Raw genomic sequence first — 61,096 nt, forward strand, 5'->3', positions numbered from 1 at the left:
TTTATACAGCACATAGACTTCCCATACCAAGATCAATAGCCCCTTGGAATGTCTACTAACCTCCCTTTATAGGCACACCTAAGAGCATGTCCAGCGCTATGCAATAACCCGGGCAAAAGGCCCCCCAAAGCCTGGGCCAGCACTCCAAAGACAACAATCGCAGCCCGGGCAAGCCATGGGTCCCACCAGCCCGAGCAGCCCAAGGGCAAGTTCTGGGCTTGGAGTTTTATGACGCGCAGAATTCAAATTTTTTTGTTGTGCCACGTGTCGCGACAGAAGGCTCCTTGTTTTTTTCCGAAATCCGACGGTCCTCGTTTTTGGCTTAAAATTGCAAAAAATTCGAAAAAATTCTGAATTTTTTTTAAAAAATACCAAAAAATTCTGTATTTTTTCCCTATAAAATACCTAACCATTTTATTTACTTTCCACACCAAATCTTCATACAATTCTTCTTTATCCAATATTTTTTAGTCTCCACTCACATTATTCACTTTCCACACCAAATCTTCATTCAATTTTTCTACATCCAATATTTTTTTATCCAAAAATTTAATTACAAAAGATTATCAAAATTAATGGTTTAAAGTATAAAAAAATAAAAAATGAAGTACAATGAATAGTATTTGCCTTGCCCTAGACCTTGCCCTCATGGGTGGAGTTGCAAATGGCAAGGCTGACACTATTTACGTGAATAGTAGCAGCCCTTGCTTGCCCTTGCCTTAGACTTAGCCCTTGTGGGTGGAGATGCTCTAATAGGTTCAAGTAGATCAAGTTGGGATAGTGGCTCTTCTGGTATTGTTCTAGCTTCAGTCTATTGACAAGTGTGGAATAGGTTTTACATTAATTAACGACTGTCAATTGCTTAGGTAATGTGAAAGGACTCGAACTAGGAGAATATGTCTCTTTTTTACTTGAATTTGTCTATTTATTGCTTACCAAAAAAGAAAAGTTAAAGTGATGACACTACAAATCGTGGGATGTTTAAAAAGACAAGAGAATTTTCTTAAAACATCACCAATCATGCTCTCTAGTTTTAAAATGAGCATTTTTTGCTCATCACTTTAACCTAAGGTGTACACTTATCACCGTTTTAATACTTGACACGTGTTCATGGGTATAACTATAGTTACATAAATACAAAGTAAATAATTAACTATGATTATGCCAAAAAATTAGTGTTTACCCATAAAAAACTTTAGTAATTAGCATTTGATACATTACTTATTTTTGTTTTGGATAAGGTGGATGAGTTTTAAATTTTATTTTGTTAAAGACCAATTAGTAAGCCCATGTGCTAAAAGCATGATTAATATAAGAGTTACATTTACATTTTCACCATTTTCTGATATTTTGTTTCCATCGTGATATTAAAGTTAGCGATCGACAAGGACTAGATGAGCATCGGCATCACGACCATAGCGATCAACCTAGCGTCGGACCTTCAAGTGGTTATCTTCAAAGCTACATCGCATAGCGAGCAAGACGCGTATAGGAGATCATCATCGTCACGAGCTGAGTATCGGTGCTTGGTTCAAAGGAGGTTTTCATATTAAATCTAGGCTCCTTTTGGACCCTTCTCGATTGCAGTCCTGGTTTTGTTAGTTGTTCACCATAATCAGCATGAAGATCAGGTCAAACAGTTTGTACTAGTATGATTGATTAGCTCCCCTGTGCTGCTATTATGTGTTAATTGATTTACTTTGTCCTTAAATTGGTGACTTGTGTGTTTCTTCAACATTTTAATTTGATATTGGTTGATAGGAATTTGATGTGCTTCCTAACCTAAAGGATTGCAAATTTTGTTGAAGAATATGAGTCCCACATTGAAAATTTGACTAAATAAAATACAAAATATAATGAATGGTTCTACTACTAATAATACTGAGACCTTTTATGATAAAACCCCACACCTACTGGACTTTATACTTGTTAAGTTAGAGACAATATCGGTATTGTTAGTAGTGGGTCGTTGGCCCGTCTCTTTGAATTTAACATGGTATCAGAACCTAGTTGGTTGACTGGCCCCGATTAAACCCAAATCAAACAAACTCAACTCAAACAAAAAAAAAACCCCAAATTGAATCAAAATTAAACAAACCCCAAATTAAAATTTTTTAAAAAGAAAAAAAGGAAAAAAGAAAAGAAAAACATTGACTGATGTGGAATTAATTGCACGTGTGGCCCACTAAAAAGTGGTCCCACGTGAGGAAGAGTGTTGAAGAATACACGAGTCCCACATCGAAAGCTTAACAAAATAAAAAGTCTCATATAATAAATGGTTCCACACCTAATAACATTGAGACCTTTTGTATAAAACCTCACACCTGCTAAATATGTGGTTAAGTTAAGGACAATATCAATGTTGCTAGTGGTGGGCCAATGGCCTGTCCCTATGAAATCCTAAAATGGTATCAGAGCGGGTTGATTGAATGGGCCTGAATTGGGCCTCTATCCTTACCCAATATGTGGTGTTCACATGTTAAGCTTGAATGTTTATCCCTACCCTTTACCCAATATGTGGTGCTCACGTGTTGGGTTTGAATGACTGGCTCTGATACCACATAAAGGAAGTTGGGGGGAGTAGCTCAACTCCTTATAAGCCCTTGCTAGGTTTCTCAACTTTCCAACGTGGGACTTTTTATCTTCACATTCTCACACGCCCCGCACATGTGGCAAATTTTCAAGTTTAACACGTGGACAACACATATTGGGTGATGTGGAGCACGTTTGGCCATTGGGCTTTCACACATGGGCTAACCATGCTCTGATACCATGAAGGAAGTTGAGGTTCCACCTGAAAACCAATTGGCAATGAGGGGAGTAGCTCAATTCCTTATAAGCCCTTGCTATGTTTCTCAACTTTCCAACGTAAGACTTTTTACCTTCACATTCTCACAGATTCTTGGTCTTACACAGCAAAATTGGAGTTGACCTCTAGTATGTTGTTGCTTGCAACTTTGACTACTACCTCACAAACACAAACTGGGTTTTTTGGTGCTGCAGATGATCTTTCCATGGATGTTTGATGAGATTCATGCCTTAAGGAAATTCAAAGGTGCTGCTCATATATTGGCTGAGAAAAAGGATTGGCCTCCACTATATGACATCACTACACTAAATAATAACAAGGTGTGCTGCCTTTATATGAAGTTAATCGTCTTGAATATCAACTGGCCATAAGATTTGCACAAGGAGATCTAAACCTTGTAGCAGCCTATGATGTTTTCCATTTTGACCGTACACATAATGTGAATTATCAGCAGTTTCGTCGTTAATGTATGAATTTGATTCACAACATTGATAGGTACTGTTGCAGCTGCTGTTTACTATGAAGACATGTTTGTAAACTTCAAACTGGTCATGAAAACAACATCTTAGATAGCCGAGATTCGGTTGTGGATAACTAACGAATTCATGCATTCTGGTCTGCGCAATGCAGGGAGCCAAGTGATGTGGTCTGGTTTTTATGTTATGCGATTGAATTACTTGGAAATGGGCATTTCTACATATTTTTTTTGTTTAATTTCGGTGGTGTTGTTTTGAGATTTGAACTGTAGCTACTTTGTTGTGTTTTGAGTTCGTTTATGAATGTATTAGAGTGGTAGCTTCGCTTCATCTGAAAACCTGGTGGCATTATCACTTACCACACATGTACTGCCCTCCTTCATGTCTATAAATACCTCTCAATATTACTTTCAAGTTCTTATTGAAAGGTTTTTTTTTTTTTTTTTTTTTTTAACTTTGAAATTACGATAGGCTGGTAACACAGACAACTTTGCTATACCAGGAAGTCTATAGTTTTACCCTGTTAATTTTTCCATCCCTAGTTTTAATTGATATTAACCTGTAATAAAACTAATTGCTAGACAGCACTATAGAATATCAACAGTGAGTAATCAGGCTATTTTACAATTTTTATTGTTAAGCTTGGATCCTTACTTATATCGAATTACAATATATTTTGTCGCACTGTCAAGTAGTACTTCTCCCATGCGTTTTTATGGTGAAAAAAAAAATGAGGTTCTTATCATGACCTACAATTATTTGATTCTAGGTGTAAGTTTAGTCACATTAATATACTTTTTGCAATCATGTCCTATTCCTTATCATGACCTACAATTATCTTATGTCAGGCAATGATCTAATTTAGCTGCAACTTCTTATTATAAAGCTCACATACTATGCATTTGTCTTGATTTGGAAATGGTATTGCAAAACTACATTGTGCATACTACATTGTAGTTTTGGAAACTGCATTGCAGTTTTCATTTAATTACAATTGGATTTTTGCTCTTTCCTTGGCCTTCAACCTCACCAATCTAAAGAGTAGAGGCTACCCAACTGAGGAATTGGGTGGGCAAGAGAAGAGTAGAACTCCCCAAGACCAAGGGAACTCAAAATTGGACTTGCGGAAACTGTATTGCAGTTTTCATTTAATTACAATTGGATTTTTTCTCTTTCCTTGGCCTTTACTCTCACTAATTTGAAGAGTAGAGGTTACCCAGATGAGGAATTGGGTGGCCAAGAGAAAAGTAGAACTACCCAAGAGTAAGGGAACTCAAAATTGGACTTTTGGAAATTGCATTGCCAGAAACAGAGTATTTTACCAACATGTCTTGAATAAAAAAATGTAGTTTTGTTTTGTTTAACTCTAGAGCTGAGCATTTTTGCCCAAACTCAGCATTGCAAGTTCCATTTTTGTATTGCAGTTTCTGTTTATGCATTGCAGTTTCCGCTTCTACATTGCAGTTTTCGTTTTTGCATCGCAGTTTCAATTTTAGTACTTTCATCTTGGTTCCTCCATTTTGCTTCTATAAAATTAATTTTTATTTTTGTAGCTGTTTTCGATTTTGTTTTTGTTTTTTTATAACATAATTGATATCTACATTGTATTTTTGTTGTAGTTTATGTTTTTATTTGCAGTTCTTGTGTGAATATGTGTTGAAATGATTTTTTTATTTTTTAAAAACCATTGATGGTTTATATAAATATTGTATAACTGAATAAATATTAAAAAATCAACATTGGTGTAGTGGTTTGTGAGTGAGCCTTTCTCCTTTGAGGGTCAAGGTTCAAGTCCCTTCAATGACCCAAAATCTTTTTTCCTTTAAAGGAGAATAAATGGCAACAAAGTTGGTCCCTTGTAAATGACTGCGGCTGGCCGGATGGTAGCCGGTGGCGGGTGACTGGATATGGACATGTGGCATAGTATGCTTGCCTTAGAAGGAGTGGCATTGTGTGTAATTTTGATATTTTTTAATGATATTTTTGTAAAATTAGGTATTACATTTTGGTCTTTGGCTTGATGCTAATTAGATGAAACTGTATTCCTATCTTCCAAATTAGTAAACTATATTGTGTTTTAAAACGAAAGCTCCCTTATGCCAATGGACCCATGTCAAACATTGAGAATGGTGGTGATGATACACCTTAGGTTAAAGTGGTGTGCAAAATTATTTACATTTTTAAAAGGATTATTATTACAAAACGTCATAAGGTTCATGAAGTTATCAGGTTTTGGATATGCTTGACTTTTGCCCTTCACACGTCACCGCATTAAAATTTATTCTAGGAATTCAAAATTAACACATCATCCTTAAAACAAAAGCCAATTTACTCCCAATAATAATAATAAAATGCACTAAGTCAACTAATGGTTCTTAAGATTAACACTTGTGCTCACAAGTAGTTCGTATCGTGAAGTTTTGTTAAGATTTCCGTTAATTTGCTACAGTAGAGCATTATCCAATAAAACATAGCCATGTAGATTTAATAAAAAAATATATAATTTTTAAAAAAGGTTTAATGTTTAAAAATTGTTTGCAAGTTGAACAATCATTAAAAAATAGATATTGTAAAAAGGTTTTAAATAATTGTTTTAATTGTGAAAAAATTTAAGTCCATAACAAAAGTGGAAAAAAAAAAAACCCTACAATTCTTGTGGTAAGTTGAGCACATGATTTTTTGTGGAATCAGGGTCAAACCCCATGCGTGTCCGACACTTGGCAGGTGTCGGGCACATGATGACTAAAATACCCTTCTTGCCCTAATCCAAAAATTGCTTTAGGGTTTGATTTCTACCAGAAAACCTGTAGAGTTTCCCCTGGAGAAGGCTCAAAACCCAGAAATTTACCTGCACAGCAAACTCAAATAATTTCCTAAGCGTTTAGCAAATTCAACTTTACAAAACTGATCATAAAAAATAAGTCATAAACTTGCGGCTTCACCTAGGTTAGCCTAGGTTGCCTATATACCCTTATTGAGGGATCAACCGCACGTAATTCTTTCTACAAGAACACAAAGTTCAACCCATATGTAAGCACATGAATTAAATATTCCTTCACACTTTCCTAAAACCAAAATTTTCAAACTTTAATCAATCCGCTGAAACTTAAACAAAAGATATTGATTTCAAAACAATCTTCCACCCATCACATATGTGCATACAGTGGGGGATCCAGGAATTTTTCAAGAGAGGGGCAATAATGATTTTGGTACTGCCCAAGGACTGAATAAAAAACATATTTTAAAATGAACTAGACCCTCAAATAATTTTAGAGTTAATTAGCACGGTAATCCAGAAATAATAATAAAAACATATTACCATAGAAAAAGATTAGATCAACAAGCAAGTTGTGTCAATCAAGTTATAATTAAACAAAAACCCTAATATTCAAATTGTGATGTGAGAGCATCGTCCAAGGATTCTTCTTTGTTTTATTTTTTTGGACAGATGAGCTTTTTCAAATTGGAAGCGTGAGATTATAATAAAATGTTTATTATAATAACCAAGTAATTGAAGCAAAATAATGAATTTTGAAACAGCTGTTATCTAGGTTGCACCAAAACCGAAGAGTTTGATTTTTAAACAACTTCATTGAAACACGCGTTTCATTGAACCTAAATCCTAAGTACGACGTCGTTTGTGAAACTTGAGTAAAGGGTTGTCTTCTTCGATCGTGAACCAGAGCCTCCCTAAGCAACACGCCTCTACAACTCCTTCTGCATCACTGTGCGTGCCTCAATCGTGTTGCTAGCCAAACTAATGGAGCCTTGATACGATTTCAAGAGGCCTCAGATCGATGCACTCCATGAGGTGCACCTTGGTAGCACCTTTTAAAACGCCAAACAGCAAAGGGGCAAATCCAGTACCTCCATAGTTTTTTTGGCGACGGGAGGTGCATCTGCACCTCCTTGCACCTTTGTAGGTCCGCCTCTGTGTGCATATACAAATACGTATATATAATAGCTCATTACAGATAAATAAGAAAATGAGAAAATTATTAAAATAACATTGGTCACGTGAAACCTTAATATAAATATCAACAGTTTGAATACAACATGCTTCAATCTTTCACATGTAAAAATAAACTCATCTCTTAAGAGAATAGTTGTGAATTGTATAAAATCCTTAAAACTTAGAAAACTCTCAATCATTGTCTCATAAATATGAAAACATGTATTAAAACTTTCACCAATAAGTACCAAGATTAAATCATCAATTTTAGTTTAAAACATCTCAAAACTCAAATACTCTCCACCTAGGTGTACCCCAAATCATAATCCGTCAATTCCAATAATTTCATCAATTTCAAGTACCATATATGTTACATCATTGCAGAACTCGGGGGATACATGGTCAGCCCGAGAACACGTATCCTCGTAGAACTCGGGGGACATGTAGTTAGCCTGAGAAAACATATCATCGCAGAACTCGAGGGACACGTAGTCAACTCGAGAATGCATATCCTTGTAGAATCGGGTGATTAGCCCGAAACGCATATCCATCAATTCCTCTTGCAAGACTCAGGAAGATATAATCAACTTGAGAACACAAATCCTCGCACCACACGATTTAGGTGTCCTCAAGACTCGTGGGGCATTGTCATAAATGACTAGACTATTACGAAGGCAACTGGGGGAGGAGGGGTTACTTCTGTGGTGGGTTTGAAAACCATTTTCCGAAACTTATCATAAAATTCCTTTTTTTCCACAAATCCACTTTCACAAATCCATTTTTCAAATCCTTTCTCAACTTTCCAAAAATCAGTTCTTAAATAGATAACCAAAAATCCCTTTTTAAAACAAGATCAATCCCAACATTCCTTAACTTGAATTTGACCATGCATAATGTTTCAAAACTGTTCTCAAACCACATTCAAATATGTACAACATACTATTCAAAAAACTAGTATTCATAATTCATTGATTTCAAGTCACCGATCATATATTTAAATATAGACATATAATTAGGCATTTAATTAATTCCTTAGTCGTTCCAAAACCCGGTTATCTAAGTCATTCCCAACTCTGCACAATTAAACATAATATAACATGCTTGGAAAGTACAAGCGATTGCATAATAATTCATAAACATTTAATAAAACCTCATAGCATAATACCATTTTAAAACAAACCTCCAATTACAATTACAACTATTAAATGGCCTCAACCGAGCCGACATAGCCCACTCTGTAAGTCAACTGGGCTCGTAGGGCCCAGATTTTTGCTGTGACACATGCAATTCCAAGATGATTGAAACATTGGTATAATAATAAAATGGAGCATACAACCAAGTAGGCTCTCTAAACTGGATCCAAAGCCTTTGCATTTAGAGTTAATGCATTTACCTGCATTTCGCTAAATCCAGAGCGTTCTAATAATCTAACCCCTTAGAACATGACACATCATCAAGTTTTTTTTTTCTTCTTCTCTAAACAAACGTTAAGTTTAGAGTGTGTTTTTTTTTTCTTTTTTTGTTCTTCTTCCGTATAATCTTCTTTTCTCTAGGGTTCAATGAAAAATTGCCCACGGTTTAACGAATATTCAAATCCAAATGAAATGGAAAAACTCCAAAATTCTTGAATAGGTAATTAAGACAGATCCATTGCAATCTGATCATGAAGGGAATGAAAATTACTTTCTCGATGATCAAAAGAAAAAAGATTATGAAGAGAAGGAAAATTACTTTCTCGATCAAAAGAAAAAAGATTATGAAGGGAAGGAGATGACGACAAAAAAGCCCTCTTGTGAAGCCAGAAAATGCATGAAATACTGAAGAAAAGCAAAAAACTATTTTAACTTGGTTGGGTTTGAAGATTAATACAACCATGAATGGTTTTCCATTGAATCCCAAAAGGGCATTAGTCAAGCAGGGAGAAAGAAGAAGATGACCAAAACGCAAAAAAGAAAAAGAAACTTGTTGTAACATGAACGTGATGAAACAAAAAAAACTACAACTTAACAACAATAGTTAACATCAGTTATGTTTGGTTAGATTATTATAACACTCTAAATTTAGCGAAAAGGGGGTAAATGCACCTGTTTCAAATGCAGAGGCTCGAGATCCCTCTAAACTATAGAAGCAAACGTTTCTTCTAGCTACAACGACGCTAGTAGGGTTTAATGAAACTATATCAAACTATATATTGCTTTTAGGAGAAAGGTTTATAATCATGTATGCTTTAATAGGAAGCCCAATTCAAAGCATTAGTTGAAAGAAATTTAAGGAAAAAAAATTTGAGTTGCAAACAGAAAATGAAGGATTGGCCATCTGAGTTAGGGGAAAAGCTAATGTAAGTGAATAAAACAAATGGGAACAACCACACATATATTTCCAATAGTTAATGCATCATGTAAACATGCATATATAAAACTTGCCAACAGTGGCTTGCGCCTGCACCTCCGGTCACGGAAATAGCCATTACAGACTGAGTTGCACCTGCTTCGCACAGCGATGCACACAATATGCTCGATGAAATACGCAAACCACCGGGAAGTTGTCGTCTGGTCGCAAGATCACACAGCGCGAGGGCTCTGTTTTTAACGAGCTCGCCAAAACGATGTCGCTTTGGACCAGTCATTTAATATGCGTTGCCTTTTTTTTTTTTTGAAAACCTGGCCAAAACGACGCTGCGTTTTGGACCAGGGTTTTGAAATTAAAAAGAAAAAGAAAAAAAGGGAAACTGACGTGGGCTTTTTGTGGGCTTTTGAAAAAGGGCTTCTATTTCCTTACTTAATTGGGTTTTAATTAAAAGTTCTCTTTATTCAATTGGGTTTTGGGAATTCCTTAATTAAATAGAGTTGGGAATTCCTTAATTAAGTAGAATTGAGAATTCTCTCTTTATAAAAGATCAATAACATCACCCAATTTCATCAAAGTGTGTGTGCATCACAAGAATCCTGCATTTTTTTCTTCTTCTTGAGTACGCCAACCCAAAGTAAGTCGAATGCTTTTTTTTTTCTTGACCAAACACCAATTTTGTTTATTCTTTTTTAATAATTTTTTTTCTTATTTAGCTCTCTCTATATCACTAAGATCAGTAGCAAACTCGAGGAGAAAGAGGGTACGTGACACGTTATTCGAGGTATAATTAATTTTTATTTATTTATTTAATTGATAATTTGATAATTATTTATTTATTTATTTGATAAATTATAGTCAATTAGTCATAATAATAGATATAAAACCCTTATTTTGTTTCAATTATACAGTTATGGAACGGTACTTTCAGAGAAAGAGTTTAAATCTTCCTTCAAATAATCTGGGTAGTTCAAATCCTCCTTCGAATCATCTGTCTAGTTCCAACCCTCCTTCAAATAATCCGGCTAGTTCCAACCCTCCTTCAAATAATCTGGCTAGTTCAAATCAACCTTCAAATAATCCGCCTACTGAGTTGGATGAAATATTAGCTAATCTTCCTGCAGACCTTGGCCTGAGACCTCCAATAACTTATTATAATCCCAATTTTCGAGAACAAATCCAAAGAGCCTATCTGCAAAGGGGTCCTTATTAGCCTAAAAGCCAAAACGATATGCCTCAAACACTTATGAGGGAGAGTAATCGACGTTTTCTTGTGAAATGGTTTGATTCATTTGTTTGGTTAGAGTATAATAAAGAGAAAGATGCTGCATTTTGTCTTCATTGTTATCTTTTTAAATGCGACTTTGATAAACAATGAAAGGCTGGAAGCGATGTCTTCACTGAGAAAGAGTTTAAAAATTGGAGGAAGGGACCTGAGAATTTTAGGGACCATGTTGGACAAGTTGGAAGCCTTCACAATAAAGCTACACAACATTGTACAAATTTAATGAATCAGAAGCAACACGTTGAAACCATTGTGATTAAGCAGACAAACCAAGCTCGTGTTAATTATCGCATTCTATTAACTACCGCACTTGATTGCACTAGACAAGGTCTTCCTTTTCGTGGCCATGATGAAAGCGAAACATCTAGCAATAAGGGTAATTATGTGGAGCTTTTGCAATTTCTTGCCGATCATGATGAGAAAGTTCGTGCCGTTGTGTTTGAGAATGCTCTAGGGAATCTCAAGTATATTGCTCCTAACATTCAAAAAGAACTTGTCAATTCTTGTGATGCTGAAACCATTGATGCAATTATTAGGGATATAGACGATGCATTCTTTTCTATATTGGTAGTTGAATCACGTGATGTTTCAATAAGAGAGCAAATGGCGGTGGTGTTGCGTTATGTGAACAAAAAAGGGCAAGTTATTGAAAGGTTTGTGGGTGTCCAATATGTCTCTGATACGACTAGTAGCAAATTGAAAGAGGCAATTGAGCAGTTGATTTCTTCAACAAATTTGAGCATGTCCAGGCTACGAGGACAGGAGTATGATGGTGCTAGTAATATGAGAGGTGAGCTCAATGGTCTTAAAACACAGATTTTGAAAGAATATCCTCAGGCATATTATGTCCATTGTTTTGCACATAAACTACAACTAGCTCTTGTAGCTGTGGCAAAGGGTAATGAAAACATTGCTACTTTCTTCACAACGGCTAGTAGTGTTGTTAACATTATTGCAGCATCGTGTAAGCGTCGTGATGCACTTAGAGAGCAACAACAAAAAGATATTATGAAAGCTCTTGAAATTGATGATCTTGAAACATGGCAAGGGTTAAATCAAGAGACTACTCTCAAACGTTCTTGTGATACACGTTGGAACTCACATTATGATACTTTACTGAGTATTAATACTATGTTTCATCCCGTGGTAAAGGTACTTGAATGGATTGTTGATGATATCAACCAAGATAATTTAGGTGAAGCAAATAGGAAAGAAATACAAACTTTTGACTTTGTGTTTCACCTATATTTGATGAGATTTATATTAGGAATCACAAATGATTTGTCAAAGGCATTACAAAAGAAAGATCAAGATATTGTGAATGCAATGATGTTGGTCCAAAGATGTAAGCAAAAGCTACAAGCCATGAGGGATGATGACTTTGATGATCTGCTTGGCAAAGTATCAATATTTTGTGGCAACAATGATATTGATGTTCCTAACATGGATGATTTATTTGTACCACAAGGGAGATCACGTCGTAAAGCTCAGAAAATCACAAACCGCCATTATTATCGTGTGAACCTATTTCTTACTATCATTGATAAGCAACTAGTGGAATTGAATAATCGCTTCACTGAGGTAAATATTGAATTGCTTCTTTGTATGGCATGTTTGAGTCCAGCTTATAATTTTGCAGCTTTTGACAAACAACAAATACTTCGTTTTGCTCAATTTTACCCTCAAGAATTTAATGACGAGACCTCATGAAGCCTGAAGATCAACTTGGGCTTTATATTGTTGATATGCAGAGCAGCACTGAGTTTTCATCATTGAAAGGAATTACTGATTTGGCAGAAAAATTGGTGAATACATGAAGGAGTAGAATATACAACTATATATATTTACTTCTTACATTTGCTTTAGTTTTACCCGTTGCAACAGCTTCAGTTGAGAGAGCTTTTTAGCTATGAATATTGTGAAAACACCATTGCGTAACAAAATAGGGAATCAATGGTTGAGTGATAGCTTGGTTGTTTACATTGAGAAAGATGTTTTTTCTTGTATTAGTAATATAAATATAATGCGACGTTTTCAAGATATGAAATCTCGTCGGCAACAATTGTAGGGTAATTGTAATGATATTTTTTTAATGTATTATGAATAACATTAGTATTGTTTAAATTATAAGGATGTTTAGATTTTTTTTTTTTTGGGGGAGCTCTTAGCTTTTGAAAATTGCACCTCTACTGAAAAATTCATGGATCCGCCGCTGCTTGCCAAGGAACAATATTTAACCATTCTTCCATATTAGAATAAAAATTAACCCCAAGGGTATGAAAGATAACAAGTATGAATAAATGCATCAAATTTCATGTAATGTAGTGCAAAAGTTGACCAAACATATATTAATACACAACTTGTTCACCATTTTCAATTAATTTAACATTCACATAAAACAACACATGTTTTTACACGGATCAGCAAGCCAGAGAGAAGAATTGAATACTACCACTCAAGGAGTTGAGTGAGAGAATAATGTTGAAGGGCAAAATGTGTGTGTGAGAGAGAAGAAAAGAGAGGTAACGCTATTTCCTTGTTTCTTGACCTTGTTCTTTCTAGTTGTTTATCAAGCTTTGAATCTAGAGGTTTGATGACCTCTATTTTGTTGGCCATGGACGTAGACACATAGCCGAACAACGTTAGTTCGTTGTTTTGTATCTTCTTGCTTATTTTCTTGGGTTTTCAGTTCGTTTGTTTCTCCCATTCTTAAATGATATTTTACAAATGATCCAGTCACCAATCCAAAGCATCCACCTCTACCTTAGCTTAGCTTGAACAACCTCAATAATTTGTTGATGAAAATTTTGGGATTTTTCCTAACGCTAGGAAATTATAGCACATATACAAATGTTAGGTCAACATGTTGAACAAAATACTTGGGCAAGCAATATTATTGTCCTATGAAGGTGAAGGATATATATAAGAGAGATTACTTTGACATTCAAAGGTGTTGGAATCCCACATCGGTGGAGTGAAAGAAAACAAATGGGTTTAAATAGAATTACCACACTCTAACTAATACTGAGGCCTTTTGTGATAAAACCCCATACCTGACGGATTGGGCGGGTAGTAAAGTGGGGACAGTATCGGTGTTGTTAAAGTGGGACCCAACGGGCAGATCCAAATTTTCAACATAGTATCAGAGCCAAGGCCCGTACAAGCTATAGCCATGGTAAAGAATCCTGTCTTTCACCAGAAATCCAGACACATTAGCCGGAAGTTTCATTTCATTCGAGAAGCTATTCAAGCAAAGGGGATTGAACTAATCTACTGCAAAACTGAAGATCAGATTGCAGACATTCTAACCAAGGCTTTATCCAAGGATCATTTTGTGCATCTTAGAGATATACTCGGAGTGAGATCAGCCAAAGGGTTAGAAGGGAGTGTTGATGTGTAACCCTTGAGCTGAAATCCTTGGCGCCAAAGTTTCTTTATGTTTGAATTTTATTTCAATTTTATATGTTATTTTTCTGGTTGTAATATGAGTCATTAGATCATAGTCCAAGTGGCCTCTTATCTAGCCTAGGATATAAGGTGTTAGATTGTGACATGTGTAATCATCTCATAGGATGATAAGATCAATGGTTAGGATTAAGTCCTGTGTAAATCAGTTAGAGAAGAATCTCTCTTCTCTCTCTTACAACAGATATAATTGGGTATAGTGGAATGAACAGTACACACTTTTTCAGTTTCTATTCTTCTCCTTCAGAGCAACATTCTCTCATACTTAGATTTCTTCCAAAACATCCAAAATACCACAAATGAGTTGCTGAATCCATGAATTCTAACATGGTATCAGAGCCAGGTTCGTACAAGCTAACGACGCTTGTAAAAAAAAAAAAAAAAAAAAAAAGAAAAGAAAAAGGAAACAAGTCGGACTCTTAAAAATGCCAACGAAGCTTGAAAAGAGCCGACCTCTGAGTTCCATTGAAAAACAAGTGGGCCCAACGAGAGCTGACCTCTGAGTTTCAATTGCCGATGTGTGACGTGTGATTACACGTGAGGGGGAGTGTTGGAATCCCACATCGGTGGAGTGAAAGAAAACAAATGGGTTTAAATAGAATTACCACACTCTAACTAATACCGAGGCCTTTTCTGATAAAACCCCACACCTGACGGATTGGGCGCGTGGTAAAGTGGGGACAGTATCGATGTTGTTAGAGTAGGACCCAACGGGCAGATCCAAATTTTCAACAAAAGGGTTTTATGAGTCTTTGATCTCCAAACTATGACCTAAATTCTACAAGATTAGGCACACACGCAAAATCTTGGCAACTTGCGAGTATACGGAATCAGATAAAACAAATTTTGGAGGGACAACGAGAGATTTTACATTTAACGCTCAAAGAAAACAAATAAATCAAAAAACTAAAGTGGAAAGGTTTTTGTTCCTTGACTTACGATTGGAAGCATGGGTCGTGGATCGGGTGCTTAAAATGCGTTATGTTCAACAATTAGTTGATGAAAAAAAAAAAAAACTGAAAATTTCTTTATGGTTTAATTATAAATTCAATTTGGCATGCAACTCAATATACTCGATAAGTCACGTATGATAATATGTTGTCTAATGACATATTTATTAAGTTGGAATCGCAGTAAGTACAAATTAGAGTGATTATTTATGATCCATGATTACCATCAATTACCACCTGTTCACTATGGACTCTCACTCTATAAATGTCATGGGTGTGATTGCTGATTTTATACGAGTCCCACTCTTGTTTTGATTCTCGAAGTGTTAGTGAATACTAGAATGACCTTGATTGGGGATCCCATTCTTTACACTATCATTCCTAATTAGTAAATATGCCATAAGTGCAATAGGAATCTTACGAAAGAGTATTCAAAGAGTAAGATGGATTAAGGAAGCAACCTCTTGTATACAATGAGAGCATTTTTGCTCACCACTTTAACCAAAGTGTAGTTTCATCACCCTCATCACCCTTCTTAACAATTGATACATGTCCATATGGATAACCATGATTCCATAAATACAAAGTAAAAAGTTAACCATGATTATGTCTATAGACACGTGTGTCAAGTATTGAAAATGCTGGTGCGAATACACATTGGGTTAGAGTAGTGAGTAAAAATATTTCCGTACACAATCGCTGGCCATGCAGACTTCCCAATTTTATATTTTATATTTATAGTTTCTTCTTTCCATTGAATTTAGGATTTTTGAGTTGAATTATGTATTTTAAGTAGTTTTAGATTTTTTCTATATTATGTCTTACTTCCCTTTTTTTTTTTTTTTTTTTTTTTCTTTCTTCCAATTTCTCTCGGTTGATAATTTGATTTTCCTAGTCTTTTAGGGTTTCATTGCTCTATAATAAGGGGTTGATGATAAAGTTGAGAGTGTTCCCGAAAGTTCCTATCTTTTTGGGATCCGCATGGACAATGTCAAGTAAGAAATAGTGTATTTGAGGTTCCTATTCTCTTCTTTCAGCAAAAAATTCAAGTGATAAAATTCATATCAAGAACTGTAGTTGGAAATAAATACATCATTCACCACTTAAGAGAAAATACTATTCATAAATAATAAAAAAGAAAGAAAGAATAAAGTAGACAATGTTGATGAATGAATGCAGCATGTAATACTTAGAACGATGGATATATCAACCAATTGACCTCTAAATCATGTCGATTGATGGAATCCAAGCATGGGAGCCTCGTCTGTTTAATATCCATTGGTTGTTAGCTCATGAAAAGAGTTCCCTTTGTATTAATTAGAAAAAAATGGAATGACAAGAAGGAATCAACAGAATTGTAGATGCCCTTAGTTCTCAACTTGAGAATCAACATGATGGAGGAATGTTGTGTTCCTTGTGAGCCTAAATACATACATATGCTTGTTTTTAACAAGCAATATTGAAAGGAGGAGAAAATTAAACCTAAGACTTCGAATGTAAGAATAAACGCTCTTACTCATTTGACCGACAAACCCTTAGCAGTTCTTATCTTTGTTTATGTAAGCAAAACAATGCCAACATTAAAAATATGGGACTTAGAAGATGTATGAGTTTTCACATTACATATGAAAAGATGATGCAACTGTATGTCACATAATGGGGCTCACTCTTCCACCTTTTCCCTGGGAGTCAATGACCATTCACAATTATTACCTTGACACAAACTAAGAGTTCGACCCAATATTTTTGTCTTAGCGGATACATTAGAAGTATATTGAAATCCACAGTTAGAAACAAAAAGGGAACAGAGAGGGAATGAAAATTTGGGGTAAAAAGAAGAGGGATTTCCCAATGCATTTGTTTTCATGAGATTTTATATCTATTTGATTTCCTTGGTAAAACAATAAAAATATATAAAGAATAAGGATTGTATACAATTTTTTTTGGTCCAACAATTACATAACCCAAAAATTGTTGTTTGCCGAAACACCAAATATTGCAAACTATATAATGGAGGTTATTGATTTTTGATGCTCCTTGATGAGCTATATGGTTTTTCACACCATTCTTCTCTGGCTTCTCACACCTCAATGCTGTAATTCTTCTCTCCTTTTATCCCAATATCTCCACAGACATACCCTCCTCCCGCTTTCTCTCTCATTTGGTGCACTAAAACAAGAAGCGAAGGCTATTGGGGAGAGGGGTAGATACATGCTTTGAGGGTTTGGCTTTGCTCTCCTCTTTCTCTCTGTAAAAAACACACCTGAATTTTCTCCGACCCTTGTTCAGCTCTGTCTCCTCTCTCCCTCGCTCACTCTCTCATCAATCAAAAGCTCTATTTGCAGCTTCTAGAAAGCAATTCTATAAAAGGCATATGATTTTGTTGGAAAGCTTGAAGATTTAAGGGTATCCACATAGCCTCAGCTCGCAGGTTTGACAGAAACCATATAATTCCTTCTGTGTAATGCATTTAGGATACCAGATTTCGTTGGGTGTTTGGAATCGGTAGACTTGGATTGTTGTATGTTGTGAACCTTTTAATTCTGTTTACTACATATACAATTACTTTCTTGTCTGAGCATTAGGGTTTTTGGGGCGAACAGTATTGGTTTCTGGGCTTGTCATGTTCTCCCTGCTGGTTTTAGAACTTGGGATTTGAGTTTAAAGGTTACATGTCTCTGGGTCTGTGCGTTTTTCTTCTCTGGTCATAAGATTTGGGTATTGTGTAGTTGAATGGTTTTGGACTATTGGTTTCTGGGTCTGTGTATATTGATTCGGATATGAGTCGTAGGGTGCGGCGGAAGGTGGCTAGGAAGGGGAAGGAGAAGGTGGTTTTGCCTTGTTATCCAGAAATTGAGGAAGAAGTTTCAGGTTCAGTGCAAAATTGGATTGTTGATTGGACTAGTTTGCCAGATGATACAGTAATCCAGTTGTTTTCGTGTCTGAACTATCGTGATCGAGCAAGCTTATCATCAACTTGCAAAACATGGAGAGTTCTTGGAAGTTCTCCGTGTTTGTGGACCTCTTTGGATCTTAGGGCACACAAATGCAATGATGCCATGGCAGCTTCACTTGCTGCAAGATGTGTGAATCTTCAGAAGCTTAGGTTTCGGGGAGCAGAATCTGCTGATGCAATATTGCATCTTCAGGCCAGGAATTTACGTGAAATAAGTGGTGATTACTGCAGAAAAATAACTGATGCTACACTTTCTGTGATTGTGGCTCGGCATGAGGCACTTGAAAGCCTCCAGCTTGGGCCAGATTTCTGTGAAAGGATCAGCAGTGATGCTATAAAAGCAATAGCTATTTGCTGTCCTAAATTGAAAAAGCTTCGACTTTCGGGAATTAGGGATGTTCATGCTGATGCTATTATTGCTTTAACTAAGCATTGTCAAAATTTGACTGATATCGGGTTCATAGACTGTCTGAACATTGACGAGATGGCATTGGGAAATGTTTTATCAGTTCGTTTTCTCTCTGTAGCAGGGACGTCAAATATGAAATGGGGTGTGGTTTCACATCTTTGGCATAAGTTGCCTAACTTGACTGGGCTAGATGTTTCAAGAACTGATATTGGTTCGGCTGCTGTTTCACGGTTATTATCATCATCACAGAGCTTGAAGGTTTTATGTGCCTTGAATTGTCCTGTGCTTGAAGAAGACACCAACTTTGCTCGTCGTAAATATAAAAATAAATTGTTACTTGACCCTTTTTCAGAAATTATGAAAGAAATAGCTTTTTTATTAGTCGACATTACAAAGAAAGGGAAGAATGTGTTTTTGGATTGGAGGAATTCAAAGAACAAGGATAAGAACTTGGATGACATAATGACTTGGATTGAGTGGATTCTCTCTCATACTCTTTTGCGCATTGCCGAGAGCAATCAACAGGGTTTAAACGATTTTTGGCTCGAGCAAGGCGCATCATTGTTGCTCAATTTAATGCAAAGCTCACAAGAGGATGTTCAAGAAAGGGCAGCTACAGGACTTGCAACTTTTGTTGTTATTGATGATGAAAATGCTAGCATACATTGCGGGAGGGCTGAAGCGGTTATGCAGGATGGTGGCATACGCCTTCTCCTAAACCTAGCAAAATCTTGGAGGGAAGGGCTCCAGTCAGAGGCTGCTAAGGTTAATTTTTTTTTTCTTCTTCTTCATGTAATTATGAGTACTCCTCTTTTCAACTAATACTTGTTTCATTTGGTCAGTATAGGAACTGGTTATTTGGTGATGTAGATGTGGAATTAGGCTGACTTTCCTTTTCCTATTTGTTATTTAAATAGGCTATAGCAAACTTGTCTGTTAATGCCAATGTTGCAAAAGCTGTTGCTGAGGAAGGAGGAATCAATATTCTCGCTGGTTTGGCAAGGTCTATGAACAGGCTGGTTGCAGAAGAGGCTGCTGGAGGACTCTGGAATCTTTCTGTTGGAGAAGAGCACAAGGTTTGATAGTCTACAATCTATTGTTTTCTCACATACATATACCCCAAAATTTTCCTTGTAATAAATTAAATTTTCTGGTTAGGGTGCCATTGCGGAGGCCGGTGGAGTAAAAGCTTTAGTTGATCTTATCTTCAAATGGTCCTCTGGTGGTGATGGAGTTCTGGTACATTATCTTTTTGTCCCGTATTTTTTCTCTTTCCATACAATGCTGACATGTCATGCAATACACTTGGGGTTCTGTTGCATGGTGATTAAAGTTGTGGCTTGCTTCCCATGTGTGTCATTTCAGGAACGTGCAGCTGGTGCATTGGCGAATTTAGCTGCTGATGACAAGTGTAGCACAGAGGTTGCTGTGGCAGGTGGTGTGCAGGCTTTGGTGATGCTTGCTCGTAACTGCAAGTTTGAGGGAGTGCAAGAGCAGGTAGTAAATCTTTTCATTGTCACGGTTGGATGTGCATACTGAAATCTCTAGGATGCCCACTTAAGTGATTTGTAAATAAAATTTCAGAAATCAATGTTGCTTGCTTTCTTGATGCCTACATGTTTGTTTCTTTAGACTAACTTAGAAGCCTTCTTACTATTTATTTTAAATATTGCTATAATTTTGGTCGGCTCAATTGGATAATTTGATCTTATAATATTGCTAAGCTCCAAATAACAACTCGACAAAGACTCAACTTCAGCTTGTGTATAATCTATTGTATAGCTAAAGATGGTTGACGTTTTAGGAAAAGCTTATTTTCAAGAAACCTTCAAATCTGGTCTTGATCATTGTGGTTTTTTGACCTTGACACCCACCTCGTCAAGATTCAGGTTGTAGGGACTGGTTTGTCCTTTGTTTATAAGAATCTCATACTATTTTCTTATGATCTGTCTCGGTCTAAGGCTCCTATGGTGTGCCTCCGTATCTAAGTGCCAATTCATGGCTTGGACTTATGGCAGGCAGTGTAACATTAAATTAATGAAAAGTTTTCCTTATTCTATGTATTCACTGGATCTTCTAGTGACATCCGTTCACTATTGTATTGGATTCCCTTTCATTCAGCCTCATCATTAATACCTAACCCCATATGTTTTTTCTTTCAGCACTTTGGTACTAAAATGGTATGGGCTAGGAATTTTTTATGTTTCCAAGTAGATTTCTTAATTAAAATGTATTTTCAAATGTCAAATATTATTTAGTTTGGTGCGCATCTTACAATGGGATCCTCTCTCTCTCGCTCTCTCCCCTACTTCCCTCTTGTTTATGCACCTGTGTGTTTGCTTGTGTACATGTGCATTGTGTGTTGCTTTCTAGCAAATTATTTAATGCACTTCTGGTTATACCAGGCTGCCCGTGCCTTGGCGAATTTGGCTGCTCATGGAGATAGTAATAGTAATAATGCTGCAGTTGGACAAGAGGCAGGTGCTCTTGAAGCACTAGTTCAGCTTACACAATCTCCTCATGAAGGTGTCAGGTAGTTTACTGTGGATTACGTTTTACATTATTGTTTAAGCTACTCGAATATTTTGGGTGAATTTATTTGTATTCGTTTGATATTTTTTTTGTCATCTACATATACTTTCATTCCAGTGAATTTTTTTATTCTTACTTAATTTCTGTATACACACCAATGGAACAAGGTACCTCTGCTCCCTCTTCTTCTTCCTCCTCCACCAAACACCACAATAAAAGGAAGCATAATCTCAATTAAGGAACAAAAGTAATAAGAAAATTTTCAGTTGTTAAGAAATGTTCATTGATATGCTTAAGCTTTAGACTTGTTGAGAGTATCTCATTTCCGGAATGCAAAGTCTTGAGTTACAACATATAATGTCAAGGGCCTCTTCACTCATGGCAAATTGGTTTTGGGTTGGATGCCCTAACTTCTACATAGTATTAGGCGAGAAATTCACATTTTAGGCCTAGTGGTCAAGCATGCTCCTACGCCACCCAATATAAGTTATCTGTGTTTGGCTACCACACGTGAGAGGGCATGTTGAGAGTATATCCCACATCGGGAGTGTAAAGCCTAGTGTTACAATATAATGTCTTAGGCCTCTCCAACTCATGACCAATTGGTTTTTCACTCTCTTCATTTTGTTTATAGCTTTGTCAACTTCTATCTGTGCAACCAAGGTAAAACTATACCTTGTTTTCCTGTTTAACAGGCAAGAGGCAGCTGGTGCATTGTGGAATCTATCGTTCGATGACAGAAACCGAGAAGCAATTGCTGCAGCTGGTGGTGTTGAGGCCTTGGTATGATATATTATTTACCCTCATTGATCACAACACTATAATGCCAGTAGCATCCATGCTAGCTTCTCATTCAAATCCCTAAAAGAAAGAAAGTGTTTTATGATAAGTATATTGCTTGATGTGCTTTAGAGGAAGAAAATTGTTTGGTCCTATGTAGAAATAGCTTCTTAATCTCTCAATGCTTTCTGTCATAGAGGTTGCTTGCTGACTCGGGGAACAAAAATAATTGATTGGAACTCTTTGCCCTAAAATTTACTACTTGTTGAAAATGATAATTGAAAATACCAATTTTTTTCACTATGATGCATAATGAAGAGTGCGTATGGAAGACGTTCCTGTCCGCCGAAGTTGATAAGGAAAGTACAGTGATTTTACCTTTTCTTGTTTTTGAGATTCATGGGAAGGGTTGTTTTTGCATTGAAATCTGTTCTCTATTTATTAGTGGAAAAGCCATTTATTTGTTTTAAATTTATTAAATATTCTACAAGAGGAGAATGCCCAGGTTTGAACCCAGTCTTTGTCCTCGAAAGCAGTGTATTATCCTGATGTGCTGTGAGGGGACCTAGCTCATTCAAAACTGTAACCATATAATTTTATTTTAGGTTTCCAAAAATATGTACGTATGCTAATTTCAGTTTTCTCAACTTTTTTGCTTGAAGCTGAACTTTTTCCCTTGTTTTTATGTACTATTTATTTTCTCTGGAGAATTTAATAGGTTGTTACTATGCTGTAATAAATGCTATTTTATGATGAAAGAGTCTTTATTAAGAGTTATGTCACAATTTAGGGTTTGACCAAAACTTGTTACCTTTCTGGTCTGGATCTAAGAGAATATCAAAGGAAATTGATTAAAACAGATGGTTTTAGTAGTTTCTTTGTGTGAACCATTTCATATCTGCATGAAACCTTTTGGTGATAATTTGAATGGCATTTGGACTCACAATTTGTAAGCTGAAGGATGGGAAAACCCTTCCAACATGCATACTTTCTAGCAATTTTTTGTGTGTGTTTTTGTTTATGTACTGTTAGTTTTTTGTCACGCAAGATTACAATTTAAACCCAAATGTATAATCTGGGTCCAGTTGGTTTCTTGTCAGTTTGAGTTAAAAATGTGAATGTTATGCTAGCCCATTTCATTTTTGCTGCACCAACGGATACATTTTGACACAAATTTTTTTTGAATATGCCCATTTATGTGAGAAAATGCTGATTTCAAGTTGAGTAGGGAAATTTATATTGTTTAAAAGTTTTGGTACAATTTAACAGTTCAATCTTTCATTTGAGCTAAAATAGTAATACTTTGAAATTGTTGTTTTGTTTAAGCTTAAGTGACCCGACTAGCTAAAGTGCAATTTTTTTATATTATACGCCAGAAAGTTGCATTGTATGTATCTCACGTGGGTTATTTAGGTTGCTCTTGCACAAGGCTGCTCAAACGCCTCCCCAGGTCTTCAAGAAAGGGCTGCTGGTGCTCTTTGGGGATTGTCAGTGTCAGAAGCCAATAGGTATGTGCTTGCTCTTCTTAACACAACTAGGAATGACTAGTTCAAAAACTAATATGAGACATAGAGTTTGGCCTGATAATGCATGTCTTTTTGTAGATATCGTTTATTTATTTATTTCAAATGTATGTATCTTATATCATTACTGAACTTGTTGGAATGCAATGTAAGATATCTGGTCTCACTCTGGAGCTAGACAGTGATGATTAGTTTCTTGGAACTTTTGCTGCCAAACAAGTGTAGAACGGTATAAAAGGAAGGAAATGTTGGTGGTGGGGGAGGTCAGTGTGTGTGCTGTCCATTGGGTCAACTTGCAGGTTATGTACACTTGCATGAAAAAAGAAGTGTAATATACATTTTTTTTTGTTTTTGTTTTTTTTGGGAATAGAAGCATTTTTTTATTCAAAATTTGAAAGGATAAAAACGGAGGACATTTAGAACACAGACAAAAAGAAAGAAACACTAGCCAGTGAAACAAACACTCAACACAGAAAACAAAACAGCCAATCAAAAGACAACCCCTTAAGATACTACAGCCAGCAGATTGCGCATAATTGTAGGATAGGATATATCCTCAAAAGCAAGGGAAGTTGATGCCCAAGGAGCAGCCCAAAACTTCACTCTATCCCATAACTCTACCACTCCCACTCCCTTTCCCTTATAATCCTCGAAGATTCTTGTTATGTTCCAGCCAAAGGTTCCAGACCACTGCCTGCATCAGACTGCCGCAAAGGATTTTAGCTTTCTTTCCCCTTCCCAAAGCATCAAATTTGATGGAAAAAATTTCGAAACAGCCTTTCGGTATTATACATGAAAAGGGTTTAGGGTAATATACATGAAAACCTTGAGCGAGTAGATAATCTGTGAGCAATTATTAGAACCCAGATTCCATCTAAAGGACTTATTAAGTTGAAGTTACGAAATTATCTAATCAATGCCCATAATTATTTGTGTTACTTGATCATGCTTCATTTGGGTAATGGGGTAATTTTTCATTCTGGAATGATTCCTTTCAAAATTACTCAATTCTTATGCTCTTAAAGAATATCACTCACTTATGCCTTTTATGAATGGATCAAATAACTAGTGATCTGCTAAATATCCTTGTTCTCCAGTCACATATTGTTGTTTTTTGAAATCCATCGTAGTCTTAAGACTACCATGTTCTTTCAATGATATGAATATTTACTATTCATTCAATGCTGGAATTATTGATATTCACTTTTTGTTCGTTGTTAGCGTTGCCATTGGACGGGAAGGAGGTGTTGTGCCTTTGATTGCATTGGCACGTTCTGAAGCTGCAGTAAGTATTTATTTTATTTTTTCAATTATCATTCGAAATCTTTAAGGTCTATTTTAAAACTATTGTCTTAACTTTGTTGTCAAATGCAGCTGTAGTTTTTTTTTTTTTTGATGAGACATCAGTAGTTATTTTCAAGATTAGTAAAAATCGGCAAAAGGAACAAATCATGTAGTGTTAGACATTTTAGATGTTGTTTTCGGTTGTGGCCTGCTTGGCCACTTCTGCTATATCTTTCTTGTGTCATTTAATAAAAGTTGGTTTCTTTGAAAAAAAAAATGACGAAATTTCTATTCTGCCGCTAAAACTTGATCCGGAAATTCTTATAATGGTATTACATTTCTTAAACAAGCCAAGTATGTTTGAAATTTCCAAATTTAGGGTGAAATGGTAAAACAAACATTTATAAGGGAAAAATAATCTTGTGTAAACAGATATTCCTGGTCAATAGGAGGAAATGAAGCACTGTTAAGAAATTTTTTATATTATCTTTTTATTTTTATTTTATCAAAATTGCAGATGGTTTTTATAGTTAAAGAATGATAGTTGCGTTGACTACTAAGATTGTTTGAGAAATAAGTTTAATAGTACTCCATCGTTGTGGATTGCACTCATCTAGGCTCTGGAATTGATTACTCAATTTATGGGAACATATGTTTTTCCAAAATGAAATATAGAAGCTGAATTTAGTGATAGTGCATGCTTCAGTTTGAAATTAAGTATGAAAAAGTATAGTATTTGAGTAGTTTCGCGTGTCTTTTTTTTTAGTAGATAATAGCCGACAATCTGTAAAATAATGAGATACGAGAAATTTTGGGAACCAGAGCTAAGATCTCTACATCCTGTATTAGTTGTTAGTCAAAATTAGGAAAGTTCTTATACTCATTTACTTTTTTTGGTTTTCATTTAGTGTTGAATAACAGCACGACGCAACAAGGCTTTTATATTGCTTCAAAGTTCCAAAATAATGAATGCATATAAATTCACTTGTGTTCCAATTGGAAAGTTTTTAAGTTATTTAACCTTTGTCTTTGTTCAAGGTTTGTGGATAAAGTCCTTCATGGGTATATGCTTCATTGAGTTTAGTGCATTTACTTACAGATATCTGCTCATGTCTCCTATCAACCTCTTTTTGTTTGATTTTACTTTTTCCTACAATATGAAAGTGATATGATTTTGATTTTTTCTTCAACTTTCAGGATGTCCATGAAACAGCTGCAGGTGCTCTTTGGAATCTTGCTTTTAACCCTGGTAATGCTCTCCGTATTGTGGAAGAAGGAGGTGTTCCTGCTCTTGTTAATCTTTGTTCTTCATCGGTGTCAAAAATGGCTCGCTTCATGGCTGCATTGGCATTGGCGTACATGTTTGATGGCAGGTACTTGTTGTAGCGTGACTGTAGCCTAGCTGTTTTCTGTGTGGATATTACTCTTTATTTTGTTTCAAGATTCTGTTGAATGCCTGGATTTTTGTTCTATATGTAATGGGGTTTAATATCCTTTTGAGTCTTATGGTTTATTCATTTTAAGGAAACCTGGTTTTGCTGGTAGCTCTGACAAGATGATTTCAGTGTAGAAACCTTTGATTCAAAATATCATGCCTTAGACATGGGTGGAATTTATCCTTTTGAAGTGTTTTCCTTTTATTTTTTTGGGAATTTTGTATTATATAGGAATATCTTGTAGTAAAGAGATATAGAAAACTTGTATTGGTTGAAAACCTTGATTTAAAAAATACCTACAGCTTATAAGTCACACTATATTATTAGAGAGTGCGCATCTCGACCTGTCAGAGTATGTGAAGTTGATGGCCATGCTTATTTTTTTGTGACATTTATTTTGCTGTTTCCTATGGCATAGGTATATGATAATGATTATTTACATGGGAAGTAAATTTTCTCACTATGGAACTGGGATGAAAATTGTTTCTGGGAGTAACATGCATCTATATATCTTAAAGTTTTTCTTAATTTTTTTTCCTTATGTTAAAGTTGGTTAATGCTCTGTGCAGAATGGATGAATTTGCCTTGATAGGGACTTCATCAGAAAGCATCTCAAAGAGTGTGAGCTTAGATGGCTCTAGAAGGATGGCTCTTAAGCACATTGAGGCCTTTGTCCTCACATTTTCTGATCAACAAACGTTTTCTGCTGCTGCAGCATCATCAGCCCCTGCAGCATTGGCACAAGTGACCGAAGGTGCTCGTATTCAAGAAGCAGGACATCTGAGATGCAGGTTCTCTCTTTCTCTCTCTGGCTTTGTTTATCCTTTTCCGTAATCACTCAACTCATTGTTCCTTTGGCCTTCCTCTCCTCTTCTTTCATTAGGTTATACATGCATATAATTATCCAACTTCTAAGCCACTCATTTGGTTCCCTTGAATGCCTGTTAGCCGTCCTTAGTTTGTTAATATTCTTACTCCTGCATACCATGCATTTTGTGGAAATCATGTGTCATCTATAACATATTCAACAGTCATAGTTCCAATCCAATGTTTTCCAGGACCTTTTAACCTTTTTGCTATGGTTGAAATTTACCAAATAACATTAAAATATAATCCAAATTACTTGATAATTTATTTTTGATAGTATTACTTTTATCTCCTTGGTTTATGGGTGTCGATCGATTATTTATTTATCTTCTAGTGGTTGATGTTTGTGTAAAGATTGTTTTACTGTTCTGGTTTATGTACATCTAACCAGGAAGTTCATTTATATTGTCAATTGAGAGGGCTACTTTGATTTTTCCCCGTAGTATTTGCTTTTTTTTAATCAGAATTTTGACTTTTCCTTGTACTGTCAGCGGGGCTGAAATTGGAAGATTTGTTACCATGCTGAGGAATCCATCATCTGTTCTCAAGGCATGTGCTGCATTTGCTCTTCTTCAGGTAATTGTGCATATTTAGACTCTCCCTCTTTGAGAAAGGGTATATTTCCAGGTGGTGTTCAGCGCCAATGCAGATATCCTTTATTTATTTAAGGAGAACAATCTTTTATGTATGCACTCTTTCAACTGCAGTTTACCATTCCTGGTGGCCGGCATGCCATGCACCATGCCAGCCTTATGCAGAATGCAGGAGCAGCACGTGTTCTGCGGGCTGCAGCTGCTGCGGCAACTGCTCCGCTTGAAGCCAAAATCTTTGCTAGAATTGTGCTTCGCAATCTTGAGCATCACCATATAGAACCATCACTCTAATTCATCTGTCAGCAAAACATCTCCGTTTAGGGTTGTTGATGGAGGCTGATTTAATGCTTTGTTATGAGCTTCCGTGGACAGCAGGATGTCGCACCACAAGGATGCATGCTGTTCTCTGTAATCTTTCATGTAAAAGAACTAAACCTTGCCCCGACAGCAAATCAGCTTGATCTTCATTTTTTCTTCTGTCCCCCATTTCTGAGGCATAAAGATGGTTAATTTAGGTTCAAGTAACCCACCCCCTTTGTACCAAATCATATAAGGAAAAAAAAAAGTTTGTTTAGATGGGGGATTAGTTTAAGCACTTGTATCCTTAACCATTTTCAATTTTTGTTCGTATTCTTTGTGATGATGTCTCCTATATAATGATATATATTAAAGCTGCTTGAGACTCGTCCTGGCAACAATCTGGTGAAAAACTGCATTAGTTGATCCTCTATCCATTTCTTTTTAGTTGCAGCTTTGAAGAAATGGACTAATAATCTAAGAACGTTTTTTTAGTACTGACAGTATTCCGAGGTGATGCCTCTGAGGATATATTTTGTGAATAAATTACATGTTTATCTCTTTGTTTAAACTATGCCCTATATTAGTGAAATAGGCATGGATAGATGACACCGGTTCCATGGTTTATGCAAGAATCGCATAATTTTGAAAACCATGCAAATTTGAGAAGCAATCGAGTCGAATTGAGAACTAGGGTTTGAAATAGAATTGTATTTATACGTTCTAGTTATGCAATGTTTTCAAATTGTACTATTCTTGCATGGACTATTGAAACTGGTGCTATCCATGCCTATTTACCCTTTGAGCTGTAAGTAGTCCCAAAATTTTGGAGAAATGGCAAGAGTTTGAACTCTTCGGTCGTTTATATAACCTCAAATTTAGAAATTCTAATTGCCTTGGTATTGGAACAAAAACGCAATTCTAAAACAAGGTAATAAAGTTTTAACTTTCGTTCCTCAATTATGATTTTTATTATCACTCCAAAAAGAAAACGATTTGGTTTATGCTATTTGGATACGCTAAGTTAGCAATCTCGTAAGAAAAAAAAAATTTATGAAGTAACGTTTGGAAGAACCTCGTCAAATGCAATTGCCACTCTCTGCAGTGCAAAACCCACTTCTCCATTCCCCAATGAAGCATAATAAACAGACACAAGAAGTCCCATTCTAGTATAGCACCTACCGTTTAAAAATGAAAACATACATGGTAACAATCACTTCACAGCCGCCTTCTGTATATCCCGTGTTCTTACTCAGATTAAACCACAGTCAGCACCAATTGCCGATGCTCTGTGAGCCTTAAAAGATCCAGGAAGTTGTTCCAGATGGATGAAAATGATTTATGTGATGAAGGCTCTGCTATCTTGGGCTGCATTGAGGCTTCGTCTTCCAAGTATGGCACAACATACTTTTTCATGTCGCTTCGAGAGATGTGCAGATGGCCCCCTGACACGTTAATGAACTTAACTTTTCCAGCTTCATCCAAGGTTTTCAAGCCAATCCAGTCTTCAGTGTACAGCTTGGTCTGCAGGATAATACAATGTTCAGAAATCCTAAAGCTTTATAGTATATTGACAGCCAAAAAGCACTAGGCAACAAGAATATGGACTTCTCTCCATGGTCTCAGATTATAAAGCACAAACTTTTATTATTCAGTACTTGAGCAAGAACTATGGAGTAGATAGGTTACCTCTTGCGCGGGCAAAATAGGATCAAAGGCCCCATCTGGGAAATATCCAAACCAGGAGGTCTCCTTGGGTATCAATATAGTGTCCTGCTCAAACTAACCATGGACGCCAGGAGAAATAAAATTTAGAACTACAAACTGAATCGTTTCAAATGGGCGAGAGAAAATATAACTCTAAACCTCACCATAATTAATACCAACTTCTCTAAGCTCGAAAACCGTTCCTTATAAGTGGAATTTCTCATATTATTTATTTCATTGTTCAACCTCGGAAGGAACCTACACCCTTTTAAATAGGCAGCAATGTCCTGGAGAATAAAAAAGTTGATGAAGTTTAACTCTTGGTGCATGGAACCTACAGACGGTACAAAAAATCTTTCAAGCTAACTCATGGATTATACTCACAGTAGGGATTTTAACATAACCACTTGGAGACAAATGTTCCTGCAAACACATCAAAAGCAGGTAATTCAATTGGCGAGTTTCCAACAGAGATAAATAATGAGAGAAACAGGACAACTTGGTTGCAAGAATCTCAACAGAGATACCATTTTACTGAGGCAAATGTTACTGTCTCCTGTTTCAGAAACTTAAATACAAAAGAAAAAAGGAAAAAATTAAGAACTTGAGAGCTCAATAAGTTTAAACCTGGATAAAGCAGCTGTAGATCTCTGACTTGATTAAGTTGTCCAGAAGCACACAAATCCATTCGGACTGCAAAACATAAAATATATAACTAATATATTGGTAAGTGAGTAATCGAACATATATTTGATATTACTTATTCCACTGATATTACTTATTTCCCCATCATATTCTAAGTCTATCAATATTGATTTCTGTTGCCAAGGGTTCCGAAGACAAAAACGCATTTCAGTGTCTTTCTGATCAGCATGGGATGGAAATAGAATATTGATTCTGTCACTCCACATTTTACAAAGTCGAAAGGGAAGGTGAAAACAACAGAATATCTGGTCTGTTCTCATGACACAAATTCTGGTTGTTTTAAATTCAAGCAAGATAATAATTTGCCATGGAAATAATTTTGAAGTAACATGAACGGTGAAGCATCAATGTCATACTCCAAATACCACACATAACTTAGTTTTAACTAGATTCAATGTAGACAAATACTTGAATGAAGTTATATTGCATAGAATAGCTCAAGTCCTAATAACTCCAAAAGGAAACATCATTATCTTTCTGAACAGTGCTCAACAACTGTGAATATTCTAAATTCAGGATGCTTTCAGTTTACATATGGGACATCATATTGAAATATTTTACTGGGGTTGATTCACAATATGTTTATCTCACATATGAGGGAAATAACCAAGTCTTTATTTCATCCTAATAGGTTTTGTCCTGTTTATCAGGATTTTGTGTTTAAACTAATTACTTAAGCAAGTGTGCATTCCAAATACAATATAAACCTAGAAAATGACTTTATTATACATTGTAAGTAAAATGATTCAGAATAATAATTTCTTCGTTAAAACCAGAGAGAAGAGGAAGAAGCACATACTCCACAAAATGGAATAGAAGCAGTACCAGCATGGGGACCTGCTAGTGATATAAAATTCTTAACCTGTTTCACATATATAAATATAGAATGGAACATTAGCGATTTAGAAAATTGATACAGAAAAAATAAGTCAGCACTTGTAATAACAAAAGGTGCTACATGGTAGAGAAAGAAATACAAAGGACAACACTGATGAAGATGGTAAAAACTGATCGGATAATGTTAGGTTCACACAATCTTCTCCCTACAATCAACACAATACCCTTTTGGTCTTATCATTGCTAAATGTATTCTAGTAGTAGGGTAAAGAGGCTGAGATGATTAGTATGGTTGGCGTCTAATCCATCTGTTAAAGTTTAAGCATCCAACCCAAAACCATTTGAAATGAATGAAGAGGCCTAGGATTTTATGTATTCTTATGCAAGGCTTAGACTACCCGATGTGAGATTTTTATGTGGTCGAAATGAGCGAAATATGTGGATCAATATACTTAGGTAAAGTGGAGCACATGCGGCCAATTGGGCATGGCATGCGGATGAACGCTCACTCTGATATCGTGTTAAATTCAAAGCATCGAACCTAAAACCAATTGGCAATGGCCCATAATTTTATAAATTATAATGCAAGACTTACAACGTTACAATAACTGATGTGGGATTTTAGCAGAAGACTACAAGAGTTTAGATGGATGGAACTAAAGGAAGGTTTCGGAAGGACTTGGAAAGACACAAAATCCATAGGGATTAGACAAGCGCTTTTTGAAATGGCTAGGTTGAGAGTAACAGGATGAGGTGCTTTCATCATACATGGGTACGAACAGTAACAGAAGCCCACCACACCTTTGAAGAGAAAATGTGAATCAGTCCTATAGAATTGTGAACCACTTTACATTTAGTGCAGTGACGCACTATATTCGTAATAACAAAAACTAGGAATGCTGAAAATAGCAATAAACAGGTTTAAGTAACAACACTTTTGTAGAGCTTAATAAAGGAAAAATATGCCTTCATACTTTCCTATTATATTTATTAAGTTACCAGATCAAGATGAATTTCTTTTACCAGGAAACCATTTCATGCTTTACAATCATGTACAAAACAATATATGTTTAAGGATTAAGATTATGCATGAATACTAATAAAAAATAATGTTTAAGAAAAATAATAGAAATAGCAATGTGTTCTTACAGGAGGTCCCCCATCACAAAATTCAATTACTCCTCGACCAACCATGTTACCCTGTGAAACATAACGAATGTGGAATATGTTATCAACAATAAAACCACTAGAATCAATACAAAGTTGAATAGTCGAAAACTAAATGGAAAAACTACAATGGATGAATGCAATCTAATCACCAAAAAATTATATAAGGCAACTAAAAGTCCTAAATTTACATGGAAATTTCTCCACCTTTCATGAAGGCACTAAACTGCAATAAAACTGAGAAGACAGTTACAACTGCATGTATGCACATCTGTATGCTAGGTGTTCTTCAATATTGTGACCTCGCAGCTTGTGCACCATCATGGGTACAAGTAATTCATAGTAGTTGCAAAGTAAGAAAGAAAAAAGAGAATGCTAGGAGAGACCATCAGCAATACAGAAGAATGACTCATGGAGCTGGTAAACGTAAGAAATAGCCAAAGCTTAAACATTCACTAGCGGAAGTTTAAATGAACACATGAGACGCATTATATTTCTTTCTTTTTACTTTGAAAAAATAGACATAATTCTTACATTCATGCAGAGGGTCCATGGATGGAGAAGAAATATCTTATAGTAGCAGCAGATTATGAAGGAAAAACACAAGTAGAAACAAATAACTTTTACAACCCTTGTCAATCACCTGAGAAAGTCCAACTATGTTGTAACCCTCACTTAATTCACTTATATTTTTCACCTGTAATTGGCATGGAAATTTGTTAAGAAGGGTGTTACAATTTAATTTCCAAAATGAAGAATTAAAATGTATTACCAAACTATTTCACCACCTTCTCACAAGCAATGGTCGTCTGCAAGTAGAAGTATAATAAATTATTTTCCAAACTACATATGGAATATTAATATATTATTGATAGAAAGCACTCATACTATTAGTTCAAGAGTCACCTGTTCCAATAAGGGCATAGTCCAGGAATCCCACGATCCATCCCCAATTTCTCTACAGAGAAAAATGAATCAGAAACAGGACTTGCATTAATCATGCACTAGATGTTAGCCTGATCAGAGGTGCACAATTTGATTTTTGACAGAAGAGCATCAAACAATAACAGTGAACTTGACAAATTGATACAAAGGTTACATCACATTCATACATGTCACAATTTCTGACAGAGTGTTCCTATTGGGAAATATTCAGTTTATCGAATAACTCTGAAAACCCTTTGTCAGCAGAGTTTAAGCTTGTTATGTCTTGATAGGCAACAGCACTAGTTTGGAAACTTTTTGAGAAACATACCAAATTAATGACGAGAGTTCTGTGCTTTTAAAAAAAGACTCGTCGATGACCCACAAAAGTTCAGGAGCGCATTTATGTGTTCCTTAAAGAGGTTCCTCCTGGGACCTGAAACTCGGACTAGTGTGTTGGGTTTTTACTCTATTTGATTAACTTAATGTACAGGTTTGATGATGCCTCCAGCTGGCTTAGGAGAGTCCCACTAATCGAGTCTGTGTCGTGCAAGCAGCATAAGGGAAGTGTGGAATGTGAATTCCTTAGCTTTTTAGGGTTAGAGCTGGGATATAACCATTAGAGAATAAATGTAGTAGAACAAGTTTTAATAGCATACATGCAGTATCCTTGAGAACCAGACCAGTTGCTTAAGAGCTCAGTAAATTGTGTGACTCCTCGGTTGCTGCATTTATCTCCAATGCCTGTCATAGAATATAAATAGATAAAATCCCAGCTTTATAATGATTTAACTAACTCTTCCCAACATCATACAAAAATTCATTTCTCAAAATAGCCAATGTAGACACAAGTGTACCATCAAAATGTATGAGAGACAAAGTCCAAGTATATTTTAGAAGCACGAAAATATTTTGATGAAACTTTTTGTTACCGACTTGTTTCAGCAGCCCAAAAAGTCAGATTTTGAAAGATAATTATTGAACACTGATCTACAATGCTATCACATAGTTTTCCTAAGTTAAAGGGAGAAGCAAAGAACAAAGTCACTACAGAGTTCTTTGACAAATTGTCAGTCTCTTTAGCCCAGTAATATCTAAGTATGTACATAGTCCGCAGATTATATATGAAAATTAAAGCATGCATATGACCGAGTCTACTTCTTCATAAGTACCAACTACTTCATTTCGTCTACTATTTTCCGCCATTTGTTTAAGACAAACTTGCACATACATGGTAGCTACCTAACTAGATGGATGTACATTTGAAGAAGAGTTTCTCATACAATTTACAGCTTCACAGATACTTCGGACACAAATAAGGCCGAAAATTTATGCCCTCTTGTTTGCCTACAGTTTCTTAGCTACCAAAGAAGATGAAACCAAAAGGCCAATTTTCCACAAATGTTATTCCTTACATTACCTCACATACAAACAGAGTTGTCAATGATCTTATGGGAGATGAATTCATTTCAACATTCCCGCACCAACTCAGAAATGGAAAACAGCAAGGAACATACTGACAAACGAACATTAGACAGTGAGCATCAGCCCAAAATAAAGAAAGAAAAGAAAAGAAAAGAAATTTATAGATGCTAAGACTGTTGCTAAATAGGGAAGAAAAACAAGCTAGCAGTGCAACAGAAATAGAAGCAAACTAAACCGCAGAGAATATCTTTTTTCTCAAAAAAAACTTCCAACTTGGTCATTGCAAGCATTGTTTGCTCTTATTCACAAAAACAGAGCTACTAGCATTAATATAATGGGTCAAAGAGCATAATAAGCAGCAACAAAATTCACTACAAACCCATTAAGAGCTGCAGAAACCCATGAAATTGAAAAGAAAAACAAAAGGATGAGAGATTTACCATGAAAAACAATGAAAGGAACAGAGTGGATTAGTGGGATAAGAGTGATGAGGAAGAAGAAGATGAAAATGATTGATACTGGTGGAGAAGCCATTGTTGCTAAATGGGTTTTTGCTTAAAGTTGCCAAAAGCTTTGGAATTCCAGAGAGGTTTGTAGGTTCGGAGTCTCAAGGATTTTGGTGGAGTAGGACTCCTGAGAAAATGGTTTGTTTACAGAGAGAGAGAAGAGAAGTTGGGTTGATTATTCTGGAAACAGAAGAACATGCCAACTACCCTTCCTACAGTTGACTATTATTTGCCATTAATAGAGGCACCACACTCATCCATATGTCATTTTGGGTTTAGAACTCCTTTGACAAAAGACAAATTTCCGCCAGTGACTCTCTGGTCTTTTGCTAATGATCTGTTTTGGTGGCATTTAAGATTGGGAAATAACTTTTATTTATTTTGTGGGACTCGAATCTCATAAAAAAATAAATTTTTTATTGAAAAAAAAAAACAATTATGTGGGACTCGAATCAAATCTCATAAATGAGCGGGTTGCCTTTTACTTATGTTGTTTAAAAGTACATTTTTTTTCTTTATTTTTCCAGATGAGAAAAAACAAATTCTGCTAGGGAAAATAAAGAGAAAAGGAAATGAAGAGACAAATTGAAGGAAAAGAGTTTTGGTTAATAGCTTGTGTAACCGTGTGAGAATGGCAGGTGTGTGTGACCATCCATTTATCTAAATAAGAGTAAACCTTTAGTGCCATGTAAAATTACTTGAAACAAGAAAGTCATAAATCGGAAAATTCATGAATCGGAAAATAGAAATGAGTATAAAATCAACTTCTATATAATTAATCCAATTCACAATATGAAAAGAGGTAAGTGCTCATGTGACAAAATCCTATTAAGGGAGGGCTCCAAATTCACATATGTTTCAGATTTTGTGGTCCTTTATAAAAAATTACAAATTAGCTTGAGAATTTTACGGTCAAGGTGCTATTAATATGGAGTGAGAAAATGGGAAAATCTTCAATTCTAGGGAAATTGGCGGCTTTGCCCCCGGCGCAACTAATTTATTCAATAATATCCCCATTTTGAAATCTAATCACAAATACCCTCTATAAAAACTCCCTATTGACAGTCTATTGCCCATCAGTCACCTTTTTTTTTTCTTCTTCTCAATCATTGTTCTTCCTCTTCCTCTTCCTCTTCTCCCTAGTCTCTTTCTCTTCCTCTTCTTCAAACCTCACAGAAAATCCACCTCCACGAATCTCACCTAACTCCATATCCTCTTAGTTATATCTTCCATCTCCTATCTTTTCTTTTCTTCTCTCTCTCGCTCGCTCCCACCCATGATGACGACAACTGTCACCTCCTCAGAAACCCTAACCCATCCCTCACTCTTGCGGCCGCCATTCTCCACCTCCATCTCTAACTCTCTGTCACCTCTTTCGACTGCTGTTCTTCCCCTCTGATTCAACAAATTTCTCAATTTTTCTCAACTTTCCTAACATCCATGGCATCTCAGGTACTCAATTTTTATGCTTTACTTTCATACCCATATGTTATTTGGGTTTTCTTCTGCTTGTTTCAATTTCATATATGGGTTGGAATTTTTGGTGCTTAATGTCACTTCAAGTCCCTCCAAGTCAAATTTGAGTGGGATTGTATAGAAATTTGTTGAAACATAATTGTGGGTTTAATCTAAAATTTTATCACTCTTTTTTTAAAATTAATTATTTTTTAGCTTGTGTAGAGAATGTTATTTAAGTAGGATTATACAAAAACTTGTTGAACCAAAATTTTGGGATTGTGCAAATATTTCTCTGTTTGTCGTAAGGAATATTATGCTTGAAGCTTGAAGCTTGTCCAGGCTACAATGATTTTGAAGTTTTTCTTTTGCTAATTGAATTTTATTATTGAGTTAGGTTTTTATTCTGACAAAAAAATATTTTTTTTTGAAGAAACACAATTATTTGGTTCAATGGTCTCTTGGTTTTATAGGGATTGTGTGATCTAATATAAAGGAACATTCAGGCCACTTGAAAGTGTTCTGCATCTTCAAAAATCTGTTATGATATGAATTTGTTTTGTTATGTTTTGGGATGTGATTTTTGAATGAACTACATAAATTGATATAATGAACTACTAAGTGAGCTCTCTGCATCCATAATATTGAATCAGCAATGGTGAGCTTAAGAAGAAGCAAACGCTTGATATCCAGTAAGATAATAATCGAAGTTAAATGGTGCAAAGTTAGATTGTGCTTGATGTTCACCACTTATTTTAGTTAACTCCTGTACAATGTAGAACACTTTTTTCAAAGTTAGATTGTGCTTGTAGAGGAATTGGATAATGGATAATGGTTCACCAATTGTAAGACTGCTTTGTTCATTCCACAGTCCACTCTGGAATTATTCTACAATTCTTATAACCTTCCTTATTTCTCTTTCTAAAATTATGTTTCATTGTTGTAGGTTGTTGACGACAGATGCCATAAACCATATAAGTTCTAAGGTGAGAAAAAAGAGTTCTTTGATGACTGGGAAGAGTGTACAGAGGCATTGTAGTATGACAACCATCATCATTCAGTGTTTTAGATTTAGGCTTACCTATGAGTTATTGCTAGGCTTATGGACTTAATCTTTGGTTGTTGTTGGTGTTGGTGCTTCATGAGTTTGCTATCTTTTTAAGAAGGCCACGGAAAATGCACCTTGCATATTTGTTGATGAAATTGTTGTTGCACAACAAATAGGACCTAGAATTTTTTTGTTTCACCATCTCTTTTGCAGGGTCCAATTTTATTTATTATTTTTTTTTTTCATGACGATTGGATCTAGATATTTTGCTTATGGAAAAAATACTTTTATTTATATTATGCATTGAAGAGAGAACATTATATACATTGTGTTTTGCCCAGCATTTCCCGCATAAGATGGACTATTACAGTTTTTGTATTGCTACTGTGTAAGCCTCATATTACGTTAGTATTGCTACTATATAACCTTCTATTGCGTTCTTATTGCCACTGATTAATTGGTTTTTGCTATTTTTTGCATTAATTTGTTTGTGAGTCCTCCTATTTGCACAATACGTAGGCAATACAAGCCATATATGGGGTCAATATCTACCCAATATAAGCCATATACAGAGGCAATATAAAGGCATTACAAGCCACAAGAGTTTATATTCATTTTTTTCTCAAAAAATGACACAAGCTATAAATTGGCAATAAACATACAATGCAATGACAATATAAGGCAATAAATGGTTATAGACAAACAATAAACAAGCAATATACAGACAATATACAAGCAATATACATGCAATATACACCAAATGTATATAACGTGTTTTAAAAAAAAAGGATGTGACGTCCTTGATGAAATCACATTCTTACACCCATAATTTCCCAATTTCCCTACTATGGAAGTAATACAATAGTAATACACGAGCAATAATATAGTAGTAGTAGTACACAAACTTCATACTCCCCTTATAAATTTATTACAACAGACTTGAAAAAAAAAAGAAAAAAAGAAAGAAAAGGATATACGAGGGCAATGCACAAGCTATAAAGGGCTATACATGTGCACTACATATCTATCATGGCATTTGCCAATTTGAATAACTGATTTGGTTACATTTGTATTTTTTTCTTCTTTGTCAAAGGAAACGATAAAACCATGGAAATTAGAGATTGACAAATTTCCTTCTAACTTGACTTTCATAAATTGATGAACTAACAATGTTATCTCATTACATCTTAAGATATACATAAGAAAGTGGCAAAAAATAAAAAATTTACACCTCCGCTTGGTCGGAAAAATTCTAGGACATGTCCTCTTAGACCCTAATTTAAGCTGAAAGTTAGTAATTTCCTCCCCAAAAGAACGCCGCCACTTGAAACAAGACAATCTTCCATCTGTACAAAACGGATAAAAAATGCATATTAGAAGTAAATCATTTGATCACAATGGAAACAAAAACATAACCTTTAATCACAATTGAATTTCAAAACAGAAACCAATACCAAAATTCATACAAATTGTTGGCTTTTCTAAATGACCCAATTCTTCATATGACAAGCTTTCACAAGATAGTACCATTGCAAAATTAAAGTTTACATTCATGCAAACAATTTCATACTACTTAGTTGCAATATAAAAGTAATTATAAACATGGGTGAAGTGAATGTGTATCCTGGCAGGCGAGTAAAAATACAAATTAGGAAATCAGGAAATCATCAATAGTGCACTTGGCATTGTTCAAACAATTAAAGAAGCACAGTCTCAGAGAATGGAACTAGATAAATGCAAGAGCTGTCAACAAACCTTCAAGTTTTTCAAGAACCCTTTTTACGGCACCAACACAACCTTGGCATGATACCAACCTTGAGGATTGTAGACCGCACCAAAAACAGACCCAGGATTGAATTACGGAAAAAATAGAGAAAACAAAGATCCAACAAATGCCAACTTTACACTATCAAACGTATGTTAAAATATTGGCATTCTCATAAAACTCACAAACTTTCCAATCACTTTCAAAAAAAGTAAAGGATGAGAATCTTGCATTTGTTGGTGGTGCTACTGGTTTCAAATTATGAGGTTGGTTTCTTACGGTTTAAACCCCACATTATTGTTATTTCAGAGAGTATCTATGAGTTTTATATGTATTCTTACATGTTGCTCAGAAAAGCCAAAAGTACTAATTTGATATATCACCTAAGAGCTTGACAACCACAAGAAATAGTAGGTAAATTTCATTCAATCACAGAAACAGCAAACAAACCACAACAGAAACCCATTAATGTTTCATTCAAAATATTGAAAGTAATCACCCAATAATCTCATTCAATCACAGAAATAGCAAACAAACCACGACAGAAACTCATTAATGTTTCATTCAAAATATTGAAAGCAATCACCCAATAATCTCAATCAATAACAGAAACCCAAAAAAAAAAGGCAAAACCAATATTAGAACTCACCACAATGAAGATCGAAGATGAAGGTGTTGTGGGTTTGTGGTGGAAGTCGACGACGAAGGTGGAGAGTCACAATTATGGCTTCGTTATGAAGGCCGACGATGAAGGTGGCAAGTCACGCCTTGGCTAGGGTTCGATTCTGAATTTGGGGTTCAACCTTAAGGTTCAAATTAGCTCATAGTTTGAAGATATAACTAAGAGAAAATTGAATTAAGCGAGAGTCTACGGTGGAGGTGGATTTGTGATGTTTGGCAGAAGGAAGAAGAGGAAGAAGAAGAGCAACGACTAAGAAGGAAAAAAAAAAGTGACATATGGGCAATAGATTGTCAATAAGGAGTTTTTATAGGGAGTATTTATGATTGGATTTCAAAATGGGGATATTATTGAATAAATTAGTTGTGCCGGGGGTAAAGCCACCAATTTCCCTCAAGGCAGGAGGTAAATTTTCACAAGTTTAGCCTATATTTCTCTCCGAACACTGATCGAGGAACAAAGACCATTGTTGGGAATATCTTTGGAATTCCTGCTTCCTGTGATCCTGGGCCCTATCTTGGTCTTCCTACCTTCTGGGGCCGCTCAAAAGTTGCTGCCTTGGCCTATGTTCGTGATCGAATTAACCAAAGGATTGCTGGTTGGAAACAGAAATTTTTATCTCGGGCGGGTAGGGAGGTTCTAATCAAGTCTGTCGCTACTGCGGTCCCTGCCTATCCTATGTCTTGCTTCCTACTACCAATCACTCTTTGTAGGGCAATCAATGCTGATTTGGCCAATTTTTGGTGGGGGCACAATGGTGAGCATGGCAAGATTCATTGGCACTCATGGATGAAGCTTTGTACACCTAAGGATGCAGGGGGGATAGGCTTTCGAGATTTACATGCTTTCAATAAGTCCCTTCTCGCTAAGCAAGGTGGCGACTCCTCCGTAACCCGGATGCCCTCTGGGCCCAAATCTTGAAAGCTCGTTATTTTCCAGATTGCAGCTTCCTTGATGCAAGAAAGGGTGGTCGAGCGTCTTGGGCCTGGAGTAGTCTGTTAATTGGTCGTGAAATTATTGATTCGGGGCGCTGGCGATTGGTAATGGTCGTTCGTTGATGTGTGGAAGGACCGGTGGCTAACTGGCAAGGACTCTGGAAAACTCTCCCCATTTCCCACTAATAACCGTTTCACCCCATTACTTGTGTCTGATATCATTGACGAGGACAGTGGTACTTGGGATATCTCTCACATTGAACCTTTTATTCCATCTAGTGATGCTGCTAGTATTCGTGCCACTCCCATAGGCACCCTTTCCACATGTGACCGATTGATTTGGCCTGTGGTGAAATCCGGGGAATACACTGTTCGTACCGGTTACTTCCAGGACATTAGGGGCTCTCCTCCTGTCCATAGGGATAGAGCATCTACTTCTCACACTGTGGATAAGGAGATTTGGAGCATGATATGGGTGGCACGCACCACCCCTAAGATCCGTAACTTTATGTGGCGTGCTATTACGGGTTCCATTCCCACGGGGGCCAATCTCTTTAGGAGGAAGCTTTCTCCTTCTCCATTGTGCCGCTTATGTGGCCTTTTCCCGAGACTGTGGAGCATATGCTTCTACTCGCCCTTGGACTCGGGCAGTTTGGTTCGCAGCCCGTTTGGATACTCCCGATATGGCATCTATTACCACCCGACTCATGGTTAATTGGTTTTCGAGAGGTTCTGTGCCGACTGATCAAAGGAATTGGGAATCTCCCTTTTCATGTTCTGCTCTGGGAAATCTGGAAAGCTCGATGTCGCTTTATTTAATGACCATCAACCCTCTCCACTCCGGGTTCTCTCCCATGCCACCAGTCTTATGGAGGAGTTTTCTCAGGCATTGGAGTTGGCGAGTTTTTCTCATTTAACCGCTCCCCCTGTGTGCACCTGGTCCCCTCCACTGTTTCCTTGCTTTAAAATTAATATTGATGGTGCATGGGAAGCCAAGTCTGGCTTGGGTGGTGTTGGTGTGGTTATTCGTGATCATAATGGTGCTTTCGTTGGCGCCACTTGTCAATCCTGTAACTTCTCATCTGCAGAGGAGTGTGAGGCTCATGCTGCGATCGTGGGCCTTTCTTTTGCCTTATCCTTGCAGTTACAACATGTGGTGGTGGAAACTGATTGCCTTGAGCTATTTTCTTGTGTTAAAAATGATTCTGCGAGTTGTAACTGGAGGTTTTACACTTTCCTTGCTGAATTCCGGCGTTTGGAGGCGTTATTCGAGTTTGTGATTGGAATTGGATTCATCGTCAAGCTAACGGTCTGCTGATGCTGCCGCCAAGCTAGCCAAGAGGAGGTTGCGCTCTTGCAATTGGGTTAATATTCCCCCACCCTCCCTAGTTTCTGTACTGTTGAGTGATGGCTTGCCAGGTCCCCCTTAGTTTTTGTTGTATTTTGGATCTGGTGCTTACTGTTCTTAGTAGGCAGTATTTTGTGTTGTTTTCTTATTTTCTTTTGCTTTCTTGCCTTTCTCCCTAGTGGATGGGCTCTCTCTTGTTTCGTTTCGTTTTGGCCTTGTTTGGCTTTTTATGGAGGTATCTTTCGATCAAAAAAAAAAAAAAATCCTATCACATCATACCTATAATGGAATATGCCAATAGCAGCATCCACTTAAAAGAATAAATAAATAAATAAGTTGAATTTTAAAGCAATTTTGATTCATAATTTAATACAAATGAATTATATATAGGGGGTTTCACTAAAACACCCAAAATGGGGGCTAAAATTATAAAAAAACTCAACACTCAAAACACTTTATAAACACACCCAAAACCCATCATTACACACACTCAAAACTCATTTATAAACACACCCAAAAAATATACAATTGTTGATTTTGGGGTTGAGTTTGAGTGTGTTTCTATGTTTAAATAGTGTTAGGGTTTTTTTATAAATACATGTCTAGAATTGGGTTTATTTATAAATTTGTATTATATAAACCTGGTACAGCGATTAACCAGTGACACAGAAGTTGGTTGCTTGTTTTGTTTTTAGTTTTCTCATTTGGAAAAAAAAAAAAACTTCATTAAAAAAAAAAAACCAAGGCCAGCACATGTGAATTCATCAATCATATTATTTGGACCCACAGGTGCGGCCCACGATTTCATCAAAATCCGACCACATTAGTGATTGGACTGTCTTTAATTCTGGAGAGAGAGAAAGAGAGAGAGAGAGCGACTGTGTGTGACTGTGAGAGCGAGAAAAAGTGCCACCAAGAGAGCCTTCCCTTGGGCCCCAATCAGAGTTCGCCACGCCCACGTCTCACTTATCTGTCACCGGCTCCGACGCTTAACTGGGCCGGCAGTCACATGCTCTTTCGCGCTCCTACCCACAACAGATTTCCTCAATCTCAGGTTGCTCTTTCGCTCTCTCGCTTCTGTAAAATTTTCTTAGGGTTTAGGGTTTTATGATTTGTATTGAAAATCGAGACTTTATTCTCGTGTTATCAATTTGCTGTTTTAAATTTTTAGTCTTTTGATATTATGACAAGATTTAGGGATTATTCTTTTTTTTTCTTTTCCCCTTTTCTTTGGGGAGAGAGAGAAGAGGGAGTGTTTTGGGGTTTGTGTGGTGGGGAGGGGTTCTGTTTAGTGGTTAATTTTGGGTTTTCTACTTTCAATTGAAGCATGATATAATAATTATATTATTTTTTATACCGGTGTTGAATTTTGATGTTCTACATTTTGGAGATCATCTTCAATTAAGTTGATGTGGGAATTCTTATGGCTACAGTTGTTATAGATTGAATTGACATTGACATAAATGGTTTTGAATTATTTTCTGATTGCCAGAAGGAAAGAATTGCGTTTACATGAATTTGCAGGATGGGCCCTGAATTGGAGGTGAAACCAAAGTCGGGAGCTGCTATGGAAGTTTCAGTTGCTAAGGATGGAACTACCCATCATGACGTAGTCGTAGACGATAAGTTTATGCCTTGTGTAAGTAACTACAAAGATAATATCTTGGAAATGGAAGAAACATTGGTTGGACAAACTACTGCCTCAAATGAAAGGGAGAATGCGGAGCTAAACAGAACTGGTGGTACAAGTCCTGATGATGTTCAGATTCCTGAAGATGAATGTGGGGATTTGACAGAGAATTCGAGTTCTTTTGGTGATACAATTTCTGGGACAGAGGATGGTTCAACGTTGGATGGTGACGAAGCTGATTCACAGTTAGGTGAAAATGAGCACGCTTCAGTATATGATGGATATTTTGGTGCATTTCAAACAAGGTACATTGTGGTTTAAATGATTTCTTCTATGTCTTACTTAAATGTTGTCTATAGGGTAGCATTGAATGATTTGCAAGCCTAGAATACAATTGTAAAGGTAATCTCTTGTTTGCAGTTTAGTACTCAGTTGTCAAAATATTGATCATACACTTTGAAATATGTAGTGAAGTTCAATAGAAGTTTTTTCTGATTAAGTTTGTCAAATGGGGTTTCCCTTTTTGTAGTACCCCCCCCAAAAAAAAAAAAACTTATCCTTTCAGAATTTATGATGTTTGAATTTCCTTAGCTTGAGGCCTTGAGAGGGATTGTGGCTGGTGTCATTCTGTGGAAAATTTCTTAAGTCTGAATTTCTGCTTAAATAAATCTTAGGATCGAAATTTATGCCTGATTGGTTGGGTTCCGAGCTGCATTACCAGGAAAAAGAGGGATGGGAATGAACAAGGTGAGCATTAATTTCTGCTTCCTGGACGGGCATAGGTTCGATCCCTTCCTTTTGGCGCTGGGTTGTATGCATATCTTTTGATATTTCTTTACTTTTCTTCCTCTTCTCAACTTTTTCTTGGTGGGAAAGTCTGTTGGGATATTCTTCAAGATTCAAGGATGGTGGTGGTAGAATTGGATGGTAAATTACATTAGTTGTACTTTAAAATAGTTAACTATGGAGGCTGTGTTTCTGGATGTTTCACTACTCTTAAACAACTGTTATCTTTAAGTTTGACTTGTATTTCTAGTGTTACTAATAATTTTGTTTCATAGTTGATTAGTAGTGAGCAAGGTCTTAAATATCGATAGTTTCGGAAATATCGGTGGTTCAAAAACACGGAAATATCGATGGAAATATCGCGGAAATATCGATGGAAATATCGGTGCTTGATATTTGTTTTTGTTGTAATTTTCCTGTTTTAGTATGTTATATGCTTGGTCATTTGAACCTCTAGTGTCTTTAAATTGCATTTAAAAGAAACTATATGAAATTTCTCTATGTGTTAATTTTAAAAAGATATCAAAACTTTACATGTCTGGTAGGGGTAGGTAAGGATGGGTAATGGGTTTCATTTCCCCTTTAGGATGAGGGCAAGGATCCACATTGTAGATGTGCGTGCATCTCTTTTCTTTTCATACGGTGCTTCTCCTCTCACATGTTTCAGTCATGGTCAGCTACACATGTTGAACTTTGTTACCACTTTATTGAACATCAGTTTTAATATAAAAAAAGGGCATGGTTGCGAAATTATTTTGATGCAAAGGATTTACTTTCTTCATTCTTTTTTATGATTGTGCCCACCATATTGTTATCATGATTATATACTCTTTGTCAGATTTTGTATTTGTACATCATATTCACATGGTTTATGTGTACATCTGATTTTCTAGGAAGAAAAAGTTGACCCCCGAGTGGAGGAATTTTATACGTCCTGAAATGTGGCGGCTTAAATGGCTGGAACTGCAGATTAAGGAACTTCTGTCCCAGACCCAAAAGTATGATTCCGAACTTGCAAAGTATGACAAAGAAAAGCTGTCTGCATTTGAGGGCTTCACATCAGAAGGTTTTGATGCAATGCCAACACCAAAGTTGATGAAAAGGAAGAAAAGAAAGAGAGTTGAAGATACTACTGACATAGCATCGTATATGTCACACCATAATCTGTTCTCCTATGGTATTAATTTCCCAAAATTTTCTTGATTCATTGTTGCCAACTACAAGTCTGATTTGCAACTACACGTCTGACTTGTGTTTTTTGTTCTCTTAGTTCCAGAAAGTAAGAAGACTGCTGCTAATGGTGTTTGCATGCAGGAAGACTGGGGTGATCTCGGTAAGTATGGAATATTGATTTGACTTCATATGGGTCTCCATGCATATATTTTTCATATGCAGACCGTGTTTGACAAATAAATGTATGTGCATGTGTCTGTTTGGTCCACTCTGTTTTCTGGAACATTTGGATGGAGCGTAATAGGAGAATCTTCGAAGACTATAAGGGAGTGAGAGTGAGTGAACTTTGGGATAGAGTTAAGTACTGGGCAGCTTTTTGGGCTTCTGTTACAAAAGATTTTAAAGACTACTCTTATTCCACAATTATGAGGGATATGGGAGCTGCGGTTAGTTTGGGAGGTTTTGGTGCTGTTTGTTTGTTTCTGTTTTGTTTTGGTTCTTCGGTCGTGGATGCATTATCCACCTCCGTGTTCTTTTGCTTAATAAATTTCGTTTCGTTTTAAAAAAAAATGTGTCTGTTTGTGTATCCATTTATTTAGTTCCCATAATGAAGTCAATTTTGTTTTACATAGTGGAACAAACACATCCCCAATTGCAATTTTGAAAGTGTAGATCTTAATTGCATATTAATTTTTTTTTTTCTCCTTTGTAGATATAGAGTTTGGTGATTTTTCTGTTACTTAAAAGCATTTGATTTGCTCCATGAAAATGTTGAGACTTTGAATTGTCTTTTGGTTTCATGCGATTTAATTTTCTATATATTATCATTGAATGCTTAAATCTATTATTAGATCATGTACCACTTTAAAGCGGCCAATTTCTGTTTTTGTTTTAATAATATTTGTTCATTATTTTTATTCTCTTTTAAATCTTTCATCAATATAGCAGGAGGTAAAACTAGTAATGGCCATAATGAGTTTGAGACAAATGATATATGGTCATCTCTCGAGTTCAGAGATGGTAATAGTTCCTTGGAAGATATTCTTTGGAAGATTGAAGTGGTACATTCACAAGTATGGCAGTTGAAGACTCGAATTGACAAGGTGGTGCAGGAAAATCCTGGGAACTTTTCTGCTAACCATTTCCTAGTACCATGTGATACATCGAATGGCTCTGCTCAAAATCCTGCTTCTCCTCCTGAAAATGGAAATACATTACTAGTGGAAACTTTATCCACTGCATCTCAGCATGTCAAGTTTAACATTGGAAATCTATTTTTACCTCAGAGTGCAGTTTCAAGTCATGAAGAGCTGACCCCTCTTCCTGGTATGATTGGAAATGCAGATCAGCCTTGGCTTGGCAATGTACTTGAAAATGTAAGTTTTTCTTTTTTGAACTGATTTCAACACTTTTCATTTGTTGGTTTACACTTGTTGGTAGTATATTCATGAGTATGAGCATGTTTATTGATTTGGGTTTCAATCTTGCAGTCAACACTTATATATATATATATTTTGTTTGCATTCTTGTTTCTATTGCTTCTATATTGAAATTGCAAATGATAAGCGTTGTTTTTGACCATTATATATCTGGTAGTGGTTTTATGCTGGCTTGACTAACCCATGGAAAAGAATTGTCTTAAGAATGGACATGCTTTAGTAATCTTGCTTTAAACCCCAGTTTGGAGAAAATCTCGGTGACCATTGAACTGCCTGTTAGTCGATGTTTACAAGGTGAACAAGGTGAACAAGTTGACCTAGTATCCTGTTATTGTCCCTAAGGGGACAATTCTGCGGGCTTCTTCATGCTAACTTTTCCCAGGCTGGCTAGGTTTGGGTCCTGGCCGTGTTCCAATTTAATGTTATAACTAGCAAAAAATCGCTGTTATTAATTTTCCCTAGTTTGACCGTCCAATTTCATAGGGTAGTACCAATTGCTAGCTGTTACATGGTCATGTAATAATAGTTAAAACCGAGTCTTGTAAATCATCATACTGGATCAATCATGAAGATGGACTTATGTGGCATTGTGACACACGATATGTCAGACTGATTTTTCCTTCATATATTCAGGTTGAGGATGGGTACCTTATACCTAATGCTGCTGTCAAGGATGAGCCATATAATTTTGAAGTTAAAGATCAGCTCATCCAGAAGCCTCACATATCACTTGAAGAGCAGGAAACCAATTTTCCTGTTCCGGTATCAGAAACTGAGTTGCCCACAAACTTACCTGTTCCGGTTTTGGAAACTGCATTGCCGACAAGTTCCAGTGTACCTAATGCAACTCATGAATCAGATTCCACCACCAGGACTAATTTCCGTTGGAACACAAGAAATCGAGGGAGGAGAAAACCTGGCTCGTATGCATATAAGTTGAGCCGGAAATCGTAAAGCTAGCTGGATTAGAAGTGACATAATATTACTTTTGTTATGATATCTTGTATATGCTGCTTATTCTGCTGTACATGCTCTCACACATGCAAATATGATTTCAACTGTACATGCTGCTCATTTAGGCACACACACACTACTCTGGTGGAAACATTAATATTTTGTTTGATGCTTTTGATCAATTGATTTTGGGCATTTTTCCTGAATTATGGGGTGCTATATTAGCATCGAATTAATTGCTTACATTTCCAAGTATGTGTAAAGAGCAATTTCAGTGTTGAGTGAATGGGGCAAATTCTATGAATATAGAAGTCTGATGCAGGAGCATCTATTAGACTTTCCTAATCTAAGTGGGCATCAGCCAATAAGGCTAAGTTTTAGTAATATTAAATTAATAGGTTATTTTTTTACTTGTTTTCCTATTCTTACTAGGATTTGGTTTAATTTCCTGTTTACGTTTTTAATTTCCTATGTCAATTAGGTTTCCTATATTCTAGTAGAAATAGGCTATTAAGAGACTCTTGTATTTAGTTTTTGTTGATCAATATAATTTCAGACTTAGTCTATAGAGTTTCTATTGGGATTTTGCCCTATAATTCAGTTATCTTCATTCAAACTTCGATTCTACTGCTTTATCCTTCTATCCACTATTTTGGTATGTTTGGGTCGCTGGACAGCAGCTCATAGTTGCTATCCTACATCAAATTGGTATTAGAGCCTAGGTTAATCCTTGTTCCACAACATGGATGGATGTGCTAGGGGTTGTGGACGAGGGAACCAAGCCCAACACACAGAGATGACTGAGATGCGGTGTATGATGGAAGGCTTGTTGAGAGCGGTGCAAGCCCTCCAATGACAGGAATGCGCGGATGCCTATATGAAGATTTTGAAACGCAACTACGAACCCTTACACATACTGGAAGGTGGTGGTGAGGATGAATATGAAGACGAGACGGACGTCGACAATCATGAATATGTAAACCATGGTGATGGTCATCGAGGTGGATTGGAAGAGCGGTTGGTTCGTGCGTTGGATTGGAATGGTGGGGGAATTAAAATTGAAGGTGTTGATTTCTATGGAAAGATGCATGTCGAAGATTATTTGGATTGACAGGCACGTCTAGATAATTATTTTGAATGGAAGCCTATGGCAGAAGATCGAAAGGTGTTGTTTGTAAAGCTTAAATTTAAGAGTATCGCGCTTCTATGGTGGAAGAAAGTTGAAGAGCAGTGTGCTCGGCAAGGGAAGCAAAAGATCAACACATGGGATCGTATGAAATCCAAGTTATGAAAGCAGTTTTTACTTGCTGATTATTACCATGGAGTTACATAAGTGGTTTCATAATTTAAAGTCATGAGACATGTCTATTCAAGAATATACGTCAGAGTTTAATAATCTCTCAATTCAAGTTGGTTTGAATAAGACTAATGAACAGATGACATCCGTTATCTTTCTGGTTTGAATCAGACAATTCGAGATGAGATGGGGGTGGTCCGTTTGTTCAACCTTGAAGATGCTTGACAATATGCTTTAATGGCAGAACGAAGACTATCGCGTCTTGGTGGAAAGAGAGCAGTTTCTAGCAGCCCAGATACGGGTTGGCAAAGAGATACTGTTGTTGTTCATGGCGTCCAAAGTGATGAAGAAGCCAATCCAAGTACTCGAATAGGTGGTAGGAACTTGGGTGCTGATAAGAATGAAAAGTGGAAGAAAATAACACAATTTCATCCTCCAAACAGTGCTATTGTCAAGGATTCCAAGGCTGGAAGTACTTCACAAGCTCGATATTTCAATTGCGGAGAGGCGGGGCATAAATCTTACGCTTGTCCACAAAGAAGAATAAATTTGGTAGGTGATAAGATCTACTTTCTAGAGCCCGTGTATGATGTTTATAGCAATGAAGAGGAAGTTATTGATCTCTCACCAGTTGAAGGAGAATGTTTGTTGGTAAGGCAAGTGATGACAACTCCCAAAATTAAGGAAGAAGATAGGCGTCGACATAATATATTCCGAACATGAGTCCTTTGTGGGGGAAAGATGTGCAACGTGATTCTTGATGGAGGAAGTAGTGAAAACATTATCTCAAAAGAGGCGGTAGAAAAATTGAAGTTACCAATTCAGAAGCATGCTAATCCCTACAAAGTTGCATGGTTTCGAAAGGGAAGCGAGGTACCAATCACATCAAGGTGTTTGGTTAAATTCACTATTGGTAATACCATTGAGGATGAATCTTGGTGTGATGTTGTTCTCGCAGACGCATGTCATATCTTATTGGGAAGACCATGGTTGTTTGACAAAGACATGATGCATTCTACTAAAGCTAACACCTATTCATTCTATAAGGATGGGAGAAAGTGGACTTTGCAGCCGCTTGAAGAAGGATTCTGCCATGTTCCTAAAGATGAAGGATTAATGGTCATTTGAGAGCTCATAAGTTTGACATTGAGAGCAAGGAGGTGGCGTCTGTGTATCCACTTGTTGCTAAGAAGGATGTTGAGGGAGCTTCGAATAAATTGGAAGATGACAATCTCCTAAATTTAGAAAAGCCTCCTGTGTTTGACTATTGTTTGGAAGAAGATTGTGAAGTTTGTTTGGGAATTGAGAAAGCTTTTGACAAGGTATTTGGTGAGAGTAAACAAGCTGAATCTAGTGTAATCTTGAAGGCAGTGAATCACGAAGAAGTTGGGTTTGAACTTTTGAAGCAACAGAATCAACCCACGTTTGAAGGAAAGGTGATTCAAGAAATTCTTGAGGGAATTGTTGGAGATGAGATGAATTCCTTCGAAGGTGATACCTATGAGTATGCTGATTTTCTCGGGGTTGATTCTTTTAATTTGCAAACTACCAAGACCATCATTGACCTTGTCAGACTACTGGTTTTTGGCGTGAAGAGTTTTTGGGCTGAGAGCTTGGCTGCAGAAGATATCTGGTACTGTTCCAGAAGGATCAAATATTCTAAATATCTATTTCTTTGGAGTGGGAAGGTTCAATATCAAGGCCAAAGTTCTATGGACAACTTATCTAAGAGGAGGTTATGTCTAGGCGGTTTTCACCAAACGATTGGAATTCCAGTAAGAATTCTTCCCAACCCAATGGAGTTGATGCAAGAGCATCTATTAGACTTCCCTAATCTAAGTGGGCATCAGCCAATAAGGCTAAGTTTTAGTAATATTAAATTAATAGGTTATTTTATTACTTGTTTTCCTATTCTTACTAGGATTTGGTTTAAATTCCTGTTTAGGTGTTTAATTTCCTATGTCGATTAGGTTTTCTATATTCTAGTAAAAATAGACTATTAAGAGACTCTTGTATTTAGTTTTTGTTGATCAATATAATTTCAGACTTAGTCTATAGAGTTTCTATTGGGATTTTGCCTTAGAACTCAGTTATCTTCATTCCAACTTCGATTCTACTGCTTTATCCTTCTATCCTCTATATTTTGGGTATGTTTGGGTCGCTGGACAGCAGCTTATAGCCGCTGCCCTGCATCAAAGTCTCACGCTCTGGTTTGTACGAAGCCATTTCTGTTTATTCTGATGAGAAATATTTCAGCAATATAAATTGTATTATTGTAGCAATTGTATTGTACATGCCCTTATGTTAAAAATATAGGTTATGATCAAGATGCTATTTTCCCCATGAAAACCCTTCTGGAGATCTTAACAGAAATGAGCACCAGCACGGTTGCTGTTGGTACGAAAACAACGTCGGGAATGGCCTTGATCATTTTCAGCTGGGGAACATTCTCCCCTGCTTTTTTAGCAGCCATGGCTACTGGTGGTGTTACTATTCCTGCTATCATGGTAGTGCCATCAACCTTGCTAAGCTTCACATTTTTCTTCAGAAATTCGATGAGGAGGTTCTTCCTGTCTGTCTTTGGTGTTTTTTGCCATTGTTTGAATACAGCCTGCTAATTGTTAATGTGTTAGAGAGAGCTTGGCAAGTGAAGCGAAGATGCATGGGTAATTTTAACTGACCTCTATTTCCTTGTGTGGTGGCGCATCGTAATGTTTACCCGGCAAAGCTGCGTTAAAAGTGCTGGATAAGATTGTGTTAAGGGGCAAGGATTAGAAGCTTTTAATAAATAAATAAAATTAATAAAAAACATGCTTATAGTTTATAGTCTTTGTCCAAAATTTAGGAAATCTGCTGAAATTTGGTGAGAATATTTATGAAAGAACATGCTTTAGAGACTAGTTCTTTGTTTGTTTACAACAATACGATTTAGGCCGATTAAAAATAAAAAGGAAAGAGTTATGTTGCGGCTCACTGCTCTGGTCAACTAGTCTAACCCACGTCTGCACTTTGCATGATTATTTTTAACGTCATACATATTGTAATTAACATTTTTCTTGTGGTTATATTTATGCACGCTTACTTGAAAATATCAAGAATGGCGATGTGGAAGTCCTCGAAGTTGCTGATATCTTTCTCTATGAATTGATTGTACACCGTTCCCATTACAAAATTTAACATCTGGGCAGATGGCATCCCTGTAATGCAAATAACCAGCTCCAAATCATTATAAGTGTCATGTAGAATTATTCAAAGATGCTCTATTGAAAATGAAAGTAAAATACGAGAGATAAAAGCAAAGTTTGTGAGATACTGAGAGGACAAACACTACTAAAACTCCAAATGCAAACCATATAAAATGGTAAAGAAAATGAACCAACCTCCTCCCAATCCCATGAAACTCATAGCTATTCCCATTCTTTAGAAACCTTGTCATAGCAGGTCCAATAACTATGTATGTGTATGTATATATAATATATGTTGAGAGAGAGAGAGATAGAGAAAGAGAGTGACAGAGAGGTTTGAGGGTACAGTAAATGTCCTGTTTAGTCAGTCCAAGCAAGGTATCTGGTTCTTAGCTTGGGACTAACTGTTGGCTTAGGGCAGGCATCTGCAGCGGTATTCTCATTTTGTAAAGGCATCTTGCAGCTGTTGTTGTCCTATATTTTTCTTCTTTCTTGCTTAACAAGCGAGGTGGTCTGGCCAACGAGCTTACGAAAGAATATACAAGCATTTTGTTCCGGTAAACAACAATCTTCTGGAAACTGATTAATGACTTCCCCTTATATATTCCAATGTTTTTCCGTATAAATTGATAAATTATTAACCTCCCTGTATACACCAATGGATCTACACTGTAGAGAACGTCCAGTAAGAAAGGAATGTTCTCAGTCACAACTCACAAGCTCACAGAAAATTGGTATTTGGCATGTTCAAAACTTTTCTCTGCCATTTGAAAAGTACCTCAAAAGAGCCCTTACATGTTTTTCAAGTTACCCTGCATTTTTTTTCTCTATCTAGACTCAAAAGTAATTCACCCATTTTCTATAAAATCCATCATGCGCTTCCAACTCTGCCTCAAAGTTGCTAAAATATGAATATGGTTTAAATATTTGATAATTTTGTATTCTTCTTCGTAAGGAGGTATATATAGGAGTTTATAAGGAAATAGATACAAGAATTAATTAGGAGAATACATACATGAATCAATTAGGAGAATATCTCACAATTATACAAGGATTGTCAACAATACTGAAAAAAGGAAATAAATAACCTAATGAACTTAGGAAATAAATCTCCTTGATTTGTTAGGTTAACTCACATCACACTCCTCCTTAATTTGGTGCATACACATCACAAATGCACAAGTTGATAAGTGAGTTATGAAACACTAGTCTGAAGATAGCCTTTGTCAAGACATTCGCTAACTGATCTTCTGATTTTACAAAGGGTAGGCAAATGATTTTGTTCTCAAACTTTTCTTTGAAGAAATGTCTATCCACCTCAACATGTTTTGTTCGATCACGTTGAACTGGATTGTGAGTAATATCAATCGCCCACTTGTTGTCACAATGTAACTGCATGAGCTTCTCCTATTTAAAACTCAATTCTATCAAGAGGCCTTTGATCCACAAAATTCGCAAATTCCTCGGGCCATACCTCAATACTTTGCTTATGCACTAGACCGAACAACCACATTTAATTTTTTTACTCCACCAAGTGACAAGGTTACCTCGAACGCATGTAAAGTAACCCAATGCAGAGCGTCTATCTGTAATGGATCCAGCCCAATCTGCATCCCAATATCCAATAACTTCGAGATTTTCATACTTTGAGAACATTAATTCTTTCCTAGGGGCTGACTTAAAATACCTTAAGATTTGATCAACTACAATCTTATGAGAAACACTGGTAAATGCGTAAACGGACTAACCACACTCACATCATATGCAATATCTCGTCTTGTATGTGTCAAGTATATCAACTTTCCAACAAGGCACTGGTATTGTTCCTAATTGGTTGACAGCAAGTCCATGTCTTCACACAACTCGTGATTCATCTCAATGGGTGTGTCGACAGGCTTACATCCTAGCATTCTTGTCAGCAGATCCATCACATATGAGACAAAAAAAATACCAGTCTTTGACCTTGCTACTATAGGATTTAAAACAATTTTAAGAAGTTCATATGAATATTAAACATGAATTAAATCAAATTAATCGCATCGGAAGTCGGTGGTTGTTTATATTCAAAAACAAAACTTCTTCCATGTATCTTAAGCCACGAACATTGATATGTTTTTCATAAATGGAAACTTCAAGAGAAAGGATAAGATCTAATTTATGGACGCTAATCTTGATTTGATTGCAATATGATTTACTTGACAATTATATGTATTTATTCCTGCATATCCTCATTGTAATCAAGACATTATTCCTTACCTAGAATAGGAAATATGTTGTGTAATCACCAAGTAAAGGCTCTGTATATATTTCCTATACTGTTTATCAATGAAATGCATCGAAGAGATTCAAATCCTATCATGGTATCAAGAGCTTGAGATTTACCGTTTTCGATACATAGTCTTTTTTTTTTTTTTTTCTTTTTCTCTATCTCATGGCTTCCTCCTGTGTTCTTGACCTTCCTAGCATCAGTCACGTTATATCTGTTCGTCTTAAACGTGATAACTACCCGGCCTAGCTTACTCAGATTGTTCCCATTCTTCGCAGCCGTCGCTTGCTCTCCTATGTCGACGATAGTTGCCTGAGTCCCTCTCCCACCACTCCAAACCCCAAGGCCAAGGAAAGTGAGTCCACTTCTCCAAATCAAAATCTTCTTCTTCAGCTTCGTAGCTATTTGCTTCATACGACCCGTGGTAACTCTTCCATTACTGATTTTCTGGATTGTATTAACTCTATTACAATTAACTTGGCTTTGGCAGGTGTTCCAGTTCATTAATCTGTTCTTCTTGCTGTGCTTATGACTAATGTTGCTCCGCTTTATGAGAATACAGTTGTTGCCACTCAAGCTTGTGAGACACCCATCATGACAGGACCCACCTCAAATTTCCTCGAAACCCGGAACGAATCCTGTGGAATTCCCGACATCATACCTATGTCGGGCCCATTCACTAAAACTGTAACCTCCTTTTCCAAAAAGGGATAAGAGCACAAGACTTTCTACCGAAAATTCGGCAGAGTCTCCCCTATAAATGGAACATTTCCCAAAATTTCAACCTGCATAAAACACAATTTAATATCTCAACATGCAACACACACAATGTAATAACATGCAATTCACATAAATGGCCTCCGGCCTTCCGATAATTCAAAGCAATACCACCAACCACTCTATCAAATCCAATAAGATTCTAAACTATGCATATAATAAATTCAAACAATGCCAACTAACTTCAGACACTTTATGAACACCCAATAAAATCAATATACAACCACTCCTCAAAAACTCCTCAAGAGAGGTTTTAACCTCCTAACCCAATCGCAAGTAGCTTAAGGTCTCAGCCCAGATCGCACAACACCCACATTCACTCAGTCCAACTGACAAGCCTCGTTTCCCACCGAGTTTCCTCAATAAAACAACCTAATTAAAGTTTAGCCCGCGGCTGCACCTAGGCACTATCCTAGGCTACTTACGTACCCTTACTAAGGGATCAAGCCACACGTAGTTCTTTCTCATACGATTTCCAACTCAATATAATAATCCTTGATTCATCTCTCAAATATCAGATAATCTCCCCATATGCCGGAAAACGCCGCATATGGGGTCTGTCAACATGCTGGAAAATCCTATGCCATGTGCGACCTCAACATAATATCACATAATCTCCTCATATGCCGGAAAATTCAACGTCGCATATGGGGTTTGTCTCAACGCCAGAAAATCCTACGCCATGTGAGACCTAACAATTATCACATAATCTCCTTATATGCCAGAAAATCCAACGCCGCATATGAGGTATGTCCTCACGTCGGAAAAATCCTACACCACGTGGGACCTAACCATAATATCACATAATCTCCCCCTATGCCAGAAAATCCAATGCCGCATATGGGGTCTGTCTCAACACCGGAAAATCCTACGCCACGTGAGACCTAACAATTATCATGTAATCTCCCTATATGCCAGAAAATCCAACGCCGCATATGGGGTATGTCCTCACTCCGGAAAATCCTACGCCACGTGGGACCTAATCATAATATCACATAATCTCCCCATATGCCGGAAAATCCAACGCCGCATATGGGGTATGTCCTCACGCCGGAAAATCCTACGCCACGTGGGACCTAATCATAATATCACATAATCTCCCTATATGCTGGAAAATCCGACGTCGCATATGGGTCTGTCTCAACGCCGGAAAATCCTATGCCACATGAGAACTAACAATTATCACATAATCTCCCTATATGCCGGAAAATCCAACGCCGCATATGAGGTCTGTCCTCACGCCGAAAAATCCTACACCACGTAGGACCTAATAATTATCACATCTCGTAGAATCTCCCTACAAGCCGGAAAATCCCACTCCACGTATGGGGCCTGTCAACATGCGGAAAATCCTACGCCACGTGCGACCTCATCATAATATCACATGACGGTACTCACCTAGTGTAATCAGACATCTTTATATCTTTCTAAATGTGTATATATATATATATATTTCAAATTTTGAATAAACCTCAACCAGTGATCATGACATGTTTCTACGGTCATTTTAACCATCCTGGGAAGGTAGTACTATCTCGGAAGTCTCACGGTTAACCCAGGGTCAACCTATCCGACCTGGGTCAAACAGGCCCACGAGGCCCACGACCTTCGTTCTCAATCCCAAAGTTCCTATGGGTTCTACAAGGCTTAGGACACACGTCCTGCAAGTTTGGTCCAGATCGGACGGTCGGATCGCTCACGATCGGACAGTTATTATAAACTTAACCCTAGGGTTAGCATTTCCGGAGTATATGAGACTCCATTTTATGATCCGTCGAATGCTACACGATCTTAAGAATACCTAGATCAACATATATTAAATTGGAGTCAATCCAATGGTCCGAACCTATCAAACCCGGATAATACGTAATAGGCGATATCCGTTCGAGACTCAAACGTTATCCAAATAGAAATCTGAGGAAACCTACGCACTCGTGAGGACCAGGAGATCGTTTTAGAACCTAAAGCCGGTCCATTTTCCCAGCCCACGCACCGACAGTGCGTGTGTGCCTTGAGTAATTTTCGGCGGCCGAAAAAACTCCAAACCGCGGGCCAAGCTTCCTATCCTAGATGTAAAACCCCATTTTGTGTCACTTTTGTTTTTGGACATACCCGAAAAATGGTCAAAAGTGGCAGGAATCGCAATCCAACAACCGGCCGAACCCTAACTCAAAAATCAAACCTCTTAGGCTAGAAATTGATGCAATCCTACCCAACCGTCAGCTAGAGCTAGAGGAATAGATGAATTTCCATACCTGAATCGCCAAAAATGGCAGCCGTATGACGGAGATCGAAACGAAGTTTCAAGCGAAACCGGGCATTTCTTTTCGTTTTGGCGAAATCCCGGTGGCGGGGGCTGGGGTTGGAAGAGGCGATGGCGGGTCATTTTGGTACCGCCCGTCAACTTTGGTAACAGGATGAGAGAACGGCCGGCCAAAAGCGTGGTCGGTGTGCTCTTGTCACATGGAGGAGAGAGAGAAGCTGCAAGCAGAGAGAGAGGGAGAGAGAAATGAGGGCTTTTCTGACTTTTATCAAACCCTTTTGGCAACATTTACAATTATGCCACTTAGGGTATTTTGATCGTATCTCTCTCGTTACAACTCCGATTCGAGCCTACTACGTGTCTACAGACTCATCTCGTCGTGCTCTACGTAACGGTACAATCAAAATTCCCAAAGTGTTTCCCGGTCAAAAAGTCAACTTTAAACCTAATAAAATATTCTAGGGGCAAAAATGGTCTTTTATCTGAATAAATTAATATTTACCTATTTGTTTAGGACCGGGTCGTTACACATCAGTATGCCTGACCTTGAAGCCCTTCTTTTGTCGACTGAACGACGTCTTCAGGCTTCGTCTTCTCTGGCTATCTCTTCCAGTGTGATGGCCATGGTTTCTTCTAATGGCGAGTCGTGGTGGCCGTGGTGGGGGCGGCTTGGTGATCACTATGGCTTCGCTGGTTTTACTTCGGATCGCCGCACCTCGCTCTATGCTTCTCATTTTGTTTATTCTCCAAGCTCTGGGTCTTACGGCTTCTCGCAGTATTCTTCTTCGCAGCGGCGTCGTCCCCAAAATTCTGGTCAAGGTGTTCTTGGGCCTCCTCCCTTGGGCCCTCATAACTACTTTTTTAGGTCGAATTCTTCTTCTTGTGGGCCTTAGCAATGTTACAATTGTTGTGGTTCTTGATATGTTGCTACTGTTTGTCCTTCCAAGGCTACTTCCATGCTTGCTCCTTGTACTTGTTTTCAAGGCATGACCGTTCCCCATTAGTCCCCTGGTAGGGCACAACAATGGGTTACTAATACTGGGGCTAACACCCACATAACCAATGACTTAAGCCATCTTTGCCTTGCTTGCTAGAGAGTATCATGGTTTCGACAATGTTGAAGGTGTGCTTGGTGGAACAAGTTTGCCTATTACTCATATTGGTCACTTTCATATCTCTCACCTTAACTCTTCCTTTTCTCTTAATAATATTCTTCACTGTCTTGATGCCTCTCTTCCTATTTTATCTGTTCATAAATTCGATACTGATAACAATTGTTTCTTCACCTTTTTCCCTGATTGCTATTTTATCCAGGATTTGGAGATGTGGAAGATTCTTTTTCGGGGTAAGAGTAGGAATGGCCTATATTGATTTTCCTTTTCCCCGAATGAGTCATTTCAAATTTTGCCTGATCGTGTTTCTTTTCTAGGTATTCGTGTCGGTTGCTCCGTTTGGCACTCTCTTTTTGGTCATCCTGCTTCATCTACTTAAAATTTTTTGCTTTCTTATAATAAATTGCTGTTTTCTAGCTCTCAACCTAGTTCCTTTTTTTGTCAGTCATGTCCATTGTGTAAAAGTGTTAAGTTACCCTTTAGTTTGTCTCTTTCTATTTCTACTGTACTGCTTGAGCTTATTCAGTTTGACGTGTGGAGTTATTCAAATAAATCAAATTCTGGCTTTTCTTAATATGTTCTCTTTGTTGATGATTTTTCCCGTTATTCTTGGATTTACCCAATGAAGTTAAAATATGAAGTTTATCTCATTTTGTTAAATTCAAGGCGTTGGTCGAAAATATGTTCTCTGCTAAAACTAAGGCTTTTCCATATGATGGGGGTAAGGAATTCACTAGTAATTTATTAAAGGATTTTTTATCTCCTCATGATATTCATCACCGTCTCTCTTATCCCCATCACCTTAAGCAAAATGGTTTAGCTGAATGCAAGCACCGTCTTATTGTCGATACTAGTCTCACACTTTTGGTCCATGCATCTATGCCTATTCCTATTAGGCTGAGGCTATGCATACCGCTGTCTATCTAATTGATCATAAATCACCTTATGAAATCTTATTTCACCAAGTTCTTAATTATTCCTTTCTCAAAACTTTTGGGTGTGCTTGTTTTCCTTACTTAGGCCCATATAATTCTAATAGATTGCATTTTTGGTCCTTTAAGTTGTGTGTTTTAGGTTATTCTTTCAATCATCAAGGTTATTGTTGTTTAGATTTTTCTTCACACTTTGTCTTTTTATCTCGTCATGTATTGTTTGATGAACTTTCATTTCCTTGTCACAAGGCCTCTGCTACTCCGACTTCGATCGTTCTCATCGTCACCAATTGACCTACCTCTACTTCTCCCTGGCCCTACTTTTTAATCCCTCAGCTCTGTCTCCTTTAGCCTCACTCCTTCGATGCTCCAGGCCCAGCTCTCTCTCCCGACTCCAAACATTGCACAACCCAATTCCTCTAACCTGCCTCCTTCCAGCCTTGCACCACCCTGTGTCGTGTCCGCTTCTCCTTCGAGCTCACCACCTATGTCGTCCCTATCCCCCCAGGTTTGCCTTCTCCTCCCGGCCCTGCCAGCCTGCGAGTTACCTTGCATGCACCCCTTCTTCTTGTTTCTCTCAAACATATTCTAAAGATCCGCATAGCAAAATTGTCTTTCTGTCTGCCATGTCTGTTCCATATGATACATCTCCTCCTCCTTATAATACTTCTCTGGTAAATGTATCCAATACTCATTTAATGGCTACTCGTGCTAAAGCTGGTGTTCGTAAACCTAACCCTAAATATACGTATCATTTATTGGTTTCTACTGATGATTCTTTTGAGCCTACATCTTTTTTACATGCCAATAAGATTAAGGAG

At 36.9% G+C, this 61,096-nt stretch overlaps 4 protein-coding genes, 2 long non-coding RNA genes and 1 pseudogene across 9 annotated transcripts; 4 read left to right on the forward strand and 3 right to left on the reverse strand.

The window, feature by feature from the left end:
• Positions 1-10,496: 10,496 nt before the first annotated feature.
• On the forward strand, positions 10,497-12,936 carry LOC148917183 (uncharacterized; annotated as a pseudogene).
• Positions 12,937-17,214: 4,278 nt separating this feature from the next.
• ARABIDILLO-2 lies at positions 17,215-28,347 on the forward strand. Its single transcript, XM_008234235.2, has 12 exons — positions 17,215-19,413; positions 19,566-19,724; positions 19,807-19,887; positions 20,014-20,145; positions 21,054-21,181; positions 21,876-21,963; positions 23,374-23,468; positions 24,705-24,768; positions 25,965-26,140; positions 26,773-26,994; positions 27,562-27,646; positions 27,778-28,347. The coding sequence occupies exons 1-12, from the start codon at positions 18,064-18,066 to the stop codon at positions 27,952-27,954; spliced, it is 2,757 nt and encodes a 918-aa protein (XP_008232457.1). The 5' UTR covers positions 17,215-18,063; the 3' UTR covers positions 27,955-28,347.
• A 649-nt stretch (positions 28,348-28,996) lies between these two features.
• On the reverse strand, positions 28,997-35,575 carry LOC103331600 (alpha/beta-Hydrolases superfamily protein). The gene is made up of 12 exons (XM_008234236.3): positions 35,166-35,575; positions 33,960-34,044; positions 33,283-33,334; positions 33,165-33,185; positions 33,020-33,073; positions 32,359-32,409; positions 31,172-31,234; positions 30,295-30,360; positions 30,052-30,090; positions 29,832-29,954; positions 29,650-29,742; positions 28,997-29,484 (listed from the first exon to the last, which is right to left on the reverse strand). Exons 1-12 carry the CDS (start codon positions 35,257-35,259, stop codon positions 29,218-29,220), a joined length of 1,008 nt encoding a protein of 335 aa, XP_008232458.2. The 5' UTR covers positions 35,260-35,575; the 3' UTR covers positions 28,997-29,217.
• Positions 35,576-36,542: 967 nt separating this feature from the next.
• On the forward strand, positions 36,543-37,828 carry LOC148917184 (uncharacterized). Its single transcript, XR_016127037.1, has 2 exons — positions 36,543-36,683; positions 37,633-37,828. It is a non-coding gene; the product is annotated as an uncharacterized LOC148917184 (long non-coding RNA).
• Positions 37,829-38,863: 1,035 nt separating this feature from the next.
• LOC148917185 (uncharacterized) lies at positions 38,864-40,289 on the reverse strand. The gene is made up of 2 exons (XR_016127038.1): positions 40,149-40,289; positions 38,864-39,080 (listed from the first exon to the last, which is right to left on the reverse strand). It is a non-coding gene; the product is annotated as an uncharacterized LOC148917185 (long non-coding RNA).
• A 3,002-nt stretch (positions 40,290-43,291) lies between these two features.
• Positions 43,292-48,649, forward strand: LOC103331601 (uncharacterized). 4 transcript variants are annotated; one of them, XM_008234237.3, is made up of 6 exons: positions 43,292-43,515; positions 43,954-44,396; positions 45,771-46,054; positions 46,148-46,210; positions 46,996-47,426; positions 48,123-48,649. In XM_008234237.3, the coding sequence occupies exons 2-6, from the start codon at positions 43,987-43,989 to the stop codon at positions 48,441-48,443; spliced, it is 1,509 nt and encodes a 502-aa protein (XP_008232459.1). In that variant the 5' UTR covers positions 43,292-43,515; positions 43,954-43,986; the 3' UTR covers positions 48,444-48,649. The 4 variants fall into 4 exon arrangements, with proteins under 4 accessions (XP_008232459.1, XP_008232461.1, XP_008232460.1 ...); XM_008234239.3 differs by having other exon boundaries at positions 43,305-43,515; positions 46,999-47,426; XM_008234238.2 differs by having other exon boundaries at positions 43,380-43,515; positions 43,986-44,396.
• A 3,341-nt stretch (positions 48,650-51,990) lies between these two features.
• On the reverse strand, positions 51,991-53,188 carry LOC103331602 (calcium ion-binding protein). Its single transcript, XM_008234241.3, has 4 exons — positions 53,121-53,188; positions 52,823-52,937; positions 52,422-52,482; positions 51,991-52,351 (listed from the first exon to the last, which is right to left on the reverse strand). Exons 1-4 carry the CDS (start codon positions 53,155-53,157, stop codon positions 52,064-52,066), a joined length of 501 nt encoding a protein of 166 aa, XP_008232463.2. The 5' UTR covers positions 53,158-53,188; the 3' UTR covers positions 51,991-52,063.
• Positions 53,189-61,096: the final 7,908 nt, after the last annotated feature.

The sequence above is a fragment of the Prunus mume genome, linkage group LG5, assembly GCF_029339155.1.
Source record: "Prunus mume cultivar Tortuosa linkage group LG5, ASM2933915v1, whole genome shotgun sequence".
NCBI lineage: Eukaryota > Viridiplantae > Streptophyta > Magnoliopsida > Rosales > Rosaceae > Prunus > Prunus mume.

Bases quoted from the DNA above. Each gene is read 5' to 3' on its own strand.
- LOC103331602 (XM_008234241.3), bottom strand. From the start codon at position 53,157: ATGGGAATAGCTATGAGTTTCATGGGATTGGGAGGAG. The intron at 52,938-53,120 runs GTTGGTTCATTT...TTTGCATTACAG, and splicing joins TTTCATGGGATTGGGAGGAG to GGATGCCATCTGCCCAGATG. The intron at 52,352-52,421 runs GTCAGTTAAAAT...AACAATTAGCAG, and splicing joins CACCACACAAGGAAATAGAG to GCTGTATTCAAACAATGGCA.
- ARABIDILLO-2 (XM_008234235.2), top strand. From the start codon at position 18,064: ATGAGTCGTAGGGTGCGGCGGAAGGTGGCTAGGAAGGGGAAGGAGAAG. The intron at 24,769-25,964 runs GTAAGTATTTAT...TTCAACTTTCAG, and splicing joins TGGCACGTTCTGAAGCTGCA to GATGTCCATGAAACAGCTGC. The intron at 26,995-27,561 runs GTTCTCTCTTTC...TTGTACTGTCAG, and splicing joins GCAGGACATCTGAGATGCAG to CGGGGCTGAAATTGGAAGAT.
- LOC103331600 (XM_008234236.3), bottom strand. From the start codon at position 35,259: ATGGCTTCTCCACCAGTATCAATCATTTTCATCTTCTTCTTCCTCATC. The intron at 31,235-32,358 runs GTAAGAACACAT...TATGTGAAACAG, and splicing joins TTTGTGATGGGGGACCTCCT to GTTAAGAATTTTATATCACT. The intron at 29,485-29,649 runs GTAACCTATCTA...ATTATCCTGCAG, and splicing joins CTATTTTGCCCGCGCAAGAG to ACCAAGCTGTACACTGAAGA.
- LOC103331601 (XM_008234237.3), top strand. From the start codon at position 43,987: ATGGGCCCTGAATTGGAGGTGAAACCAAAGTCGGGAGCTGCTATGGAA. The intron at 46,055-46,147 runs GTATTAATTTCC...TTGTTCTCTTAG, and splicing joins CCATAATCTGTTCTCCTATG to TTCCAGAAAGTAAGAAGACT. The intron at 46,211-46,995 runs GTAAGTATGGAA...TCATCAATATAG, and splicing joins GGAAGACTGGGGTGATCTCG to CAGGAGGTAAAACTAGTAAT.